General features: G+C 45.3%; 1 protein-coding gene, 5 non-coding genes and 3 pseudogenes across 6 annotated transcripts in view; 1 reads left to right on the forward strand and 8 right to left on the reverse strand.

Moving 5' to 3' along the window:
- Nucleotides 1–29,570: 29,570 nt before the first annotated feature.
- LOC137095771 (5S ribosomal RNA) lies at nt 29,571–29,689 on the reverse strand. Its single transcript, XR_010908908.1, has one exon. It is a non-coding gene; the product is annotated as a 5S ribosomal RNA (ribosomal RNA).
- A 436-nt stretch (nt 29,690–30,125) lies between these two features.
- Nucleotides 30,126–30,244, reverse strand: LOC137095754 (5S ribosomal RNA; annotated as a pseudogene).
- A 2-nt stretch (nt 30,245–30,246) lies between these two features.
- Nucleotides 30,247–30,365, reverse strand: LOC137095760 (5S ribosomal RNA). The gene has a single exon (XR_010908905.1). It is a non-coding gene; the product is annotated as a 5S ribosomal RNA (ribosomal RNA).
- A 2-nt stretch (nt 30,366–30,367) lies between these two features.
- LOC137095731 (5S ribosomal RNA) lies at nt 30,368–30,486 on the reverse strand. Its single transcript, XR_010908892.1, has one exon. It is a non-coding gene; the product is annotated as a 5S ribosomal RNA (ribosomal RNA).
- Nucleotides 30,487–30,660: 174 nt separating this feature from the next.
- Nucleotides 30,661–30,779, reverse strand: LOC137095764 (5S ribosomal RNA; annotated as a pseudogene).
- An 81-nt stretch (nt 30,780–30,860) lies between these two features.
- LOC137095769 (5S ribosomal RNA) lies at nt 30,861–30,979 on the reverse strand. Its single transcript, XR_010908906.1, has one exon. It is a non-coding gene; the product is annotated as a 5S ribosomal RNA (ribosomal RNA).
- A 2-nt stretch (nt 30,980–30,981) lies between these two features.
- On the reverse strand, nt 30,982–31,100 carry LOC137095765 (5S ribosomal RNA; annotated as a pseudogene).
- A 2-nt stretch (nt 31,101–31,102) lies between these two features.
- On the reverse strand, nt 31,103–31,221 carry LOC137095770 (5S ribosomal RNA). The gene has a single exon (XR_010908907.1). It is a non-coding gene; the product is annotated as a 5S ribosomal RNA (ribosomal RNA).
- A 34,115-nt stretch (nt 31,222–65,336) lies between these two features.
- Nucleotides 65,337–72,089, forward strand: part of LOC132780532 (uncharacterized) — a 15,463-nt gene continuing 8,710 nt past the window's right edge. Inside the window, exon 1 of the mRNA XM_067462439.1 lies at nt 65,337–65,346. Within this exon, the coding sequence (XP_067318540.1) occupies nt 65,337–65,346 (10 nt within the window). The remainder of the gene's footprint in view (nt 65,347–72,089) is intronic.

Here is a 72,089-nt window from a genome sequence, read left to right on the forward strand (position 1 = left end):
TGGCTCCAGTCCTTCCTCGAGGGGACTCCAGCTCGGCCCCACGGTCATTGTATTGTGGGGTCCCGCAGGGCTCAGTATTGTCCCCTATGTTATACAACATATACATGAAGCCATTTGGGGGGATGGGGGGTCATCCGTAGTTTCGAGGTATGGTGTCATCTGTACGCAGATAATGTCCACTCCTTCCCACCTGCTACTAAGGAGGCTGTCCAGTGCTTGGCCACTGTAACAGACTGGATGAGGGCGAACAAATTGAAACTAAATCCAGACAAGACAGAGGTCCTCCTGGTCAGTCATAAGGCCGAACAGGGGATAGGATTACAGCCTGTGCTTACACTCCCCCTGAAGATCCAGGTTCACAGCTTGGGAGTGATCCTGGACTCATTTCTGAGCCTGGAACCCCAGGTCTCAGTGGTGGCCGGGAGAGCTTTCACACAATTAAAGCTTGTGCGCCAGCTGTGCATGTACCAGGGACGTAGCCAGAAAAAAAATTCAGGGAGGGTTGAAAAATTCGGGGGGGGGGGGGGTTGAAAATTTTGGGAGGGGGGTTAGGGTCACGCTGAAGCAAAGAGCACAGCAGGGGGCAGAGCAGCCTTCAATAGCCTGCAGCTTCGCCCCTGTCAACCACCTCCATCAAGTCTGGCCTCCTTAATGAGAGCATTCAACACCCCCACCCCACCCCAACTTGGTTGCTTTGCTACATCGGCTATTGCTGCAAGTAATGACAGTGTGAATAAATTGTCAATATTTGCCTGAGATAGTGCTTGCAGTTCTAGAGGGACTCTTAATTTTTTGCGTCTCATAGACTTAGCATGGGGATTTGGTTAACCGGTTAAAGTTCATGAGTAAACCAAGTTTGTTTTTAACCTGAAAAATTTGGGGGGGGGGGAGTTGAACCCCTAAGCACCCACCCCCACCCCCAGCTACAGGCCTGGCCCGTACTTGGGAAGTCTGACTTGGCCAGGGTGGTCTACGCTCCGGTTACATCCCATATTGACTACTGCAACGCTCTCTACGTGGGGTTGCTTCTGAAGACTGCCCAGAAGCTGCAATTAGTCCAACGTTGAGCAGCCAGATTACTAACTGGAGCAGGGTACAGGGAGTGCACAACTCCTTTGTTGCACCAGCTCCAATGGCTGCTAATTAGCTTCTGAGCACAATTCAAAGTGCTGGTTTTAACCTACAAAACCCTATACGGTTCTGGCCCGGTTTACCTGTCCGAATGTATTCTCCCCTATGAACCATCAAGACAATTAAGATCTTTTGGTGGGGCCCTGCTCTCAGTCCCACCACTTTCGCAATCGTGTCTGGCGAGAATGAGAGACAGGGCCTTCTCTGTGGTGGCCCCTCGGCTATGGAACTCTCTCCCGATTGAGATTGGATCTGCCCCCTCCCTCCTGTCCTTCAGGAGGCTGGTGAAATCCTGACTATGGAAGGAAGCATTCCTAGAGTAATGGTTGAGACCGGCTACAGAACAAAGTTATCGACCACACATACGGACAGAGCTGGACATGATTTTATCTCGGCGATTTGGCTTATTTGTAATTTTAATCGATGTGTATTTTAGATTGTACTTTAGATTGTACTATTAGCATTGAATCCTTGCTGTAAGCTGGTCTGAGTCCCTCTATGGAGATTGAGAAGATCAGGATATAAAAGTTTTAAATAAAATAAAATAATATGGGCCGAAAAACCTACAACAGCCCAACAAGCATCTCTATCCATCTCCTCCACAGCTCTGGATTCAAGGGATCTATAATAAACGATGCTTCTCTCCGTCCCGCAAGGTGTTTCATCTGCAATCCTTCGCTGTAGCAACTTTTTGGCTGGAAAACCCACATCTGCACACATTTTGCCGAGCCCCTTTGGGTAGGCTTAATCTATCCGCCACTGCACTGCCTCATTAACATCTAATTAATCATCCATTAGCGCTCCCACCGGCTGTCAACGGCAGCTCCCATAAATTAGACTTCGACTATATCCCTGATTAAACGGCGCTGGGGTCGAAGGAGGTCATCCCACCTGCAAAACTAACATGGCAGGATTGGCAGGAAGGGAAGGGAATGAGGCGGCCGCCTCAAAGGAGGGAAGGCGGAGGATAGGCAAGGGCGCATGCCTTTGCATAGCACTTACTTACTTACTTATTGAGACAATCCCTCGTTGTCCAAATAGGATTGTTTTCCAAGATCGGTGTCCGTATGTGGCTGTGACCCGCATCTTCTCCCGCAGTAAGGGCATCGGTTTCCAGGTGGAAGGCGGTCCCGGTCGGGGTTGGCTTGATACACCTTCCTTTTGACATGTTTCTCTATTTCGCCCTCCATTCATGCCTCTTCAAATTCTGCAGCACTGCTGGTCACAGCTGACCTCCAGCTGGAGCGGTGAGAAGGCGGAATATAAATGTTTTAAATAAATAATAAATAAATCTTCCTTCAAAACTGGGATCAAATCATAGAATCATAGAATCAAAGAGTTGGACGAGACCTCATGGGCCATCCAGTCCAACCCCCTGCCAAGAAGCAGGAATATTGCATTCAAATCACCCCCGACAGATGGCCATCCAGCCCCTGTTTAAAAGCATCCAAAGAAGGAGCCTCCACCACACTCCGGGGCAGAGAGTTCCACTGCTGAACGGCTCTCACAGTCAGGAAGTTCCTCCTCATGTTCAGATGGAATCTCCTCTCTTGTAGTTTGAAGCCATTGTTCCACGTCCTAGTCTCAAATCTGAGGATTCTAGTTTCTAAGCCAGTGGTTCTCAACCTTCCTAATGCCGCGACCCCTTAATACAGTTCCTCATGTTGTGGTGACCCCCAACCATAACCCTAACATTATGAATCACCATGTAAATAATGATCTGCAGGATATATTTTCTTTCACGGGAACAAATTTGGCACAAATATCCGGTATGCCCAAATTTGAATACTGGTGGGGTTGGTAGGGGGGTTGATTTTGTCATTTAGGAGTTGTAGTTGCTGGGATTTATAGTTAACATGTAAACAAAGATGATTCTGAACCCCACCAACAATGGAATTGAACCAAAGTTGGCACATGATCAACAGAAAATACTGGAAGGGCTTGGTGGGCATTGACCTTGAGTATGGGAGTTGTAGTTCGCCTACATCCAGAGAGCACTATGGGCTCAAACAATGATGGATCTGGACCAAACTTGGCACGGATACTCAATATGCCCAAATGTGAACACTGATGGGGTTTGGTGAAAATAGACTTTGACATTTGGGAGTTGTAGATACTGGGATTTATAGTTCACCTACAATCAAGGAGCCTTCTGAATCCCACCAATGATAGAATTGGGCCAAACTTCCCACACAGAACCCCCATGACCAACAGAAAATACTGTGTTTTCTGATGGTCTTTGGCGACCTCTTCGTGACCCCCTCAGGGGTCCCGACCCCCAGGTTGAGAAACACTGTTCTAAGCCCTCTGAACATTTCTGTCTTTGGTTCATCTCCTTCCAATTTTGCCCTTTTGAAAAAATAAATAGGCCAGGTGTTTTTGACAATATGCCAAGGTTGCCGCTTGCTGCCCAAACAAGCGGCAAAAACATCTGGGGAAGTGACCAGGTGGGCTCTGACTGTTGCAAAAGCACCAAAGGACGTTGCCAGGCCAAGGGGATGCCACGACTCTCCCAAACCCGGCAGGTAGAGGTACCCAAGCGTGGAAACCGCCTGCTGCTCTACAACCTTTCTTTGCCGCTGGTGGCTCTGACAGGTGGCATCCCTCCCCGTTTGCCATTCAGGTGCCTGGGGGCACCAGTCGCATGGGGCGAATGTGGGTCAGTGGGCAGCCAAGCGGAAAGCGAAGCCAGATGGCACCTCTGTCGGACACACACAGCGCTGGGCTCCGTTCCAGAACTGCAGGGTCAATGCACGCACACAGCCCATTAATATTGACGAAGGCGAGGGCACGGTGCTGCGGGCTATGACGGAGACTTCGCCATGGAGATCTGCAGTCATGAGAGTTATAGTTTTATACGGTCATTATAATGCTTGAATCTCACCGAACTACAACTCCCAGGAATCCCTAGCATTGATTAAAGTGATACCCAAGATGCCAAGGGAATAGCCCAACTGTAAATTATTATTATTATTATTATTAGAATCATAGAATCAAAGAGTTGGAAGAGACCTCATGGGCCATCCAGTCCAACCCCATTCTGCCAAGAAGCAGGAATATTGCATTCAAATCACCCCTGACAGATGGCCATCCAGCCTCTGTTTAAAAGCTTCCAAAGGAGGAGCATCCACCACACTCCGGGGCAGAGAGTTCCACTGCTGAACGGCTCTCACAGTCTGGAGTTGTTATTATTATTGTTGTTGTTGTTGTTGTTGTTGTTGTTGTTAGAAACACAACAAGATGAGTCCACAGCAAACAAGATCACTCTGCTGGCTGTTGTAGTGGATCTCACATCGGACAATATTATTATTGTTGTTATTATTATTATTATTATTATTGTTGTTATTATTATTATTATTATTATTATTATTAATTAGAAACACAACAAGATGAGTCCACAGCAAACAAGATCACTCTGCTGGCTGTTGTAGTGGATCTCACATCGGACAATATTATTATTGTTGTTATTATTATTATTATTATTATTATTATTATTTGAAACACAACAAGATGAGTCCTCAGCAAACAAGATCACTCTGCTGGCTGTTGTAGTGGATCTCACGTCAGACAATATTATTATTGTTGTTGTTGTTGTTGTTGTTATTATTATTATTATTATTATTATTATTAGAAATTCAACAAGATGAGTCCACAGAAACAACATCACTCTGCTGGCTGTTGTAGTGGATCTCAGGTCGGACAATATTATTATTATTATTATTATTATTATTATTAGAAACACAACAAGATGAGTCCTCAGCAAACAAGGTCACTCTGCTGGCTGTTGTAGTGGATCACACGTCGGATATTATTATTATTATTATTATTATTATTATTATTGGAAACACAACAAGATGAGTCTACAGCAAACAAGATCACTCTGCTGGCTGTTGTAGTGGATCACACGTCGGACAATACTATTATTATTATTATTATTATTATTATTATTATTAGAAACACAACAAGATGAGTCCACACTAACAAGATCACTCTGCTGGCTATTATTGTTGTTGTTGTTGTTGTTGTTGTTGTTGTTGTTGGAAACACAACAAGATGAGTCCACAGCAAACAAGATCACTCTGCTGGCTGTTGAATTGGATCATACGTCAGACAATATTATTATTATTACTATTATTATTATTACTACCACACTTAACTATCTTTCCCTCTCTACATGCTAGAAATGCTGGGAAGGCAGGAAAACTATAGAATGATAGAATCCTAGAGTTGGAAGAGACCTCGTGGGCCATCCAGTCCAACCCCATTCTTCCAAGAAGCAGGAAAATTGCATTCAAAGCACCCCTGACAGATGGCCATTCAACCTCTGTTTAAAAGCCTCCAAAGAAGGAGCCTCCACCACACTCTGGTGCAGGGAGTTCCACTGCTGAACAGCTCTCACAGTTAGGAAGTTCTTTCTCATGTTAAGGTAGAATTTCCTTTCTTTCCTGTAGTTTGAAGCCATTGTTCCATTGCGTCCTAGTCTCCAGGGAAGCAGAAAGGAAGCTTGCTCCCTCCTCCTCCCTGTGGCTTCCTCTCACATATTTATACATGGCTACCATATCTCCTCTCAGCCTTCTCTTCTTCAGGCTAAACATGCCCAGCTCCTTAAGTCGCTCCTCATAGGGCTTGTTCTCCAGACCTTTGATCATTTTAGTCGCCCTCCTCTGGACACATTCCAGTTTGTCAATATCTCTCTTGAATTACCCTAATGAAAGGCTTCTGACCCACAGATAGCAGATCTGGAGGACATAGAACATGGCTAGAAAGGACATCTGTGGCCAGATGTGGATAAACGAAACCAAGGATAATAGTCAACCCTACGGAAGTGAAGGATTCTGGCCCAAGGATACCAGAGATGTACCGAACCTAAGATCTGAATGAGGGCCAAACCAGATTTTAGAGGGAAGATAGCAACCAGAATCCCCTAGTGCAGTGTTTCTCAACCTGGGGGTCGGGACCACTAAGGGGGTCATGAAGGGGTGTTGAAGGGGTCGCCAAAGACCATCAGAAAACAGTATTTTCTGTTGGTCATAGGGGTTCTGTGTGGAACGTTTGGTCCAATTCTATCGTTGGTGGGGTTCAGAATGCAATTTCATTGTGGGTGAACTATAAATCCCAACAATTACAACTCCCAAATGGCAAGGTCTGTTTTCTCCGAACTTTAGCAGTGTTCCCATTTGGGCATATTGAGTATTTGTGCCAAGTTTGATCCAGATCCATAATTGCTTGAGTCCACAATGTTCTCTGGATGTAGGTGAACTACAACTCCAAAAACTCAAGGTCAATGTCCACCAGACCTTCCCAGTATTTTCTCTTGGTCATGGGAATTCTGTGTGCCAAGTTTGATTCAATTCCATCATTGGTGGAGTTCAGAAGGCTCTTTGATTTAAGGTGAACTATAAATCCCAGCAACTCCAGCATTACCAAATGACAAAATCAATCACCCCCAACCCCACCAGTATTCAGATTTGGGTGTATTGGGTATTTGTGCCAAATTTGGTCCAGTGACTGAAAAGACATCCTGCATATCAGATATTTACATTACGATTCATAACAGTAGCAAAATTACTATTATAAAGTAGCAACGAAAATAATGTCATGGTTGGGGGTCACCACAACATGAGGGACTCCATTAAGGGGTCATGGCATTAGGAAGGCTGAGAACCACTGCCCTAGTGCATCCTCTATGTTGGGAAATATTGCTTTCTTGGATCGCAGTTCCCAGAATCCCCCACCCGGTTGCACCTGTGAAATGTCAGAGGGTTTGCAGTGAGCTGCTAGGCGTCGAGTGGCACCAGTGGGGCCATAAATGCACTCTGGCATATGCTTCCCTGCGCTCTTTCCCTCTGCCACAATGCATTTGCGGCTGAGCTTGGCTCCCAGGCCCCAGAGGGCTCTTAGTCCCCGTCTCCTGGCCCTTTGGGATTTGCAGCGCACGTCGGTTCCTCCCGGCAAAGTAGGGAGAGAAATGCCATCTCTCCTCTTCACCTGCCACCTGCCCCAAAGGCTTCTCTCCTGACTTCGTGTCACTCGAATGCAAGCCGACTGGTCGGGAGGAAAAGCACCGCTGCCTTTGATGGAAAGCACCATTAGTGGGAATCACTGTCTAGCTATTAAAGGGAGCGAAAGGGGGGCATCGGCCCCCACATTGGAATTCTGCCCTCTTTTATAAGTTCCTTCCAAGCCCTACATTTCCAGCATTGCCGTCACTAAAAACTTCCCATTGAAATCCATTTTAGAAAAAGAGGAGGGCAAAGTTACCAACGTAGATTTGTCAGCAGTAAATTATTATTATTATTATTATTATTATTATTATTATTATTATTATTGGGTTGTTGTAGGTTTTTTCAGGCTATATGGCCATGCTCTAGAGGCATTCTCTCCTGATGTTTTGCCTGCATCTATGGCAAGCATCCTCAGAGGTAGACTACCATCTCACCCGCCACATAAGAAACCTGCTACAAAACAGGAGCTTTTTTGTTGAGTTCCAGGGCCAGAGAAGCAGATGGCGGAAACAGAAGAACGGCCTGCCTCAGGGGAGCGTGCTTGCTCCATCCATGTTCAACATCTACACAAATGACCAGCCACTGCCAGAAGGGACAGAGAGCTTCATCTATGCTGATGATCGTGCCATCACCACTCAAGGAAATCAGCTACCGAACAGGAGCTTTTTTGTTGAGTTCCAGGGCCAGAGAAGCAGGTGGTGGAAACAGAAGAACGGCCTGCCTCAGGAGAGCGTGCTTGCTCCATCCATGTTCAACATCTACACAAATGACCACTGCCAGAAGTGACAGAGAGTTTCATCTATGCTGATGATCGTGCCATCACCACTCAAGCAGGGAGCTTTGAGATGGTTGAACAGAAGCTCTCCGAAGCTCTAGGTGCTCTTACTACCTATGACAGGGGAAACCAGCTGATCCCTAACCCATCTAAAACACAGACATGTGCCTTTCATCTCAAGAACAGACAAGCATCCTGAGCTCTGAGGATAACCTGGGAAGGAATCCCACTGGAGCATTGCAGCACACCCAAATACCTGGGAGTCACTTTGAGACCATGTCTTGACCTACAAGAAGCACTGCCTGAACATCAAGCAAAAGGTGGGTGCTAGAAACAATATCCTATGAAAGCTGACTGGCACAGCCTGGGGATCACAACCAGACACAGTGAAGACATCTGCCCTTGCGCTGTGCTACTCTGCTGCTGAGTATGCATGCCCAGTGTGGAACACATCTCACCACGCTAAAACAGTGGATGTGGCTCTTAATGAGACATGCCGCATTATCACGAGGTGCCTGTGCCCTGCACACTGGAGAAATTACACTGCTTAGCCGGTATTGCACCACCTGACATCCGTCGGGAAGGAGCAGCCAATAGTGAAAGGACCAAGGCAGAGACATCTCCAGCTCATCCCTTGTTTGGGTATCAGCCAGCACATCAACGACTTAAATCAAGAAATAGTTTTTTAAGATCTACAGAAACCCCTTTTCCTAGTTCCAACAGACCTCACTACCTCTGAGGATGCTTGCCATAGATGCAGGCGAAACGGCAGGAGAAAATGCCTCTAGAACATGGCCATATAGTCCGAAAAAACCTACAACAACCCAGATCTATTCACATTTGCATGTTTTCGAATTGCTAGGTTGGCAGAAGCTGTGGCTGACAGCCGGATCTCACCCTGCTCCCTAGATTCGAACAAGCGACCTTTTGGTCAGCAAGTTCAGCAGCTCGGCAGTTCTACCAACTGCACAACCGGGACTCCGCAATGTATACAATATGTGTGTGTGTGTATAAAGAAAAATATTCATGCTTTAACCCACTGCACCACCAGGGAGTCTAGTGGAGGTGTTTACATCAGATGCTGGATGGCCATCTGTTGGGTGGGATCCGATTGTGTCTTCCTGCATGACCAAAACGGGGTTGAACTAGATGGCCTTTTGAGGTGACTTTGGACTTTGCGATTTTGTCCAGCAAAATATTCCGGCCGCGTTGTGCCCACCTGCCCTGCTTGCCTCTCCTGGGCCAAATACTAAGCGAAGCTATTAAAGCTCTTTGATTTTTCCCGACACGCCAAACGGCCCTCGTTCCCTCCCTGGTGCCTGTAGTCTAATGTATTCTAGCAGAGTGCAGGAAAAAATGGATTGGGGGAGGAGGACAGAATAGAAAGGGAGGGGGGGTCCATCCTACGGCGTCTGCCACCTTGGCATCCGCGCATCCCGCCGAGGCAAATGCCCTGATTAATTCCGTTGATGAGTTCCATAACGATTTCAGATCATGTTTTCTGGTTGACTGAAAAGGAAGGTGAAAAGAGATGGGAGGAAGACGCCCGTTCGCATGGAACCGCATCCTGGATTCTCATTTTCTCCTTCAGGTGGGAAAAGGAAGAAGGGAAATAAGTCAAGGATGTGTTGTCGAAGGCTTTCATGGCCAGAATCACTGGGTTGCTGTGACTTTTTTGGGCTGCATGGCCATGTTCCTCCTGATGTTTCACCTGCATCTGTGGCAAGCATCCTCAGAGGTTTGTTCAGGTCTGTTGGAAATGAGGCAAGTGGAGTGCATTTTGTGTTGTCGAAGGCATTCATGGCCAGAATCACTGGGTTGCTGTGACTTTTTTGGGCTGCATGGCCATGTTCCTCCTGACGTTTCACCTGTATCTGTGGCAAGCATCTTCAGAGATTGGTTCAGAGGTCTGTTGGAAATGAGGCAAGTGGAGTGTATTTTGTGTTGTCAAAGGCTTTCATAGCTGGAATCACTGGGTTGCTGTGTTTTGGCTGCATGGCCATGTTCCAGAAGCATTCTCTCCTGATGTTCCACCTGCATCTGTGGCAGGCATCCTCAGAGGTTGGTTCGGAGGTCTGTTGGAAATGAGGCAAGTGGAGTATATTTTGTGTTTTTGAAGGCTTTCATGGCCGGAATCACTGGGTTGCTGTGAGTGTTTTGGGCTGCATGGCCATGTTCCAGAAGCATTCTCTCCTGATGTCTCACCTGCATCTGTAGCATGCATGCTCAGAGGTTTATTCAGAGGTCTGTTGGAAATGAGGCGAGTGGAGTGTATTTTGTGTTGTCGAAGGCTTTCATGGCCAGAATCACTGGGTTGCTGTGACTTTTTTGGGCTGCATGGCCATGTTCCTCCTGACGTTTCACCTGCATCTGTGGCAAGCATCCTCAGAGGTTTGTTCAGGTCTGTTGGAAATGAGGCAAGTGGAGTGCATTTTGTGTTGTCGAAGACATTCATGGCCAGAATCACTGGGTTGCTGTGAGTTTCTTGAGCTGCATGGCCATGTTCCAAAAGCATTATCTCCTAGTGTTTCACCTGCATCTGTGGCAAGCATCCTCAGAGGTTTGTTCAGAGGTCTGTTGGAAATGAGGCGAGTGGAGTGTATTTTGTATTGGCGAAGGCATTCATGGCCAGAATCACTAGGTTGCTGTGAATTTTTCAGGCTGCATGCCCATGTTCCGGAAGCATACTCTCCTGACTACGCCTGCATCTGTAGCAAGTACCCTCAGAGGTTTGTTCAGAGGTCTGTTGGAAATGAGGCAAGTGGAGTGCATTTTGTGTTGTCGAAGGCTTTCATAGTCAGGCTCGCTGTGAGTGTTTTGGGCTGCATGGCCATGTTCCAGAAGCATTCCCTCCTGACATTTCACCTGCATCTGTGGCATGCATCCTCAGAGGTTTGTTCAGAGGTCTGTTGGAAATGAGGCGAGTGTTTAAAAAGTTTGGCCTAGAGCATTCTCGGATGGAGGTCTGTTGGAAATGAGGCAAGTGGAGTGTATTTTGTGTTGGTGAAGACTTTTCATGGCCAGAATCACTGGGTTGCTGTGAGTGTTTTGGGCTGCATGGCCATGTTCCAGAAGCATTCTCTCCTGATATTCCACCTGCATCTGTGGCAAGCATCCTCAGAGATTTGTTCAGAGGTCTGTTGGAAATGAGGCGAGTGGAGTATATTTTGTGTTGTCGAAGGCATTCATGGCCGGAATCACTGGGTTACTGTGATTTTTTCGGGCTGCATGGTCATGTTCCAGAAGCATTCTCTCCTGATGTTTCACCTGCATCTGTGGCAAGCATCCTCAGAGGTTTGTTCAGAGATCTGTTGGAAATGAGGCGAGTGGAGTGTATTTTGTGTTGTCAAAGGCATTCATGGCCGGAATCACTGGGTTGCTATGAGTTTTTCGGGCTGCATGGCCATGTTCCAGAAGCATTCCCTCCTGACATTTCACCTACACCTGTGGCTGACATCTTCAGAGCTTCTGTTGGAAGTTTGGCAAGTGTAGTGTATCTATACCTGTGGATTAATGTCCAGCGTAGGAGAAAGAACCCTTAGTTTGTTTAAAGCAAGTGTGGATGTTGCAATTAGCAAGCTTGAATAGCATTGAGTAGCCGTGAAGCTGCAAAGTCAATCAGTGAGGGTATCTGCATGGAAGTAACCTGGCCTCTGTTGCCTGGAGTCATCCTTTGTTTGGCAGGTGTTAACTGGCCCTTGATTGTGTTGTCAAAGGCTTTCATGGCCTGAATCACTGGGCTGCTGTGAATTTTTGGGGGGCTGTCTGGCCATGTTCTAGTAGCATTCCATCCTGACGTTTTGCCTGCGTCTGTGGCTAACATATTCAGAGCTTCTGTTGTAAGTTATGTAAGTGTAGTATATCTATACCTGTGGATTAATGTCCAGCGTAGGAGAAAGAACCCTTGGTTTGTTTAAAGCAAGTGTGAACGTTACAATGAGCAAGCTTGAATAGCATTGAGTAGCCATGAAACTGCAAAGTCAATCAGTGAGGGAATCTGCATGGAAGTATCCTGGTCTCTGGAGGCATCCTCTGTTTGGGAGGTGTTAACTGACCTTGATTGTGTTGTCGAAGGCTTTCATGGCTGGAATAACTGGGCTGCGGTGAATTTTTTGGGGGCTGTCTGGCCATGTTCTAGTAGCATTCCCTCCTGACATTTTGCCTGCGCCTGTGGCTAACATCTTCAGAGCTTCTGCTGGAAGGTTGGCAAGTGTAGTGTATATATACCTATGGATTAATGTCCAACGTAGGAGAAAGAACCCTTGGTCTGTTTAAAACAAGTGTGAATGTTGCAGTTAGCAAGCTTGAATAGGATTGAGTAGCCATGAAACTGCAAAGTCAATCAGTGAGGGTATCTGCATGGAAGTAGCCTGGCCTCTGTTGCCTGGAGGCATCCTCTGTCTGGGAGGTGTTAACTGACCTCGATTGCGTTGTAGAAGGCTTTCATAGCCAGAATCACTGGGTTACTGTGAGTTTTCTGTACTCTATGGCTGTATTCCAGTAGCATTCTCTCCTTATGTTTCACCTGCATCTGTGGATGACATCTTCAAAGCTTCTGTTGGCAGAATCAAGTGGAGTGTTTATATACCATTGAAATAATGTCCAGGGGGAGAGAAAGAACCCCCGATTAATTGAAGCAAGTGTGAATGTTGCAATTAGCAAGCTTGAATAGCATTGAGTAGCTATGAAATTTGCAAAGTCAACCAGTGAGGGTATCTCTGCACAGCGGTAGCCTGGCATCTGTTGCCTGGAGGCATCATCTGTTTGAGAGAGATAACATCTGTTATCTCCGCTGTGCAGAGATACCCTCACTGGTTGACTTTGCAAATTTCATGGCTACTCAATGCTATTCAAGCTTGCTAATTGCAACATTCACACTTGCTTCAATTAATCGGGGGTTCTTTCTCTCCCCCTGGACATTATTTCAATGGTATATAAACACTCCACTTGATTCTGCCAACAGAAGCTTTGAAGATGTCATCCACAGATGCAGGTGAAACATAAGGAGAGAATGCTACTGGAATACAGCCATAGAGTACAGAAAACTCACAGTAACCCAGTGATTCTGGCCATGAAAGCCTTCGACAACACATTGTTGTTAAAAAATTCATTACACAATAAATAAATCTACGAGCAAACCATCCATACGCTATCAATACAAACACATCACATACAGTAAATTGGTCCTGATATTCTTCAAACGCCTTCGGCTTAATCTTCTCCGTTCCCATCACCTTCATTGTCTTCTCAGATTATTCCTCGCCACAGATACCTGAATTAGTTTTGGCATCAAATGAGCACGCATCATATATTTACCTTAAAATCCGATATTCCGCCGTGTTATTTATGCAACCAAATGTATTTGACTGCTCCCAGGCTCTTCCCCAGGTTAGCCAATAAAACAAGTTGTGGTTCCTTCCAATTTCCCAATTTATCTCACACGTGAAGCACGAGGGCATTTTAAGCTTTGCTAGTGTTGAGATAAAGGTTTATTATAATATGAGGGTTGAATGAAAAGTAACGCCTCCACCTTTGTTACTTGGGTTTGGATGGGAATATTTAAATAAATCAAATGCAGAAATAATCCTTAGAATGTGCTCTTTAACTACCACTATCCACTTTTCCACATACCATATATACTCAAGTATAAGCCGACCCAAAAATGAGCCGAGACACCAAATTTTACCACAAAAAACTGGGAAAAATACTCTATTTATTGTTATTATTTCACTTATCATGTTACTCTATTATTATTATTATTATTATTATTATTATTATTATTATAGCATGTATTATTTTACTTTATTATTGTTATTAGTATATTTATTATTTTACTCTGTTAATATTATTGTTTTATTACATTTGTTATTTTACTCTATTTATTGTTATTATTACACTTATCATGTTACTCTATTATTATTATTATTATTGCATTAATTATTTTACTTTATTAGTAGTATATTTATTATTTTACTCTGCTAATATTATTGTTTTTATTACATCTGTTATTTTACTCTATTTATTATTATTATTACTTATCATGTTACTCTATTCTTATTATTGCATTAATTATTTTGCTTCATTATTGTTATTAGTATATTTATTATTTTACTCTGTTAATATTATTGTTTTTATTACATTTGTTATTTTACTCTATTTTACTCTAATATTAATGTTTTTATTACATTTGTTATTTTACTCTATTGTTATTATTACACTTATCATGTTACTCTATTATTATTATTGCATTGATTATTTTACTTTATTATTGTTATTAGTATATTTATTATTTTACTCTACTATTTTTGGAAGGATACATATGCATATTTACATAGATGAAGGTTAGAATAATGATTTAATCAGAGCTGGGCAATCCTAACTTAAATTACAGTTTTATGTAAATATTCAAAAACATTTAACCTACTTATGCCTCAATTAGTGTAATTTTATTGCTATATATTTTTATTTTGAAATGTATCAGTAGTTGCTGCATTAGCCCCCCCCCCCCCCCCCCCTCGGCTTATACTTGAGTCAATCCATTTTCCCAGTTTTTTGTGGCAAAATTTGGTGTCTCGGCTTATATTCGGGTCATAGAATCATAGAATCCTAGAGTTGGAAGAGACCTCCTGGGCCATCCAGTCCAACCCCATTCTGCCAAGAAGCAGGAATATTGCATTCAAATCACCCCTGACAGATGGCCACCCAGCCTCTGCTTAAAAGCTTCCAAAGAAGGAGCCTCCACCACACTCCGGGGCAGAGAGTTCCACTGCTGAACGGCTCTCACAGTCAGGAAGTTCTTCCTCGTGTTCAGATGGAATCTCCTCTCTTGTAGTTTGAAGCCATTGTTCCGCGTCCTAGTCTCCAAGGAAGCAGAAAACAAGCTTGCTCCCTCCTCCCTGTGGCTTCCTCTCACATATTTATACATGGCTATCATATCTCCTCTCAGCCTTCTCTTCTTCAGGCTAAACATGCCCAGTTCCCTAAGCCGCTCCTCATAGGGCTCGTTCTCCAGACCCTTGATCATTTTAGTCGCCCTCCTCTGGACACATTCCAGCTTGTCAATATCTCTCTTGAATTGTGGTGCCCAGAATTGGACACAATATTCCAGGTGTGGTCTAACCAAAGCAGAATAGAGGGGTAGCATGACTTCCTTAGATCTAGACACTATGCTCCTATTGATGCAGGCCAAAATCCCATTGGCTTTTTTTGCCGCCACATCACATTGTTGGCTCATGTTTAACTTGTTGTCCACAAGGACTCCAATATCTTTTTCACACGTACTGCTCTCGAGCCAGGCGTCCCCCATTCTGTATCTTTGCATTTCATTTTTTCTGCCAAAGTGGAGTATCTTGCATTTGTCACTGTTGAACTTCATTTTGTTAGTTTTGGCCCATCATCTCTCTAATCTGTCAAGATCGTTTTGAATTCTGCTCCTGTCCTCTGGACTATTGGCTATCCCTCCCAATTTGGTGTCGTCTGCAAACTTGATGATCCTGCCTTCTGGCCCTTCATCTAAGTCATTAATAAAGATGTTGAACAGGACCGGGCCCAGGACGGAACCCTGCGGCACTCCACTTGCCACTTCTTTCCAAGATGAAGAGGAAGCATTAGTGAGCACTCTCTGTGTTCGTCCACTTAACCAATTACAGATCCACCTCACCGTAGGCGGTCGGCTTATACTCAAGTATATATAGTATGTGGAAAAGTAAATAGTGGTATTTAAAGAGCACATTCTAAGGATTATTTCTGCGTTTGAATTATTAAAATATTCCCACCCAAACCCAAGTAACGAAGGTGGAGGCATTACTTTTCATTCAACCCTCGTAACTGTATCCTCAATTTGCTTCTGACACGATAAATAAATATGGGTGTTGGAATTTAATATGGGTTTCATTCTCTGCTGGTGCCTCATCAAACTACAACTCCTAGGATTCCAAAATATTGAACTAGAGTTGTTAAAGTGGTATCAAACTGCAATAATTTTGCAGTGTAGATGCAATTCGCTCTTTCTCTGCACGTCGCTTCCCGTTAGGCTGTCTTTCTTCTTCTCCTATTGTCACTGAGCTTAATGGTTTTTGATGGTGTTGATGGGGAAGCATTCAAAGACATCTTGGCTTCGAGAAGGAGACGTTGCATAACACACACACACACACTTTTCTTCTTTTTTTCAAAAAAAGGAAACCCTTCATCAATTTATTTGTGGGAGAAAAATGTATTTTTAGGATCAGCGCTCGAGCGAGCATGAATGTAGCAGCCTGTTTAAAGGTGACCTAAAATACGCTCAGGGATGTGGCGGGAATATTGATGCGCCACTTGCAAAGCTCTCCGGGGTTTCTGCTCTTGGCTTTGCTTTTGGGGGAGAACCAGGAGGAGAAATTGGCTGATGTTGGGACTTTTGGGGTGGGCTTGGTTGGTGCAATGCTGAATGGTTTGAGGAGGCAAAGGCCATCCTTCAACCCCCTACTTTCAGGCAGGAAGGCACCATCCAATCCCTCCCAACAGATGGCCATCCAGCCACATAAGAGTTGGAAGAGACCTCAAGGACCTCCATTCCAACCCCAAGGAGCACCTTCAGAGAAGGAGACCTCAACACATTCCCAGGCAGTCTCTATTCCACTTGGGTTGGAAAGGATCCCCGAAGGCCATTCAGTCCAACCCCTACTTCCAGATATTTCTGTATTCCACTTGGATTGGAAGGGATCCTCAAAGGCCATCCAGTCCAACCCCCTACTTCCAGGCAGGAAGGCACCATCCAATCCCTCCCAACAGATAGACATCCAGCCTCATAGAATCATAGAGTTGGAAGAGACCTCGTGGGCCATCCATTCCAACCCCATTCTCCCAAGAAGCACCTTCAGAGAAGGAGACCTCAACACATTCCCAGGCAGTCTCTATTCCACTTTGGTTGGAAAGGATCCCCAAAGGCCATCCAGTCCAACCCCTACTTCCAGACATTTCTGTATTCCACTTGGGTTGGAAGGGATCCCCAAAGGCCATCCCGTCCAACTCCCTACTTCCAGGCAGGAAGGTACCATCCAATCCCTCCCAACAGATGGCCATCCAGCCACATAAGAGATGGAAGAGACGTCATGGGCCTCCATTCCAACCCCATTCTGCCAAGAAGCACCTTCAGAGAAGGAGACCTCAACACATTCCCAGACAGTTTATATTCCACTTGGGTTGGAAAAGATCCCCAAAGGCCATCCAGTCCAACCCCCTACTTCCAGACAGGAAGGCACTATCCAATCCCTCCCAACAGATGACCATCCAGCCACATAAGAGTTGGAAGAGACCTCATGGGTCATCCATTCCAACCCCATTTTGCCAAGAAGCACCTTCAGAGGAGACTTCAACACATTCCCAAACAATCTATATTCCACTTGGGTTGCAAAGGATCCTCAAAGGCCATCCAGTCCAACCCCCTACTTCCAGACAGGAAGGCACTATCCAATCCCTCCCAACAGATGACCATCCAGCCACATAAGAGTTGGAACAGACCTCATGGACCTCCATTCCAACCCCAAGGAGCACCTTCAGAGAAGGAGACCTCAGCACATTCCCAGGCTGTCTGTATTCCACTTGGGTTGGAAAGGATCCGCAAAGGCCATCCAGTCCAACCCCCCTACTTCCAGACAGGAAGGCACTATCTAATCCCTCCCAACAGATGGCCATCCAGCCACATAAGAGATGGAAGAGACTTCATGGGCCTCCATTCCAACCCCAAGGAGCATCTTCAGAGAAGGAGACCTCAACACATTCCCAGACAGTTTATATTCCACTTGGGTTGGAAAAGATCCCCAAAGGCCATCCAGTTCAACCCCTACTTACAGGCAGGAGGGCACCATCCAATCCCTCCCAACAGATGACCATCCAGCCACATAAGAGTTGGAAGAGACCTCATGGACCTCCATTCCAACCCCAAGGAGCACCTTCAGAGAAGGAGACCTCAACATATTCCCAGACAGTTTATATTCCACTTGGGTAGGAAAAGATCCCCAAAGGCCATCCAGTTCAACCCCTACTTACAGGCAGGAAGGCACCATCCAATCCCTCCCAATAGATGGCCATCCAGCCTCATAGAATCATAGAGTAGGAAGAGACCTCATGGGCCATCCATTCCAACCCCATTCTGTCAAGAAGCACCTTCAGAGAAGGAGACCTCAACACATTCCCAGGCTTTCTGTATTCCACTTGAGTTGGAAAGTATCTCAAAAGGCCATCCAGTCTGACCTCTATGCAGGAAGAGGCCCTCAAAAGATTCCCGACAGATGACCATCCAGCTTCTGCTTAAAAAACATCCAAAGAAGGAGACTCTGTTGGACATGCCGACAGCATATTCCACTAGTGTTGAAAGGGATCCCCAAAGACCATCCAGTTCAACCCCTACTTCCAGGCAGGAAGGCACCATCCAATCTCTCCCAACAGATGTCCATCCAGCTACAACCCCATTCTGTCAAGAAGCACCTTCAGAGAAAGAGACTTCAACACATTCCCAGTCATTATTATTACTATTATTATTATTATTATTATTATTATTACATCCATTTCTATCCTGCCATTCTTCCCACTTGCGTTGGAAGGTATCCCCAAAGGCCATCCAGACTGACCTCCATATAGGAAGAGGCCCTCAAAAGCTTCCCAACAGATGGCCATCCAGTTTCTGCTTAAAAACATCCAAAGAAGGAGACTCAGTTGGACATGTTGACAGCATATTCCACTAGTATTGAAAGGGATCCCCAAAGGCCATCCAGTCTGATCTCCTCTCCATGTAGGAAGAGACCCTCAAAAGCTTCCTAACAGATGGCCATCCAGTTTCTGCCTAAAAACATCCAAAGAAGTAGACTCAGTTGGACATGTTGACAGCATATTTCACTAGCATTGAAAGGGATCCCCAAAGGCCATCCAGTCTGACCTCTTCTCCATGTAGGAAGAGACCCTCAAAACCTTTCCAACAGATGGCCATCCATCTTCTACTTAAAAACATCCAAAGGAGGACTCAGTTGGACATGCCGACAGCATATTCCACTAGTGTTGGAAGGGATCCCCAAAGGCCATCCAGTCTGACCTCTTCTCCATGCAGGAAGAGACCCTCAAAAGCTTCCTGACAGATGGCCATCCAGTTTCTGCTTTCAAACATCCAAAGAAGGAGACATGTTGACAGCGTATTCCACTATTGTTGAAAGGGATTCCCAAAGGCCATCCAGTCTGACCTCTTCTCCATGCAGGAAGAGACCCTCAAAAGCTTCCCAACAGATGGCCATCCAGTTTCTGCTTAAAAACATCCAAAGAAGGAGACTCAGTTGGACATGTTGACAGCATATTCCACTAGTATTGAAAGGGATCCCCAAAGGCCATCCAGTCTGACCTCTTCTCCATGCAGGAAGAGACCCTCAAAAGCTTCCTGACAGATGGCCATCCAGTTTCTGCTTTCAAACATCCAAAGGAGACATGTTGACAGCGTATTCCACTATTGTTGAAAGGGATCCCCAAAGGCCATCCAGTCTGACCTCTTCTGTCAAGCAGGAGCATCAAAACCTTCCCAACAGATGGCCAACCAGCTTCTATTCTGACCAGAGCAGGATAGTGTGGGACTATGACTTCCCTCTTATCTTGAGACTAAAAAAAGGGTAAAGGTAGTCCCCTGACATTAAGTCCAGTCATGTCTGGGGTGTGATGCTCATCTCCATTTCTAAGCCGAAGAGCCAGTGTTGTCCATAGACACCTCCACGGTCATGTGGCCGGCATGACTGCATGGAGCGCTGTTACCTTCCCGCCGGAGCGGTACCTATTGATCTACTCACATTTGCATGTTTTCGAACTGCTAGGTTGACAGAAGCTAGGGCTGACAGCGGAAGCTCACGCCGCTCCCCGGAATCGAACCTGCGACCTTTCGATCAACAAGCTCAGCAGCTCAGTGCTTTAACCCACTGTGCCACCTATTAATGCAGCCTGGAATTGTGTTGGCCTTTTTAGCCGCTGCGTCACATTGTTGGTCCATGTTCAACGTGTGGTCAACTAAGATTCCTCAGGTATCCAACTAAGATTCTTCAGGTTTCCAAACCAATTGTACCTGTGCATTTCCTTATGAGTGACAGGTTTCCTTGGATCAAGACAGGCAGGATGCCGTACCTTGGCCCAAGCCTCGGCAACTGCGCATAGCAATGTGCACATAGGCATCCTTTAGATCTATTGAGCCACAAGGGACATAACCAGCCTTTTCACAAAGCGCCGTCTTTGCTGTCGCCGCTTTGAAGCCCTTGATAACATTGATGGACAATTCCTTTCTTTCTCTCTCTCTGTAATAGACTCTCCATCAAAAGAGCTGTCTCTCACCTCTTGGCCTTTTGAGGCCATTGTGGGATGCAACGGGTGGCGAAAAGACTTCGGCGGCAGAGAATGGGCCTTTCCAAAGCAATCTCCTGCCAGAGAATAGGTGCTTGAGACAGGTGCCACTTTTATTGGAGTCGTGCGGGGCTCTTCGGGCAACCGAGGCGATTGGAGTCCTCCGTGCGAGAAGAGAAAAAGGCAGCCAAGTGGGTCAGCATCAGGCGCCTGCGGTGATTCTCGCTCAAGACCAAGGGTCCGACTTTGCCGGAGAGACGTCAATCCTCGGTGATTTCTTCCCTGCGCCCAGGAACAAATCATTATCACTGCGAGAGACATTTTTAAGAACATTCCCTTGTATTGTTCTCTCCCCAGATTAAGATGACCTAGAAATCGTAGATTCCTAGACCCTGAGGGACATCTAGTCCAACCCCCTTCTGTCAAACAGGGAAACACAATCTGATCCCTCCCGACAGATGGTCACCTCGTCTTTGTTGAATCATGGAATCCCAAAAGTGGCCATAAAAGCCATCCAGTCCAACTCCCTTTGGCCATAAAGGAAGATACAATCTGATCCCTCCCAACAGATGGCCATCTAGTATTTGTTGAATCATATAATCCCAAAAAAGACCTCAAAGGCCATCTAGTCCAACCCCCTTCAGCCATAAAGGAAGATATAATCTGATCCCTCTTGACAGATAGCTATCTAGTCTTTGTTGAATCACAGAATCCCAAAAGAGACCACAAAGGACATGCAGTCCAACCCCCTTCTGTAAAACAGAGAAACACAATCCGATTCCTCCTGACAGATGGCCACCTAGTCTTTGTTGAATCATATAATCCCAAAAGAGACCATAAAGGCCATCCAGTCCAACCCCCTTCAGCCATAAAGGAAGATATAATCCGATCCCTCTTGACAGATAGCTATCTAGTCTTTGTTGAATCACAGAATCCCCAAAGAGACCATAAAGGACATCTAGTCCAACCCCCTTCTGTAAAACAGAGAAACACAATCCGATCCCTCCCCACAGATGGCCACCTAGTCTTTGTTGAATCATACAATCCCAAAAGAGACCACAAAGGCCATCCAGTACAACCCACTTAGGCCATAAAGGAAGATACAATTTGATCCTTCCCTACAGATGGCCATCTTACTTACTTAGGTGATCCCTCGTTGTCTGAGTAGGATAGTCTGCCAAGATCAGTGTCCTGGCGGTGGGTCCACAGGTGACTGTGGAGCCCTCTTCTTGACCTGCATCTTCTCCCACAGTGAGGCATTGGTTTCCAGGTGGAAGGTGGTCCCGGTCGGGGTTGGCTTGACGCGCCTTCCTCTTGGCACGCTTCTCCCTTTCGCCCTCCATTCGTGCCTCTTCAAATTCTGCAGCACTGCTGGTCACAGCTGACCTCCAGCTGGAGAACTCAAGGGCCAGGCCTTCCCAGTTCTCAGTGTCTATGCCATAGTTTTTAAGGTTGGCTTTGAACCCATCTTTCAATCTCTTTTCCTGCCCACCAACATTCCATTTTCCATTCTTGAGTTGGGAGTAGAGCAACTGCTTTGGAAGATGGTGGTCGGGCATCTGGACAATGTGGCCAGCCCAGCGCAGTTGATGGCGGAGGACCATCTCTTCAGTGCTGGTTGTCTTTGCTTCTTCGAGCACGCTGACATTTGTCTGCTTGTCTTCCCAAGAGATTTGCAGGATTTTCCGGAGGCAGCACTGATGGAATCGTTCCAGGAGTTGCATGTGACGTCTGTAGACAGTCCACGTTTTGCAGGCATACAGCAGGGTTGGGAGGACAATAGCTTTATAAACAAGCACCTTGGTCTCTCTACGGATGTCCCGGTCCTCAAACACTCTCTGCTTCATTCAGAAAAATGCTGCACTCGCAGAGCTCAGGCGGTGTTGTATTTCAGAGTCAATGTTGACTTTTGTGGAGAGATGGCTGCCAAGGGTGTGGAAATTGTCAATGTTTTCTAATGTTACACCATTATGCTGTATCTCTGGCACTGGAGAGGGATTGCCTGGTGACTGCTGGAAGAGGACTTTGGTTTTCTCGATGTTCAGTGACAGGCCGAGCTTCTCGTATGCTTCAGCAAAGGTGTTTAGAGTGGCTTGTAGGTCTTCTTCTGAATGTGCACAGACGATGTTGTCATCAGCATACTGGAGTTCTATGTTGTTGTGACCTTGGTTTTGGCTTTCAGTCTGCTGAGGTTAAACAGCTTGCCATCTGTCCGATAGATGATTTCCATTCCGGTGGGAAGCTTCCCATCAACAAGATGAAGTATCATAGCGATGAAGATGGAAAATAAGGTTGGGGCAATAACACATCATCCCTGTTTGATACCTGATTCCACCTTAAATGGGTCACTTTGGGAGCCACTGCTGTCCAGGACCGTTGCCATCATGTCATCATGGAGGCCATCTAATCTTTGAATCATAAAATCCCAAAAGACACTATAAAGGCCATCCAGTCCAACCTCCTTCAGCCATAAAGGAAAATACAACCTGCTCTCTCCCAAACGATGGCCATCCAGTCTGTTGAATCATAGATTCCCAAAAGAGACCCTAGAGCTCCCATGACCAGCAGAAAATACTGTGTATTTTGATGGTCTTTGGCGACCTCTCCAAAAACCCCTCGCGACCCCCCCAGGGGTCCCGACCCCCAGGTTGAGAAACACTGCTCTATGTCTTCCCGTCTCTGTCCTTTGGAAGTGGTTAATTTTGGTTGAGTTGGCTATTATCCACGGTTTCATTTATCCGTGCCCAACAAAGCATTCCCTCCCTAGGTTCTCTGGTGCAATTCTATGTTACATGTTTATTATGAAATCCTGGGAGTCGCAGTTTGGTGCGCACTCTTTGGCAGAGAAGCCTGCAGGCCTTGTAAAACTGCAGCTCCCAGGATCCTACAGCCTACAGCCAGGGCAATTCAAGTGGTATTTATTTATCGTGTCATCAGCAACCATACCATTGTATTACATTTCTAACAGAACAGAACAAAACAAACAAACAGATTTTGCAAACTTAGTAGTTGATTAGATGTCCTTTGACCAGTATGTGACCACTTGGAGCGCCTCTGGTGTTGCCGCAAGAAGGTCCTCCCTTGTGCATGTGGCAGGGCTCAGGTTGCATTGCAGCAGGTGGTCAGTGGTTTGCTCTTCTCCGCACTCGCATGCCGAGGATTCTACCCTGTAGCCCCATTTCTTGATGTTGGCTCTGCATCTCGTGGTGCCAGAGCGCAGTCTGTTCAGCGCCTTCCAAGTCACCCAGTCTGCTGTGTGCCCAGGGAGGAGTCGCTCATCTGGTATCACCCACGGATTGAGGTGCTGGGTTTGGGCCTGCCACTTTTGGACTCTCGCTTGCTGAGGTGTTCCAGCTAGGCCTGGGTAACAACGGAAAAATTTGTTTCTAAAATCGATTCGTTTTTTGGGGGGGTTTGCATTTCGTTATTTAAAATAATTACAAAATTTTCCTTTTAAAAAGTTCGATATTTGCGAAATTTCGTAAATGTGAAAAAAATTACAAAACATTAACGAATCGATTTCCGAAACAATAACGAATTGATTCGTTAATGGCGGACGCGACCGCGAAATACGCTAAAAAACCTCCAAAAACTTCTGAAGCTTCCCTCTCCCTCTGTTCTTGACTGTTGGTGTGATATTATAATTTTTTTTCACTAATTAAACAAAAAACTTGCCCCAGACATGCGGAAATAATAACGAAACGACCTCAGAACAATAACGAAACGAATACAATAACGAAATACGAAGCATTTACAAAACGTGTTTAAAAATTTGTTTTTTTAAAAAATTGCTCCAGAATGGTTCGTTATCGTTTTGTAATTGAAAAAATTAACAAATTATTAACGAATTACGAATTAACGAAACGAAACCGCCCAGCCCTAGTTCCAGTGAGTGTCTCTGGAGCTTTTTTGTTGAGTTCCAGGGCCAGAGAAGCAGATGGCGGAAGCAGAAGAACGGCCTGCCTCAGGGGAGCGTGCTTGCCCCATCCATGTTCAACATCTACACAAATGACCAGCCACTGCCAGAAGGGACGGAGAGTTTCATCTATGCTGATGATCGTGCCATCACCGCTCAAGCAGGGAGCTTTGAGATGGTTGAAAAGAAGCTCTCCGAAGCTCTATGTGCTCTTACTGCCTATTACAGGGAAAACCAACTGATCCCTAATCCATCTAAAACACAGACATGTGCTTTTCACCTTAAAAACAGACAAGCATCCCGAGCTCTGAGGATTATTACCTGGGAAGGAATCCCACTGGAGCATTGCAGCGCACCCAAATACCTGGGAGTCACTTTGGACAGTGCTCTGACCTACAATTCAAGTGGTGTCAAACTGCATTCATTCTGCATTGTAGATGCAGCTGTTTTCTCTCTTATCTTTGGCCTTTCCCTTATGGTTTTGGATGAGCAGAAGGAACATGCTAAGAGCGTATCCCAAGGGACGAGGGATAGAAACCCAGATACGGATCGACCCTTGTCGGCCCCTCCGTTGCAGCATCTCCTCTCTTTCTCCCTCTCTCCATATCCTTCCTCCACCTGCAATTGCCGCTCTGCGGTCGCCCTTTTAATGAACACGGCACCGGATCGGCTGTGTTTATTAAATACCGCATTGCAATGTACCGTGCGATAATTGCTGGAGAGAGAGAAAGGAGGACTTCCAAAGGTCAGGCTGGTTTTTATCATTTGGGATTGTCACGCGAACGCATGAGCCCCAGAAGCAAAGCGGGTCCCTTCAATCCAATCCAGCAAAGCCACACACACACCTGGCCCAGGTATTCAGGCTTTCATTTATTCAATTTAGACATGGTGTATTATTTACACATTGTGGTAAATGAGGACAAGGAAGGCACAATTCCCAGGCTTGGAAACAGCCCATTCCCAGAGTCCTCATGGACTACAAGTTGAACGTGAGCCAAGAATGTGATAGGGCAGCAAAAAAAGCCAATGCAATTCTAGGCTGCATCAATCTATATATAAATGCTCTGCGCATAATGAGTACCTTAAAAACGAAAGAACCAATGAACGAAATCACACCAAATTTGGCAACAAAACGTCTCACAACACAAGGAGTGACCCTCACTCAAAAAATTATGATTTTGTCATTTGGGAGTTGTAGTTGCTGGGATTTGGAGTTGTAGTTCACCTACATCCAGAGAGCACTGTGGACTCAAACAATGATGGATCTGGACCAAACTCTACACAAATACTCAATATGCCCAAATGTGAACACTGGTGGAGTTTTGGGGAAAATAGAATCTTGACATTTGGGAGTTGTAGTTGCTGGGATTTATAGTTCACCTACAATCAAAGAGTATTCTGAACCCCACCAACGATGGAATGGAACCAAACTTGGCACACAGTTCTCCCATGACCAACAGAAATACTGGAAGGGTTTGGTGAGCAGTGTCCTTTGGTTTTGGAGTTGTAGTTCACTTACATCCAGAGAGCACTGTGGACTCAAAAAATGATGGATCTGGACCAAACTCTACACAAATACTCAATATGCCCAAATGTGAACCCTGGTGGAGTTTGGGGAAAATAGAATGTTGACATTTGGGAGTTGTAGTTGCTGGGATTTATAGTTCACCTACAATCAAAGAGTATTCTGAACCCCACCAACGATGGAATGGAACCAAACTTGGCACACAGTTCTCCCATGACCAACAGAAATACTGGAAGGGTTTGGTGAGCAGTGTCCTTTGGTTTTGGAGTTGTAGTTCACTTACATCCAGAGAGCACTGTGGACTCAAAAAATGATGGATCTGGACCAAACTCTACACAAATACTCAATATGCCCAAATGTGAACCCTGGTGGAGTTTGGGGAAAATAGAATGTTGACATTTGGGAGTTGTAGTTGCTGGGATTTATAGTTCACCTACAATCAAAGAGTATTCTGAACCCCACCAACGATGGAATGGAACCAAACTTGGCACACAGTTATCCTATGACCAACAGAAAATACTGGAAGGGTTTGGTGGGCAGTGTCCTTTGGTTTTGGAGTTGTAATTCACTTACATCCAGAGAGCACTGTGGACTCAAACAATGATGGATCTGGACTAAACTCTACACGAATACTCAATATGCCCAAATGTGAACACTGGTAGAGTTTTGGGGAAAATAGAATCTTGACATTTGGGAGTTGTAGTTGCTGGGAATTGTAGTTCACCTACAATCACAGAGCATTCTGAACACCACCAACGATAGAATTGGGCCAAACCTCCCACACAGAACCCCCATGACCACCAGAGTGGGCCACAGTGTGGCAGGGGTTGGCTAGTTATTTATAATTTATTTACAATATTTATATTCACAGAATCAGAATCATAGAGTTGGAAGAGACCTCATGGGCCATCCAGCCCAACCCCATTCTGTCAAGAAGCAGGAATATTTCATTCAAAGTGCAGGTTTGTTGTTGAAGTACCCTGTATTTCAACAATTCAACCTAATGACAATGACAACAACAACAACAACAACAACAACAACAACATGTAACAAAATTTGAACATTTTTCTATTCCTGGTTTGGAAGTGTTATTTCCTGTTTATTTGTACAAGTTTGTTGTTGAAGTACCCTGTATTTCAACAATTCAACCCAATGACGACAACAACAACAACAACAACAACATGTAACAAAATTTGAACATTTTTCTATTCCTGGTTTGGAAGTGTTCTTTCCTGTTTAATTGTGCAGTACCCTGTATTTCAACAATGCAACCTGATGACAACAATAACAACAACAAGTACCAAAATTTGAACATTCTTCTGTTCCTGGTTTGAAAGTGCTATTTCCTGTTTAATTGTGCAGGTTTGTTGTTGAAGTACCTTGTATTTCAACAGTGCAACCTACTGACAATAACGACAACAACATGTAACAAAATTTGAACGGTTTTCTGTTCCTGGTTTGAAGTGTTCTTTCCTGTTTAATTGTGCAGTACCCTGTATTTCAACAATGCAACCTGATGACAACAACAATAACAACAACATGTAACAAAATTTGTAAACATTCTTCTACGCCTGGTTTGAAAGTGTTATTTCCTGTTTTGTTGTGCCGTCCTTACTTAGGAAGTAGTTTTTCTGTTCCAGAAACTTTGTTTCCGTGAAGTCAATACGGACTTTAGGAGGGTCTCCCCAGTAAAAGAGACCCCTAGGACCGCACCAAAGAGGGCCCATGACCTTGGCGAGCCGTCAGAGAAGCCTGATTCCAGCAATTTTATTAATATTAATAATTGAAATGAAACTTTTGCCAAGGCGAAGAAGTGGCACCGAGGTTTATTAGCGATTCGGCTGAAGCGGATGCAATTGCAGTGATCATTCACATGCAAGCATAAAGAAATACATTTGTTACAGCCATTTATATAGAGTTTTCAAAGTTGCAGAGTTCAAACTTCCCGCCCCAGCCTCCCTGCCACCCTCTACTGCGATTGGACAATGGGCGAACAGCTGGGAGGTGGCCCTCCCGCCCCCGGCGCCTCCGGACCAATCAGGAAGCTCCAGTGGTCCGCAGGGTCCAATGGGGAGGCTTCTGCCATCTAGCGGCGATAGCAAATCAGAAAAGAGGGAGGCAGGATGAAAGGACACAAAGGAATCTATGAATGAATGTGAAAAAAATAATGCCATGTGGCCGGCGAGACAAAGGGGAAATCTCAAGTCAGCCTGATCTATTGTGCTTTGGGTGGAATGAATCTACATGTGTAGACTGGGGTGATTGTTTCTTGGTGGAGATAGCTGAGTTAATCAGAGCGAAGGCAAAAGGTTTTTTCGAGGACCTTTTGTTCTTCAGGAGGAAATATGATTAAGATTTCTGCCAAAGGGGCAAGCTGAGGGCTGGGCAATTCCTCCGAGGGCCACCAGCTGCCCAGGCTATTGTTCATGCAAAAGGAAGTTGTGGATAAAAAAAATCCTGGAATGTTTGGGGCTTTGTAATCCCTTTGGTGGAGTTTCTTCATGTATATAGGGGAAACAAAGGGCAGAGGAAAAGGGGAAAGGCTTCTGCCACACAAATAAATCAGAAAACACATTTCATACATCTAAAGTTCATAAAAGGCAAGATTTCATAAGGTTTGTCCATGTGGGGGGAAAGAGTGTCCATAGGGGGTGGCTAAAACGCAAGGGTGTTGCACAAAGGTCCTGGCAGGAGTTCTTGAGGGGCCCAAATGGACCTGGTGTCTCTGGAAACAAGCTTTGCTCCCCGTCCTTGGAAAACTACAGCTCCCGAGAGAAGCAGAGACCCCTAGCTATTCCCAAAGTTTCATGGGGTCCTCATTGTTGTTAAGGCCTTGGCAAATTGACCAAGACTTAACCCCTATTGTGCAGTCTGGTACCTTTGTCCTTTGCAGAACTATAAGTCACCATCTCTTGTTGGGGGGGGGGGGGGAGAGCATGCTCGACGTCATCCGTGGTACAAACTATGTTGAATCAGTTGAGAATTGATGCACCACCCATTGAAAAACTATTGCTAAATATGCTGCAGAAATAAAGTTTTGTGCAGTTTAATACACTTTCCACGTGTTTTTATGATAGAACCAATTAGGAAATGACATTGATAACCCAGAAGGGAAGTGAGACTCATGTTTATATCTTTGCAAATCTGTCCTCTCAAGGATCCCCCAGTGGGTTTCTACGCCTGGGCGGGGATTTGAACCCAAGTCTCCTGGAGAGTTTGCTCAGCGCTCAAACCACGGCTCTCACTTAGCGCTGTTATAAATGCAAATTGCCCTCCCCTATCATACCAGCCCGGAGCTTTTCCCTTTCCACCCAAAATATTGAAAAAGAGAGCAAAGTTTCCAAGGGAGCGAATGCACACACATCTTGGATGCGGAGAGAAGCTTTCCCACTGCAGAAGCCATCGCTGGAGGGCAGGCTTAAAGAGGCCTCTTTGCGCTTGCCTTTGAAGATCCCCCTTTTTCTGAAAGATAGATGGTGGAAGTGGTTCAAAATACCATCCTTGAGGGCTTAGAGAGGCTGGATCTCAGGGCATGGGAAGGAGGCGAAGGAAGGCACACACACACACACACACACGGCAGACATCTGCAATATGGGCAAATATAGGATGTATGTATGTGTGTGTGTGTATGTATATGTATGTATATATATGGAGCCCCCGGTAGTGCAGTGGGTTAAAGCACTGAGCTGCTGAGCTTGTTGATTGAAAGGTTGCAGGTTCGAATCCAGGGAATGGCGTGAGTTGCTGCTGTCAGCCCCAGCTTCTGCCAACCTAGCAGTTCGAAAATATGCAAATGTGAGTAGATCAATAGGAACCGCTCCGGCAGGAAGGTAATGGCGCTCCATGCAGTCATGCAGGCCACATGACCTTGGTGGTAGCCCACAGCACCCAGTATTCCCAGGCGGTCTCCCATCCAAGTACTAACCAGGCTCGACCCTGCTTAGCTTCCGAGATCAGACGGGATTGGGTGTGTTTAGGGTGGTATGGCCATAGGCTTAGCCTACAGCACCCGGTATTCCCAGGTGGTCTCCCATCCAAGTACTAACCAGGCAGGCCCGTAGCCAGGATTTCGTTTCGGGGGGGGGGGGGAATTTTCAGGGGGGGTTTCGGGGGGGGCTGAGTTTCGGGGGGGGCTGAGTCTGAGTGAAAGAGGGTCTAACCTAGCAAACCTTTTGTATCATTACCCCAATACCCCCATACATATGGGATATATTGAGAATGGTGATCAAATCATGATATTAATAAACATAACAGTTTAAATAATGCACCAGTAAGGGCTTTTCGCAAACCACCATGAGAATTTCGGGGGGGGCTGAAGCCCCCCGAGCCCCCCCCCCCCCCCGGCTACATGCCTGTAACCAGGCCTGACCCTGCTTAGCTTCCGAGATCAGACGGGATTGGGCATGTTCAGTGTGGTATGGCCTTAGGCTTAGCCCACAGCACCCGGTATTCCCAGGTGGTCTCCCATCCAAGTATTAACCAGGCTTGACCCTGCTTAGCTTCCGAGATCAGACGGGATTGGGCATGTTCAGGGTGGTATGGCTGTAGGCTTAGCCTACATCACTCGGTATTCTCAGGTGGTCTCCCATCCAAGTACTAACCAGGCCTGACCCTGCTTAGCTTCCAAGATCAGACGGGATTGGGTGTGTTCAGGGTGGTATGGCCGTAGGCTTAGCCTACAGCACCTGGTATTCCCAGGCGGTCTCCCATCCAAGTACTAACCAGGCTTGACCCTGCTTAGCTTCCAAGATCAGACGAGATCGGGTGTGTTCAGGGTGGTATGGCTGTAGGCTTAGCCTACATCACCCGGTATTCCCAGGTGGTCTCCCATCCAAGCACTAACCAGGCCTGACCCTGCTTAGCTTCTGAGATCAGACGAGATTGGATATGTATATGTATGGGATGGGTGTATATGTATTGTGTGTATATGTTTTGGGTGTGTTTAGGGTGGTATAGCTGTAGGCTTCGCCTACATCACCCGGTTTTCCCAGACAATCTCCCATCCAAGTACTAACCAGACTCGACCCTGCTAAGCTTCCAAGATCAGATGAGATCGGGTGTGTTCAGGGTGGTATGGCTGTAGGCTTAGCCTACATCACCCGGTATTCTCAGGTGGTCTCCCATCCAAGTACTAACCAGGCCTGACCCTGGTATGGCTGTAGGATTAGCCCACAGCACCTGGTATTCCCAGGCGGCCTCCCATCCAAGTACTAACCAGGCTCAACCCTGCTTAGCTTCCAAGATCAGACAAGATCGGGTGTGTTCAGGGTGGTATGGCTGTAGGCTTCGCCTACATCACCCGGTTTTCCCAGACAATCTCCCATCCAAGTACTAACCAGACTCGACCCTGCTAAGCTTCCAAGATCAGATGAGATCGGGTGTGTTCAGGGTGGTATGGCTGTAGGCTTAGCCTACATCACCCGGTATTCTCAGGTGGTCTCCCATCCAAGTACTAACCAGGCCTGACCCTGCTTAGCTTCCGAGATCAGATGGGATTGGGCATGTTCAGGGTGGTATGGCCGTAGGCTTAGCCTACAGCACCTGGTATTCCCAGGCTCTCTGGATTTGGCTGTGCTACAACTCCCATCATTCTGGGTTAATTCCCCAATGCTAAACCCCAACAATATTTTACCTTGGCCATGATGAGTCTGTGTGTCAAGTTTAGTCCAGACCCATCATTGGTAGGATTCACATTGCTCTGTGGGTGTGTGGGGACTCCAACTCCCATCATCCCCTATCAGTCCACCCTCCGAAGCCCAACAATTTCTTCAAGTTGGATCATGATGGGTCTGAGTGCCAAGTTTAGTCCAGATCCATCATTGGTGGGATTTGTATTGCTTTGTGGATAGAAGCGGACTACAATTCCCATCATCCTTTGCCATTCTCTCTCTCACACACACACATACACACCCTGCCAGTATTTTACATTGGTCATGATGGATACGTGTGCCAGGCCTATGGGTGGATAGAGGGGGACTACAACTCCCATCATCCTTTGCCATTCTCTCTCTCTCTCTCTCTCTCACACACACACACACACACTGCCAGTATTTTACATTGGTCATGATGGATACGTGTACCAGGTCTATGGGTGCACTACACCTCCCATCATCCCTTAAACCCTCAAGTGTTTGAAGTTAGATGTTGTGTATCACGTTTTGTCTAGATCCCTCAAATGGTTATAGGAGCCATGCTGGAACAGCTACATGCAACTGGAAAATAGGGAATGTCTGCCTATAGGTGCATACTGCATCCGATTAGGTGCCTGCCCTATATAGGAATCTAGTTGCATAAGTTGCTTCAAGAGAGAAGAAATAGCATGCCGTTCTCGTCATTTCTGCAGGGGATTTATGCATGGATTGTTCTGTGCAAAACCTTGCCTCGAATGGCAACGTTATGTACGCAAACTAGTAACGAATTAAAGCGCAGCCGTAAATAATTAATACAGATTGTACTCCAAATGAAGAAAACTGGAGGTTGTGCAGAGAGATGTGTCTGAGGCAGAACACATTGGGCTGGGACTAAGAATAGGATGTAGCCCAGGCATGGGAATTGTGGGAGTTGAAGTCCAAAACATCTGGAAGGCCGAAGTTTGCCCATGCCTGATGGAGATCTATAGGTCCATCCGGCTTCTAATCATTCCTCATTTGACTACAAATCTCTGAATGTCTGGATGACAACTCATATCCCCTGGTCCTGGGAACTAGGGAAGATGCTGGGAGCTGTAGTCTGATGCTTCCTCTTCATCCTGGAAAGAAGTGACAAGTGGAGTGCCATCCGCAGGGTTCTGTCCTGGGCCCGGTCCTGTTCAACATCTTTACTAATGACTTAGATGAAGGGTTAGAAGGCAGGATCATCAAGTTTGCAGACAACACCAAATTGGGAGGGAGAGCCAATACTCCAGAGGACAGGAGCAGGATTCAAAACGATCTTGACAGATTAGAGAGATGATTGGCCAAAACTAACAAAATGAAGTTCAACGGGGACAAATGCAAGAGACTCCACTTTGGCAGGAAAAACGAAATGCAAAGATACAGAATGTGGGACAATGCCTGGCTCGAGAGCAGTACGTGTGAAAAAGATCTTGGAGTCCTCGTGGACAGCAGGTTAAACATGAGCCAACAATGTGATGTGGCGGCAAAAAAAGCCAATGGGATGTTGGCCTGCATCAAGAGGAGCATAGTGTCTAGATCTAAGGAAGTAATGCTCCCCATGCTCTATTCTGCCTTGGTTAGACCACGCCTGGAATATTGTGTCCAATTCTGGGCACCACAATTCAAGAGAGATATTGACAAGCTGGAATGTGTCCAGAGGAGGGCGACTCAAATGATCAAGGGTCTGGAGAACAAGCCCTATGAGGAGCAGCTTAAGGAGCTGGGCATATTTAGCCTGAAGAAGAGAAGGCTGACAGGAGACATGATAGAAAGAGGCTGTTGAGGTCCTGAACCGGTGCTTGGCCGCTGTTACGGTCTGGATGAGGGTGAACAAATTGAAATTGAATCCAGACAAGACAGAGGTACTCCTGGTCAGTCGAAAGGCCGAACAGGGCATAGGGTTACAGCCTGTGTTGGATGGGGTTACACTCCCCCTGAAGGCGCAGGTTCGCAGCTTGGGAGTGACTCTGGACTCATCGCTGAGCCTGGATCCCCAGGTTTCGGCGGTGGTCAGGGGAGCTTTTGCACAATTAAAACTTGTGCGCCAGCTGCGCCCGTACCTTGGGAAGTCTGATTTGGCCACGGTGGTCCACGCTCTGGTTACATCCCATCTAGACTACTGCAATGCTCTCTACATGGGGTTGTCCTTGAAGACTGCTCGGAAGCTTCAAATGGTCCAGCGCTCGGCAGCCAGGTTGCTAAGAGGAGCGGCACTCAAGGAGCATACCACTCCTCTGTTGCGCCAGCTACACTGGCTGCCAATCTGCTACCGGGCACAATTCAAAGTGCTGGCGTTAGCCTATAAAGCCCTAAATGCTTCCGGCCCTACTTACCTCTCCGAACGCATCTCCACCTATGAACCAAGTAGGACATTAAGATCATCTGGGGAGGCCCTGCTCTTGATCCCGCCTGCATCACAGGCAGGGGATCTGCCTGGCGGGGACGAGGGACAGGGCCTTCTTGGTGGTGGCCCCTCGGCTGTGGAATGCCCTACCTGTAGACATCAGACAGGCCCCTTCGCTGTTGGCGTTCCGGAGGAAGGTGAAGACCTGGCTCTTCGAACAAGCGTTTGGCTAAACAGTGCAATTGATTATAGAAATATGGTGCAATCGAACGTAGGAACATGGAACAAAGGATTATGAGAATGGTTTCTGATTTGGTGTTGAGGCGTTATGATAATGATTGTTTATTGATATTGATTGTTATGTATAATGTGTTTTAATTGCCTATGATACTGTCTTGTGATAATTTGTACTATGTAAGCCTCTTTGAGTCGCCTAAGGGCTGAGAAAAGCGGTATAGAAATAAAGTAAATAAATAAATAAATAAATAAATAAATAAATAAATAAAATGATAGCCATGTATAAATATGTATTGTCGAAGGCTTTCATGGCTGGAATCACTAGGTTCTTGTGGGTTTTTTCGGGCTATAGAGCCATGTTCCAGAGGCATTTCTCCTGACGTTTCGCTTGCATCTATGGCAAGCATCCTCAGAGGTAGAGGTCTTCTCTGAGGATGCTTGCCATAGATGCAGGCGAAACGTCAGGAGAAATGCCTCTGGAACATGGCTCTATAGCCCGAAAAAACCCACAAGAACCATGTATAAATATGTGAGAGGAAGCCACAGGGAGGGGGGAGCAAGCTTGTTTTCTGCTTCCCTGAAGACTAGGATGCAATGGAACAATGGCTTCAAACTACAAGAGAGGAGATTCCATCTGAACATGAGGAAGAACTTCCTGACTGTGAGAGCCGTTCAGCAGTGGAACTCCCTGCCCTGGAGTATGGTGGAGGCTCCTTCTTTGGAAGCTTTGAAACAGAGGCTGGATGGCCATCTGTCAGGGGTGATTTGAATGCAATATTCCTGCTTCTTGGCAAAATGGGGTTGGACTGGATGGCCCATGAGGTCTCTTCCAACTCTTTGATTCTATGATCCAGGGAATGTTTCCAAGCTCCCTTTGAGTCCACTGCGCGAAGTGTCATTCCGCCCGGCCTCATGCTGCCACTTCAACCGCTGATGATAGGTTGTGTTGATCGCAAGGGTGTCTTTAGCCAAATGAACCCTTCAGGTTCGTAGCCCGATGGGAAGACAGGCAGGCAATTGCAGAGCCATTAAATGCCGCGCAGGGAGGAGACGGAGCAGAGACTCCGGGAGACTCCGAAAGAAGGCCTGGAAGGAATTCAAGCGGAACTCTGATACGGCATAACCTATAAGGGATATTTTCCCAGATTTTGCAAATTGTTGGAGTTTAGCCTGGGATTGCGTTTCAGGATCAGGGTGCTTTGGATGTGGGAAGTGATGCCAATGAATTTCAAGATGGCAATGGTTTGGTTAGTGATACTGTCGCACCTCAGAGTAGGACCACCTTGCTTAACACACCAAAGAACACACCAGCAGTTGTCTTTGTAGTTTTATTTAAAATCTATATATATATAAATGCTCTGTGCATAATGAGTACCTTAAAAACAAAAGAACCAAAGAATGAAATCACACCAAATTTGGCAACAAAATGTCTCACAACACAAGGAGTGACCATCACTCAAAAATGATGATTTTGTCATTTGGGAGTTGTAGTTGCTGGGATTTATAGTTCACCTACAATCAAAGAGCATTTAGAACCCCACCAGCGATGGAATTGAACCAAAATTGGCACACAGAACTCCCACGAATAACAGAAAATATTAGAAGGGTTTGGTGGGCATTGACCTTGAATTTGGGAGTTGTAATTCACCTACATCCAGAGAGCGCTGTGGACTCAAACAATGATGGATCTGGACCAAATATGGCACAAGTACTCAATATACCCAAATATGAACATAGATGGAGTTTGGGGGAAATAGACCTTGATATTTGGGAGTTGTAGTCACTGGGATTCACAGTTCACCTACAATCAAAGAGCATTCTGTGCATAATGAGTACCTTAAAAACACAAGAACCAATGAACGAAATCACACCAAATTTGGCAACAAAATGTCTCACAACACAAGGAGTGACCATCACTCAAAAATGATGATTTTGTCATTTGGGAGTTGTAGTTGCTGGGATTTATAGTTCACCTACAATCAAAGAGCATTTAGAACCCCACCAGCAATGGAATTGAACCAAGCTTGGCACACAGAACTCCCATATTGGAAGGGTTTGGTGGGCATTGACCTTGAATTTGGGAGTTGTAGTTCACCTACATCCAGAGAGCACTGTGGACTCAAACAATGATGGATCTGGACCAAATATGGCACAAGTACTCAATATACGCAAATATGAACACAGATGGAGTTTGGGGGAAATAGACCTTGACATTTGGGAGTTGTAGTCACTGGGATTCACAGTTCACCTACAATCAAAGAGCACTCTGAACCCCACGAATGACAGAATCGAGGCAAACGTCCCACACAGAATCCCATGACCAACAGAAAATACTTAAGGCCATCCAATCCAACTCTCTTCATCAGGGCAAGAAAACGTAATCAAAGTCCTCCTGACAAAGAGCCATCCAGCCGTAGATATAGACAGACAGACAGACAGACAGAGATAGATAGATAGATGATAGATAGATAGATAGATAGATAGATAGGAATCACACACAGAGAGAAATACTGTAGTATCATAGATTTGAAAGGGACCCTTAAAGAAGGACAGTGATATCTTGCATGTTCCTAGGTGGGCAAACCAGACACTCTCCACATCAGCACTGACAGAAACAGCAAGAAATACTGTTTACCCACAAGCATAAAGAAATTACATCTATTAGAAACCAACACTTTCTCATTACTTTATTTTCCAGATCACCAGGCTGGGCCAGAGCAACACGTGGCAGGGGAGACCTAGTAAAAGATAAAAAGTTCAAAAGCAAAAGTATATTTCAAAAGATCAATCCATAGAATCATAGAATGAAAGAGTTGGAAGAGACCTCGTGGGCCATCCAGTCCAACCCCATCCTGCCAAGAAGCAGGAATATTGCATTCAAATCACCCCTGACAGATGGCCATCCAGCCTCTGTTTAAAAGCTTCCAAAGAAGGAGCCTCCACCACACTCCAGGGCAGAGAGTTCCACTGCTGAACGGCTCTCACAGTCAGGAAGTTCTTCCTCGTGTTCAGATGGAATCTCCTTTCTTGTAGTTTGAAGCCATTGTTCCGCGTCCTAGTCTCCATGGAAGCAGAAAACAAGCTTGCTCCCTCCTCCCTGTGGCTTCCTCTCACATATTTATACATGGCTATCATATCTCCTCTCAGCCTTCTCTTCTTCAGGCTAAACGTGCCCAACTCCTTAAGCCGCTCCTCATAGGGCTTGTTCTCCAGACCCTGGATCATTTTAGTCACCTTCCTCTGGACACATTCCAGCTTGTCAATCTCTCTCTTGAATTGTGGTGCCCAGAACTGGACACAATAGTCCAGGTGAGGTCTAACCAAAGCCTTGGATAGCATAGGGTGAACACATCCCTGTAGTGTTTGTTTGGCTGCCTGTGCCCCTGTTCAGAATATTTCACCTCACTTTCTCTCCCTGAGATAATTGGATTTTGGAAAGTTTGGCTTGTTGTAGAAACAAGGATTGGCAAGAAACCCTAATTAAGACCTCTTTTCCTCATGATAATAACTCTTTCAGGAGTGGATTTCCCTTCAGAGAGATAGATTTCTCTCACTTCGTGTTGTCTCAGCCCCATTCTTCACTATGAGTCATTTGTAAATTGAACATTTGTAATTTAGGAACTGTCTATATATCTCAATGTGCTTTTTTATTTCTTTGGTGCCAGGAGCGACTTGAAAAACTGCAAGTCGCTTCTGGTGTGAGATAATTGGCCGTCTGCAAGAATGTTGCCCAAGGGATGTCCGGATTTTTTGCCATCCTGTGGGAGGTTTCTCTTATGTCAGCACATGAGAAGCTGGAGCTCACAGATGGGAGCTCACCCCACTCCCCGGATTCGAACTGCCAACGTTTCAGTCTGCAGTCCTGCTGGCACAAGGGTTTGATGTAAATAGACAAATGTATATAATGTATATAAATGTATATAATGTATACAAATGTATATGATGTATATAAATGCTATAAACTTCAGCAAAAGTATCAATTCAATTAATCAATACTATAAGTCATTTATAGTATTAATTAATACTATAAGTCATTTGTAAGTTGGACATTTGTAATTCAGGCACTGCCTGAGCGACTTTCCAGGAGCGACTTAAGAAACTGCAAGTCGCTTCTGGTGTACGAGAATTGGCCATCTGCAAGTTGCTTCTGGTGTGAGATAATTGGCCGTCTGCAAGAATGTTGCCCAAGAAATGCCCGGATTTTTTGCCATCCTGTGGGAGGCTTCTCTTATGTCCCCATATGAGAAGCTGGAGCTCACAGAAGGGAGCTCACCCCACTCCCCAGATTCGAACGGCCAACCTTTTGGTCAGCAGTCCTGCTGGCACAAGGGCTTAATGTAAATACACCAATGTCCTGTTGCTATAAATTTCAGCAAAAGTATCAATTCAATTAATCATGGGAATACGCAATTAATTCGTATAGTACACAAGTGTGGGGAACAAATGCAATGGAACTATTGACCATGGTGTGACAAACATAATATTCATGTTTTCCAAATAATTAGTCAGATATTCCAAAAGTCATGTGGAGAAACTTTAACATATCCAAAATAGTCCCATGTGAGTTCAAGATGAGGTAAAAAGCCTTGGGAATACTACAAGGATTCGACAGGACATTTGTGTATTTATTTATTTATTTATTTATTTATTTATTTACTTTGGACATTTGTATCCCGTCCTATCTCAACCTCCGCAGAGGGACTCAGGGCGGCTAACAAACCAGCACCCCATTGTGCCGTCACACCCAAACACTATAAAGTTAAAACTAAGATGTGCTTCTCTCTTTATCTGGGTGAACCGCAGGCGCCTTTCTTAGAAGCTCAAAGTTCTCAGAAACTGAAGCCAGTCCAGATTTGAACATCAACAGAACATTTATTTTTCAAAGTCCTTGACAAACTTGGCACAGCTTGATGAAGTTACAAACACAAACAATCAATTTGGGAAACCATATAGATCAGTGGTTCTCAACCTTCCTAATGCCGCGACCCCTGAATCCAGTCCCTCATGTTGTGGTGACCCCCAACCATAATATTGTTTTCATTGCTACTTCATAACAGTCATTTTACTACTGTTATAAATCATAACGTAAATATCCGATAAGCAGGGTGCATTTTCATTCACTGGGCACAAATACCCAATACACCCAAATGTGAGTGCTAATGGGGTTGGGGGAGGATTGATTTTGTAATCTGGGAGTTGTAGTTGCTGGGATTTATAGTTCACTTATATTCAAAGAGCATTCCGAACTCCACCAGTGATGGATTTGAACCAAACTTGGCTCCCATGACCAGTGGAAAACACTGGAAGTATTTGATGGGCATTGACCTTGAGTTTGGGAGTTTTAATTCACCTATATCCAGACAGCACTGTGGACTCATGCCATAGTGGATCTGGACCAAACTTGGCATGAATACTCAATATGCCCAAATGTGAACACTGGTGGGATCTGGGGAAAATAGATCTTGACATTTGGGAGTTGTAGTTGCTGGGATTTATAGTTCATTACCATCAAAGAATATTCTGAACTCAACCAACGATAGAATTGGCTCAAACTTCCCACATGGAATCCCCATGACCATCAGAAAATACTGTGTTTTCTGATGGTCTTTGGCGACCCCTCTGACACCCCCTTGCGACCCCCTCAGGGGTCCCGACCCCCAGGTTGAGAAACACTGATATAGATGTTCTTTCTTTCCTTTTTCCCTTCAGTTACCGAGTTAACTTTTCCCCAACGGTAGAAAAATCCTGGGATCTTTTACCCTAACCCTGAGCTGTTATTTCAGAAAGAGCAGGTCTTCCCCTATCTAAGCTCAAGATTAGTTTTGGAGATGAAGTAATGGAGCCTTTCTCAATGGCAGAGAAATCCAGAGATATCCCCAGTAGCACTAAGCTACCAGGTCTTTCTCTATCTGAGCTCAGCTCCAGTTTCTAAGGCGAGAGGGTGACTTTAACCTTAAACTCAACCCTCAGTCTCAATCGTACTCACAATGGCTTGTCCGAGCTGCCTAGCTTGGCCACCAGCACATCTGAGACTTTTTCTATACTAAAGAAAGCAGGAGAGCCTTTCCAAAATGGAGATCTCATCCCCAGGAAAAAGGGCGGTCTCTAGACCCAAAGGATACTTTTTAAACCAATAGCTGCAAAAGGCTTGCAGGCTGGCTTCCAGCCTCTGCTAATGTTTGACTATTAGGGTGCTGCTAAGACTGTAGCAAAAGGAAGAGGGGCCGACCAAGGGCAAGATGGATGGATGGCATCCTTGAAGTGACTGGACTGACCTTGAAGGAGCTGGGGGTGGTGACGGCTGACAGGGGGCTCTGGCGTGGGCTGGTCCAGGCGGTCACGAAGAGTCGGAGACGACTGAACGAATGAACAACAACAACAAAGACTGTAGCAACCCTGGGGAATTTTTTTATTATTTATTTATTTCGGTTGCTTTTACCCCGCCCTTCTTACCCCGAAGGGGACTCAGGGCGGCTTACAAAAGCAAGGCACAATTTGATGCCCGCATCACATAACAACAATAAAGACAAAATAACATCAATTAACAGAAAACAGCAATTCTAGCAATAATATCAATTAACAGAAACAACGATTCTTGCAAGGCGAAAACAACCATATAAACCAGTAACAGCAATAAAACCAATACAAACCATTTCTCCTCATTGACGGTCAGCATTTCACAATCTCATAGTTCAAATTCCAATTCCACAATTGTCAGTGCTGTCAGTCCTATCCATCTGGTTGTCCATATCTAGTTGTCAGATTGTCCCACAACCATGTCTTTACCTTCCTCCTGAATTAGAGAAGGGATGTTGATGCCCTAATTTCCCCCGGGAGTGAGTTCCACAGGTGAGGAGCCACCACTGAGAAGGCCCTGCTCCTCGTCCCCACCAACCTCACTTGTGATAGTGGTGGGGTCGAGAGCAGGGCCTCACCAGATGATCTCAGACTCCGGGGTGGGACGTAGAGGGAGATACATTCGAACAGATACACTGGACCGGAACCGTAAAGGGTTTTGTAGGTCAAAACCAGCACCTTGAATTGTGCTCGAAACTGAACCGGCAGCCAGTGGAGCTGACACAGCGAGGGGGGGGGGGGTTGCTCCCTGTATGTCGCTCCTGTGAGCAATCTGGCTGCTGCTCGCTGGACCAGTTGAAGTTTCCGAACAGTCTTCAAGGGCAACCCCACGTAGAGTGCTTTGCAGTAGTCTATTCGGGATGAAACAAGAGCGTGGACCACTGTGGCCAGATCAGACTTCCCAAGGTACGGGAAATGGGATGCTATTTCAAGCAACTAAGGGGCAATGCAAACCAAGCTCCTGGAAGACGGAACACCCATGGTGCCCACAACCAAAACATAAATATACAATTTAAATAACAATATAGCAATAAAATAGTATAAAGACAATCAAATAGTCAACAGTCAACAGTCACTGGTTTTAAGTCATTGTCCAAGGTTTTAAGTCATTGTCAGTCAGTTCCACAAAAGCCCTCACATCAGCAGGTAGACCTAATCTACAAAGGCCTGATCCACTACTCAGGATTTCATTTGTTTCCGAAAGGTCAAGAGGGATGTAGCAGATCTAATTTCACTTGGGAGGGGGTTCCACAGCCGAGGGGCCACCACAGAAAAGGCCCTGTCCCTTGTCCCCACCAAATGCGATTGCGATAATGGGGGGACAACGAGGAGGGTCTCCCGGGATGATCCCAGGGCACTAGGTGGATCGTAGCAGGAGATCCGTTCGGACAAGTAAACTGGGCCAGAACCGTTCAGGGCTTTATAGGCTTTATATTTACATTGTGCTTATAGATATCTGTGTAGTTAGAGAAGCAGAAGGGTTTAACCTATTGTGCCACTGGGAAGCTCCTGTTGCCAATGTGATAAGGTCCATCATGCAGTCCGTCTACTCTTGCAAAGAGTTCATTTTGCTCCAGGTTAGGAAAGATGGAGAATCAAGAGCGAGAAGGCCTATGGCAGCAGGAATTAAAACCGCATGGTGTTAAAGGGATTTGTGTCTCTGTTCTCGGCACACGGCGGGGAAGGAAAGGGAAGAGATAGCGTCCCTGTCAGCACTTTTCATTCTCTTCTTTCTGTCTCTCTCTCCAGCATCTTCTCTCCGCCTTGAGACGTAACAGTCTGGATTCGGCGGATGACTCTTGGGGACATCTGTCAAGACGTATCACGGCGCCATTCGCCCACCGCATGCCATCCCATCCAACCTTATCCTTCTCAGTCTTTGAAGCCGATGTGCAAAACTATAACACCCTCCCACCTTAGTGCATGCCATAAATCACCTGCGATGACTTCGGAAACAATGTGCCACACAGGGAGGAGGAAGCTGAACAGGTGGGCGATTCCAGCAAAGGAAGGAAGCAGCGGATGCTGAGTTGCAACAGGAGAGGTTTGCAAAAGCATCGCCAGGTTAGAAAGCATTGCAATAAAGAAGGAGTAAAATCAGAGTCTGGCAATCAGGACGTCGCTGAAATGCCAACGGATGGGTTTCTATTCCCTTCGGCACATGAATTTCTGCTCGCATTTCTGTGAAATGAACATATTGGAGTGGAAATTATGCTGTGCATTCATTTCTGCAACCAAAATATAGGACTTTTGGGGGCATCTTGTTCAGAGAAGCGTTCCAGATGTCGGAAAAGGAAAAAAGCTTTCCAAATCAGAAAAGGAAAGGCACACTGAGGCAAAGTAACTCTCATACTGAGGCCTACTAACTCACTCAGGCCTTCTCACACTGAGGGCTCTCTCAAACTGACACCTCTTTCACACTGAGGCAAACTAACACTGAGGCCTTTGGGGGGTATCTTGTTCAGAGAAGTGTTCCAGATGTTGGAAAAGGAAATCAGAAAAGGAAAGGCACAATGAGGCGAACTAACACTGAGGCTTTCTCATATTGAGGCCTACTAACTCACTGAGGCCTTCTCACACTGAGGGCTCTCTCAGACTGACATCTCTTTCACACTGAAGCAAACTAACACTGAGACCTTTGGGGGGTATCTTGTTCAGAGAAGCGTTCCAGATGTCGGAAAAGGGAAAAAGCTCTCCAAATCAGAAAAGGAAAGGCACACTGAAGCGAACTAACACTGAGGCTTTCTCATACTGAGGCCTACTAACTCACTGAGGCCTTCTCACACTGAGGGCTCTCTCAAACTGACACCTCTTTCACACTGAGGCAAACTAACACTGAGGCCTTTGGGGGGTATCTTGTTCAGAGAAGCGTTCCAGATGTTGGAAAAGGAAATCAGAAAAGGCAAGGCACACTGAGGCGAACTAACACTGAGGCTTTCTCATACTGAGGCCTACTAACTCACTGAGGCCTTCTCACACTGAGGGCTCTCTCAGATTGACACCTCTTTCACACTGAGGCAAACTAACACTGAGGCCTTTGGGGGGTATCTTGTTCAGAGAAGCGCTCCAGATGTCAGAAAAGGGAAAAAAGCTTTCCAAATCAGAAAAGGAAAGGCACACTGAGGCGAACTAACACTGAGGCTTTCTCATACCGAGGCCTACTAACTCACTGAGGCCTTCTCACACTGAGGACTCTCTCAGACTGACACCTCTTTCACACTGAGGCAAACTAACACTGAGGCCTTTGGGGGGTATCTTGTTCAGAGAAGCGTTCCAGATATCAGAAAAGGAAAAGAGCTTTCCAAATTAGAAAAGGAAAGGCACACTGAGGCGAACTAACACTGAGGCTTTCTCATACTGAGGCCTACTAACTCACTGAGGCCTTCTCACACTGAGGACTCTCTCAGACTGACACCTCTTTCACACTGAGGCAAACTAACACTGAGGCCTTTGGGGGGCATCTTGTTCAGAGAAGCGCTCCAGATGTCAGAAAAGGAAAAAAGCTTTCCAAATCAGAAAAGGAAAGGCACACTGAGGCGAACTAACACTGAGGCTTTCTCATACTGAGGCCTACTAACTCACTGAGGCCTTCTCACACTGAGGGCTCTCTCAAACTGACACCTCTTTCACACTGAGGCAAACTAACACTGAGGCCTTTGGGGGGTATCTTGTTCAGAGAAGCGTTCCAGATATCAGAAAAGGAAAAAAGCTTTCCAAATTAGAAAAGGAAAGGCACACTGAGGCGAACTAACACTGAGGCTTTCTCATACTGAGGCATACTAACTCACTGAGGCCAAATCTTGCCAAACTTACAAAAGAGGAATGTTTCCCAACTTTCAAATAAGAGGCATTTATTTATTTTTTGTGTCAGGAGCAAATTGAGAAATTGCAAGTCGCTTCTGGTGTGAGAGAATTGGCCGTCTGCAAGGACACTGCCCAGGGGACATTGCTCAGATGTTTTGATGTTTTACCATCCTTGTGGGAGGCTTTTCTCATGTCCCCATATGGGGAGCTGGAGCTGACAGAGGGAGCACTTCCGCGCTCTCCCCGGATTCGAACCTCTGACCTGTTGGTGTACAGTCCTGCGGGCACAAGGGTATAACCCATTGTACCACTGCAATAAGGGACCCCTGTCAGTCCTATAAAGATTTCCAAATCTGAGAAAAGGTGAAGCTTTCCAAATCTACCAACCCTATAAAACAGGCATGATCAAACTTGGGCCCTCCAGGTGTTTTGGACTTCAACTTCCATAATTCCTAACAGCCTCAGGCCCTTTCCTTTTCCCACTCAGCCGCTTAAGCTGTAGTTCAATATAAGCACTGATTTGCCTGTAACTTAGTAGCCCTCAGTCTGAGCCCTCAGTGTGAGAAGGCCTCCATGGGAGAAAGGCCTCAATGAGTTAGTAAGCCTCAATATGAGAAGGGTTCAGTGTTAGTTCGCCTCTGTGTGAAAGAGGTGTCAGTCTGAGAGAGCCCTCAGTGTGAGAAGGCCTCAATGAGTTAGTAGGCCCCAGTATGAGAAGGCCTCAGTGTTAGTTTGCCTCTGTGTGAGAGAGGCATCTGAGAGAGCCCTCAGTATGAGAAGGCCTCAGTGGGTTAATAGGCCTCAGTTTAAGAAGGCCTCAGTGTTAGTTCATCTCAGTGTGAGAAAGGCATCAGTCTGAGAGAGCCCTCAGGGTGAGAAGACATCAGTGAGTTAGTAGGCCTCAGTATGAGGCCTCAGTATTAGTTCACCTCAGTGTGAGAGAGGAGTCTGAGATAGCCCTCAGTATGAGAAGGCCTCAGTGGGTTAATAAGCCTCAGTTTGAGAAGGACTCAGTGTTAGTTCGTCTCAGTGTGAGAGAGGCATCAGTCTGAGAGAGCTCTCAGTGTGGGAAGGCCTCAGTGGGAAAAAAGGTCTCAGTAAGTTAAAAGACCTCAGTGTTCGTTCGCCTCAGTGTAAGAGAGGCATCAGTCTGAGAAAGCCCTCAGAGTGAGAAGGCCTCAGTGTGAGAGAGGCATCAGTCTGAGAGAGCCCTCAGTGTGGGAAGGCCTCAGTGGGAGAAAGGCCTCAATGAGTTAGAAGGCCTCAGTGTTTGCTCGCCTCAGTATGAGAGAGGTGTCAGTCTGAGAAAGCCCTCAGTGTGGGAAGGCCTCAGTGGGAGAAAGGTCTCAGTGAGTTAAAAGGCCTCAGTGTTTGTTTGTCTCAGTGTGAGAAAGGCATCAGTCTGAGAGAGCCCTTAGTGTGAGAAAGTCTCAGTGGGAGAAAGGCCTCAGTGAGTTCGTAGGCCTCAGTATGAGAAGACCTGTTTTGAGAAGCTTCTATGTGAGAGAGGCCGCAGGGTGAAAGCCTTTTGTGTAAAGCTAATGTGTGAAGCTCCTGTGTGAAGGCTGCTGTGTGTAAAAAGGTACTGTGTGAAGCTCCTGTGTAAGTTTGGTGTGAGAAGAGGCTCTGTGAGAGCAAAGCATGAGAAAGAAGCCCAGCATGGAAGCAAATAAGGAAGTATAAAGGACTTTATTTGTGTTAGGAAAACCTTGTATTTGTAACTAGTGCAACCATATTATTTTGCTACAAAGAAAAGCCTCCTATGGAAGAGATAGCATTGGTCTGTGTTTTTGTTTGTTTTATCACTTTGCGCTACTGGTGCTCGGTCACGCTGCTGCTAATAATTTACTCTGCTGTGCATTTATGGGGAAGGTCTTTGGTTAATAAGCCCACTCTCTCCAACAGTATCCAACTTTCAAATCAGGGAAATACCATACCATAAGGGACACCTGCTAATCCTATAAAGGACAAGCTTTCCAAATATGAGAAATGGAAAATCCTTCCAAATCTGCCCAGTCTTATAAAAGGACAGGTTTCCCAACTTTCAAACAAGGGGTATTCATGACAGTAAAGGGCACCTGTCAATCCTCACAAAAGACAGGCTTTCCAAATCTGAGAAAAGGACAAACTTTTCTAAATCTGCCAGTGCGTCAAAGGGGCACATTTCCCAACTTTACAATAAGGGATACCATACAAAAGATAAGCTTCCCAAACCTCAAATAAGGGGAGATTCACCTATTTTGTTGGCTTTTGAGCCCAGGACAGAAATGAACCGTCTCCGATCAATAAGTCTTTCACTTCTGACTTGGCAGGGAAAGAGATTGAGGTCAGCCGGGTCAGGCTTTGGGTAAATGTGTAATCCCTTCTCGGTTATTCAATAGCAAACCAAGGGCAGGGCTGCTCCTGGCATATCGATCGACTCCCTTCCATTGTCCAAAAAAAGCAACCTGTGGAACTCCCTGCAACAAGACAACAAGGGAGGAATGAATAGCAAGGCATCTCGAGCACAAATCCCTCCCAAAACAACTTATCGCCATGGCTTGGGTGTTTGTTTACATTATGTAACAACATGTGAAACATTTTCTGTTCCTGGTTTGAAAGTGTTAATTCCTGTTTAGTTGCACGGTCCTTTCCTGTTTAGTTGTGCGGCCCTCTCACACTGAGTTTGCCTCAGTTTGTGTGAGAGAATGTTGACCATTTCTCACACTGAGGCAAACTAACACTGAGGCCTTCTCATGCTGAGGCATACTAACTCACTGAGGCCTTTCTCCCACTGAGGCTTTCTCCCACTGAAGGCCCTCTCAGACTGACACCTCTCTCACACTGAGGCAAACTAACTTTGCTCTACTTGAGCACAAATCCCTCTCAAAAGGAAAGCGAACAAAACCAACTTGTCGCCATGGCTTGGGTGTTTGTTTACATTATGTAACAACATGTGAAAAATTTTCTGTTCCTGGTTTGAAAATGTTATTTCCTGTTTAGTTGCGCGGTCCTTTCCTGTTTAGTTGTGTGGCCCTCTCACACTGAGTTTGCCTCAGTGTGTGTGAGAGAGAGTGTGTGAATGTTGACCATTTCTCACACTGAGGGGAACTAACACTGAGGCGAACTAACACTGAGGCCTTCTCATGCTGAGGCATACTAACTCACTGAGGCCTTTCTCCCACTGAGGCTTTCTCCCACTGAAGGCCCTCTCAGACTGACACCTCTCTCACACTGAGGCAAACTAACTTTGCTCTACTTGAGCACAAATCCCTCTCAAAAAGAAAGCGAACAAAACCAACTTGTCGCCATGGCTTGGGTGTTTGTTTACATTATGTAACAACATGTGAAACATTTTCTGTTCCTGGTTAGAAAGTGTTATTTCCTGTTTAGTTGCACGGTCCTTTCCTGTTTAGTTGTGTGGCCCTCTCACACTGAGTTTGCCTCAGTGTGTGTGAGAGAGTGTGTGTGAATGTTGACCATTTCTCACACTGAGGCGAACTAACACTGAGGCGAACTAACACTGAGGCCTTCTCATGCTGAGGCATACTAACTCACTGAGGCCTTTCTCCCACTGAGGCCTTCTCCCACTGAAGGCCCTCTCAGACTGACGCCTCTCTCACACTGAGGCAAACTAACACTGAGGCCTTCTCATACTGAGGCCTACTAACTCACTGAGGCCTACTAACTCACTGAGGCCTTTCTCCCACTGAGGGCTTCTCCCACTGAAGGCCCTCTCAGACTGACGCCTCTCTCACACTGAGGCAAACTAACTTTGCTCTACTTGAGCACAAATCCCTCTCAAAAAGAAAGCGAACAAAACCAACTTGTCGCCATGGCTTGGGTGTTTGTTTACATTATGTAACAACATGTGAAACATTTTCTGTTCCTGGTTTGAAAGTGGTATTTCCTGTTTAGTTGAGCAACCCTCTCACACTGAGTTTGCCTCAGTGTGTGAGAGAGTGTGAATGTTGGCCATTTCTCACACTGAGGCGAACTAACACTGAGGCCTTCTCCTACTGAGGCCTACTAACTCACTGAGGCCTTTCTCCCACTGAGGCTTTCTCCCACTGAAGGCCCTCTCAGATTGACACCTCTCTCACACTGAGGCAAACTAACTTTGCTCTACTCCAGAAACTTTGTTTTTTGTTTCTGCCAGAAACTATTGGTCGAATTGATTGAGACTCGATGATGAGATCGTCATGGAGTATCTAGAGCCAAATGTGCTGCAGGATGAAGGAAATGACACTGATAACCCAAAAAGAAATATGGTGTTACATCGTGTTAAGACTCTGGGGCCTTCAGTTCGAATCCATGTTTGGATACGGAAATCCATTGGGTGACCTTCAGCGAGTCACACTCTCTCAGCCTCCGAGGAAGGCACACCATTTCTGACCAAATCTTGCCTAGGAAAAATCCCAAAAGTAGACTTGTCCTAGGTTAGATAGCACTTAAAGACACCCACAAACTATAAATCCCAGGTTGCAGGTGTGATAGCTGAAAAAGAAACAAAGTCAAATTCAGAAAGGAGGAGAATTCCAGACAGGAAACAATCAGGGCCAGCTAACAGCTCCCAACAAAGGACCCCCCCCCCCCATGCAGGAAACAGCTAGGCTTTGACACTGCAAGGCCATTCAGTGCTAATCAAGATGTCCAATTGCAACATTCACACCTGCCTTGAGTAGACATGAGTTCTTTCTTCCACCCTAGACATTCCATAGTTATATAAACCTCACTGAATTCCAGACAGGAAGCAATCAGGGCCAGCTTAAACCTCTCAACAAAGGATCCCCCAGGCAGGAAGTAGACAAGCTTTGGAGCTACAAGGCCATTCAGTTCTAATCAAGGTGGCCAATTGCAACATTCACAACTGCCTCAAGCAGACAAGAGTTTTTTCTCCCACCTTGGACATTATTCCACAGATATATAAACCTCATTATCTGGGGAATTCCAGACAGGAAAAAATCAGGGCCAGCTAGCACCTCCCAACAAAGGATCCCCAGGCAGGAAGCAGCCAGGCTTTGAAGCTGCAAGACCATTCAATACTAATCAAGGTGGCCAATTGCAACATTCACACCTGCCTCCAACAGACAAGAGTTCTTTCTCCCATCTTGGACATTATTCCACATAGATATAAACCTCACTGTCTGGGGAATTCCAGACAGGAAACAATCAGGGCCAGCTAACACCTCCCAAAAAAGGATCGCCCAGGCAAGAAGTAGCCAGGTTTTGAAGATGCAAAACCATTCAATGCTAATCAATGGAGCCAATTGCAATATTTACACCTGCCTCAAGCAGATATGAGTGCTTTCATCCACCTTGGACATTATTCCACAGATATATAAACCTCACTGTCTGGGGAATTGCAGACAGGAAACTATCAGGTCCAGCTAACACCTCCCAACAAATGATCCCCCAAGCAGGAAGCAGCCAGGCTTTGAAGCTGCAAGGCCATTCAATACTAATCAAGGTGGCCAATTGCAACATTCACACCTGCCTCAAGCAGACAAGAGTTTTTTCTCCCACCCTGAACATTATTCCACAGATATATAAACCTCACTGTCTGGGGAATTCCAGACAGGAAACAACCAGGTCCAGCTAACACCTCCCAATAAAGGATCCCCCAGGCAAGAAGTAGCCAAGCTTTGAAGCTGCAAGGACATTCAATGCTAATCAATGGAGCCAATTGCAATATTTACACCTGCCTCGAGCAGACATGAGTTCTTTCTCCCATCCTGGACATTATTCCACTGATATATAAACCTCACTGTCTGGGGAATTCCAGACAGGAAACAATCAGGGCCAGCTAACATCTTGCAACAAAGGATCTGCCATGCAAGAAGTAGCCAGGCTTTGAAGCTGCAAAGCCATTCAATGCTAATCAATGTGGCCAACTCCAACATTCACACTTGCCTCCAACAGACAAGAGTTCTTTCTCACACCCACAGGTATATAAACCCCACTTTCCTAGTTTACAACAGACCTCACAACCTCTGATGTGGGCAAAACGTCAGGAGAGAATGCTTCTGGAACATGGCCAGACACCCCAGAAAACTCACAGCAACCCATAAAGGCGATAGTTTATGTCATGCATTGAAGAGTCCAATGGGAAGTAAGGAAGGAGGCACACCTTGGCATGAGACCTTTTTGAACTACAACTCCCAGTGAGTGCCTTATCTACCAAGCCGGCTTGTCATGACTCTCCTTCTTCTGTCTGCAAGGAAATGCAAGTGAAAACTGGGGTGACCTTTCACTTGACCTGGATCAGCCATGCGTGCTGCGTCTAGACAAGGAGAGCTCCATATTTCGGGGAAGCCCTGTTCAACCGCAGCAGACGGTTTCCTCTTTCTGACTGCAAGCCAGCCACAGCTCAAGAGCTAAAGCCCAGGAATAGAAAGGAATATATATATCTAAAACTACAATTCCCAGGGTCTTTTAGTAAAACTCCCAGGGTGTCATAGCGTGAAGCCATGGCAGTTCAATATATATATATGATGTAGTTGGAGCCCGCTTGAACTGCCATGGCTCCACGCTATGACACCCTGAGAGTTTTACCAAAAGAACCTGGGAATTGTAGTTTTCCTAAAGGTGTGTATATACTCAAACAGATGCAGTTTGTGCCCACTTGAACTGCCATAGCTCCATGCTATAAGACTCGAGGAGTTGTCGTTTCACTAAAGGACCCATTGACTTGTACTTTTACTAAAGGACCCTAGGAGTTGTAGTTTTACTAAAGGTGCAGCTATGTATACTCAAATGGATGTAGTTTGGCTCCACTTGAACTGCGAGGCTCCATGCTATGGCACCCTGGGAGCTGTAGTTTTACTAAAGAACCCTGGAAATTGCAGTTTTCCTAAAGGTGCTCCTATATATACTCAAATAGATGCATTGACCCCACTTGAACTTCCATGGTTCTATGCTATGACACCCTGGGAGTTGTAGTTTCACTAAAGGGCCCTGGAAGTTGCAGTTTTCCTAAAGGTGCTGCTATATAAACTCAAATGGATGCAGTTTGGCCCCGCTTGAACTGCCATGGCTCCATGCTATGAAACCCTGGGAGTTGTAGTTTTACTAAAGGGCCCCGGGAGTTGCAGTTTTCCTAAAGGTGCAGATATATATACTCAAATGGATATCATTTGACTCCACTTGAACTGCCATGGCTCTATGCTATGACACCCTGGGAGTTGCAGTTTGCCTAAAGGTTCAGTTATATATACTCAAATAGATGCATTAACCCCACTTGAATTGCCATGGCTCCATGCTATGACACCCTGAGAGTTGTAGTTTCACTAAAGGACCCTGGAATTTGTCATTTTCCTAAAGGTGCAGCTATATATACTCAAATAGATGCATTGACCCCACTTGAACAGCCATGGCTCCATGCTATGACACCATGAGAGTTGTAGTTTCACTAAAGGGCCCTGGAAGTTGTAGTTTTCCTAAAGGTGCTTCTTGAACTGCCATGGCTCCATGCTATGAAACCCAGGGAGTTGTAGTTTTACTAAAGGGCCTTGGAAGTTGTAGTTTTCCGAAAGGTGCTGATATATATATATATATATATATATATATATATATATATATATTGAAATGAATGGAGTTCCACCCTGCTTGAACTGCCATGGCTCCATGATATGACACCCTGAGAGTTGTAGTTTTACTAAATGACCCTGGAAGTTGTAGTTTTCCTAAAGATGCAGTTATACAAATACTCAAATGGATGCAGTTTGACCCCACTTAAACTGCCATGGCTCCATGCTATGAAACCCTGGGAGTTTCAGTTTTACTAAAGGACCCTGGGAATTGTAGTTTTACAAAAGGTGCAGATATACATACTCAAATGGATGTCATTTGACTCCACTTGAACTGTCATGGCTCCATGCTATGATACCCTGGGAATTGTAGTTTTCCTAAAGGTTCAGTTATATATACTCAAATAGATGCATTTTATTTATTTATTTATCGTGTCAGAAGCAAATAGATGCATTGACCCCACTTGAATCACCATGGCTCAATGCTATGAAACCCTGGGAGTTGTAGTTTTACTAAAGGACCCTGGAAGTTGTAGTTTTCCTAAAATGCAGCTATATGTAGTCAAATGGATGGCGTTTGACCCCACTTGAAGTGCCATGGCTCCATGCTATGACACCTGAGAATTGTAGTTTTACGAAAGGACCCTGGGAGTTGCAGTTTTCCTAAAGGTGCAGCTATATATACTCAAATAGATACATTGATCCATTTGAACAGTCATGGTTTCATGCTATGACACCCTGGGAGTTGTAGTTTTCCTAAAGGTGCAGATACATATACTCAAATGGATGTTGTTTGGCTTCACTTGAATTGCCATGGCTCCATGATATGACACCCTGAGAGTTGTAGTTTCACTAAAGGACCCTGAAATTTGTCATTTTCCTAAAGGTGCAGCTATATATACTCAAATAGATGCATTGACCCCACTTGAACTGCCATGGCTCCATGATATGACACCCTGGGAATTGTAGTTTTACTAAAAGACCCTGGAAGTTGTCATTTTCCTAAAGGTGCAGCTATATATACACAAATAGATGCATTGACCCCACATGAACAGCCATGGCTCCATGCTATGACACCATGAGAGTTGTAGTTTCACTAAAGGGCCCTGGGAATTGTACTTTTACGAAAGGTGCAGATATATATACTCAAATGGATGTGGTTTGGCTTCACTTGAGCTGCTATGGCTCCATGTTATGACATCCTGGGAGTTGTAGTTTTACTAAAGGACCCTGGGAATTGTAGTTTTACAAAAGGTGCAGATATACATATTCAAATGGATGTCGTTTGACTCCACTTGAACCGCCATGGCTCCATGCTATGACATCCTGGGAGTTGTAGTTTTCCTAAAGGTGCAGCTATATATACTCAAATAGATGCATTGACCCACTTGAACAGCCATGGCTCCATGCTATGAAACCCTGGGAGTTGCAGTTTCACTAAAGGACCCTGGGAGTTGTAGCTTTCCTAAAGATGTAGTTATACGAATACTCAAATGGATGCAGTTTGACCCCACTTAAACTGCCATGGCTCCATGCTATGAAACCCTGGGAGTTGCAGTTTTACTAAAGAACCCTGGAAGTTGTAGTTTTCCTAAAATGTAGTTATATATAGTCAAATGGATGGAGTTTGACCCCACTTGAACTGCCATGGCTCCATGCTATGACAGCCTGGAAGTTGTATTTTCACTAAAGGACCCTGGGAGTTGTCGTTTTCCTAAAGATGCAGCTATATATGCTCAAACAGATTCATTGACCCCACTTGAACTGCCATGGCTATGAAACCCTGGGAGTTATAGTTTTACTACAGGGCCCTGGAAGTTGTAGTTTTCCTAAAGGTACAGCTATATATACTCAAATGGATGGAGTTTGGCCCTGCTTGAACTGCCATGGCTCCATGCTATGGCACCTGAGAGTTGTAGTTTTAGTAAAGGACCCTGGAAGTTGTAGTTTTCCTAAAGGTTTTCCTATACTCAAATGGATGCAGTTCGGCCCTGCTTGAACTACCATGGCTCCTTGCTATGACAGCCTGGGAGTTGTAGTTTTACTAAAGGGCCCTGGAAGTTGTAGTTTTCCTAAAGGTGCTGCTATATATACTCAAATGGATGGAGTTCGGCCCTGCTTGAACCGCCATGGCTCCATGCTATGAGACCTTGAGAGTTGTGGTCTCTCCACCTTGTGCCTCACCAAACTACAACTCCCAGGATTTCATAACATGGAGCTGCTGCAGTTCAAGTGGAGTCGAACTGCATTCATTCTCAACAATGGAAAAAAGATGAAAATACCACCAACAGTCTCCTAAAACTAATGCCTACTTCATATTTATGTTTAGTTAGAAATGGTGTAGCATGTAAACGTTGTTCAGATATGTTTATGTACGGATAAGCATCTAAGTGTCATTAAGAGATGGAAGGAAAATATTATTATTAATTATTACTAATAGTATGTATGTGTGTATATATATATTACTTTTTTAGAGAGAAAAAGCATGTAGTTATTTATGTAAACGTTGTTCAAGTACGTTTATGTACGATAGGCATCTGAGCCTCATTAAGATAAGAAATTGAACGATTATTATTATTTAATTATTATTATTAATAATATATATATATATTAGATTTATATTCAAAGTAGAGAGAGGAATCACGTAGTTAATTATGTAAAAGTTGTTCAAGTATGTATGAATAGGCATCTGAGTCTCATTAAGAGACAGGATTATTATTGTTAATTAATATCAATTAATAATATATATACGTATTTTATATTTACATTTAGAGTAGAGGGAGAAATTGTGTCGCTAGTTATGCAAATGTTGTTCAAAGATGTTTATTTTATGGATAAGGCATCTGAGTCTCATTAAGAGATTGAATGATGATGATTACTTATTAATTATTATTAATAATATATACGTATTATATATTTACATTTAGGACAGAGAGAGAGATTGTGTCGTTAGTTATGCAAATGTTGTTTGTGTATGGATGTATGGAGTCTCGTTAAGAGAAGAAAGAGAATTGTTATTATTATTATTTATTATTAATACTAATAAATATATGCATGTATTTTAGATTTACAGAGTAGAGAGAGAAAGAGTGTAGTTACTTACGTAAATGTTACATACTATTAGTTATTACTTATTATTAATTCATGGAGCAAGAGTTGCAAGATGTACAAGCTGGAGGAGGAAGGCAGGCAGCTTCAAGAAAACATCTATTTCTGTTTTATTCCCTCCCTCTTTCTCTCCTCCTTTCTTTCTCTCCTTCCTTCCCTCCCTCTATCCTTCCTTATCATAATCTTTTTTTTCTGTCCCTTCTCTTTTTCTCTTCTTCCTCCGTTCTCTACTTCTTTCTCTTATTCCTTCCTTTTCTAACTCTTTCTTTCCTTCCTTTCTTCTCTCCTTCCTTCCCTCTTTCCCTCCCTCCTTTTCTCCATCCTTTCCTATGTCTCCTTCCTTCCTTCCTTCCTTCCTTCCTTCCTTCCTTCCTTCCTTCTCTCCTTCCTTCCCCCACTTTCATTCCTTCCCTCGTTTTTCTTTCCTTTTCTCCTTCCTTCCTTCTTTCCCTTTTTTCTTCCTTCCCCATTTTTGCTTTCCCTTTTTCTTTCTCTTCTTCCTTCCTTCTCTACCTCTTTCCTTCCTTCTTTCCTACCTTCCTTCTCTCCTTCCTTCCCTCTTTCCCTCCCTCCTTTTCCCTATCCTTTCCTATGTCTCGTTCCTCCCTTCATTCTTTCTCTCTTTCCTTCCTTCCTTCCTTCCTTCTTTCCTTCCTTCTGTCCCGCTTTCATTCCTTCTCTCATTTTTCTTTCCTTTTCTCCTTCCTTCCTTCTTTGCCCTTTTCCTTCCTTCCCCAGTTTTACTTTCCTTTCTTCTTTCTCTTCCTTCCTTCTCTACCTTTCTTTCCTTGCTTCTCTACTTCCTTCCCTCTTTCCCTCCCTCCTTTTCTCCATTCTTTCCTATGTCTCGTTCTTCCCTTCATTCTTTCCTTCCTTCTTTCCTTCCTTCCCTTGTTTTTCTTTCCTTTTCTCCTTCCTTCTTTCCCCTTTTCCTTCCTTCCCCACTTTTGCTTTCCCTTATTCTCTTCTTCCTTGCTTCGCTACCTTTTTTTCTTCTTCCTTCCTTCTCTACCTCTCTCTTTCCTTCCTTTTTCTCTCCTTCCTTCCCTCTTTCTCTTTCTCTCCATCCTTTGCTATGTCTCATTCCTCCCTTCATTCTTTCTCTCTTTCCTTCCTTCCTTCCTTCTTTCCTTCCTTCCGCTTTCATTCCTTCCCTCTTTTTTCTTTCCTTTTCTCCTTCCTTCCTTCTTTTTCTCTTCCCTTCCTTCTCCCCTTTCCTTTCCCTTCCTCCCCTTTCTTCCTTCTCTACCTATTCTTGGACTACAACTCCCAGCAGTCCTCCTGATCGATTTATCTACATACCTAACTACCTACCTATCTCTATCTAATCTATCTATCTGGAGGATTGCTGGGAGTTGCAGTCCAGGAATAGGAAATGGGAAATCTGCAGGGATTGGGATGCTCTCCAAGAAATCCAAGGAGAAGAAAGCTTGCAGCTTGGAAGCAGTGCATTTGGGTGAAAGCGACCCACAACAATAAAAACAATACCATTTAAACATGTAAACAAATAATAAAATAAAATCAAGTATAGCATTGTTTACAAAAAAAAAGTATGCTCTCAGTTCACCGGCATCTATGAGGATTGCTAAGATGCCATAAAATAAAAGTAATTTTTGGTTCTTTGAGAGTCATTATCCGAGGATGACTGCCATAGATGTAGGCGAAACGTCAGGAGGAAATGCTTCCCTGAACATGGTCAGACAGCACGGAAAACTCACAGCAAGCCAGTGATTCCAGCCATGAAAACCTTTGAGAATACAACAACAACAACAACAACAACAACAGGAAGTGATCGATGTATGATCCAATACAATAGCCAACAGAGTGTCTGCTGTGGACTCATCTTGTTGTAATAATAATAATAATAATAATAATAATAATAATAATAATAATATAAAGGTAAAGGTTGTCCCCTGACATTAAGTCCAGTCAACTTTGGGGTGTGGTTCTCATCTCCATTTCTTAGCTGATGAGCCGGCGTTGTCCGTAGACACCTCCAAGGTCATGTGGCCGTCATGACTGCATGGAGCGCCCTTACCTTCCTGCTGGAGTGGTACCTATTGATCTACTCACATTTGCATGTTTTCGAACTGCTAGGTTGGCAGAAGCTGGGGCTGACAGTGGAAGCTCATGCCGCTCCATCTCCATTTCTAAGCTGATGTGCTGGCGTTGTTCATAGATACTTCCAAGATTATGTGGCCAGCATGACTGCATGCAGCGCCCTTACCTTCCTGCTGGAGTGGTACCTATTGATCTACTCACATTCGCATGTTTTCGAACTGCTAGGTTGGCAGAAGCTGGGGCTGACAGCGGAAGCTCACACCGCTCCATCTCCATTTCTAAGCCGAAGTGCTGGCGTTGTCCGTAGACATGTGGCCGGCATGACTGCATGAAACGTTGTTACCTTCCTGCTGGAGTGGTACCTATTGATCTACTCACATTTGCATGTTTTCGAACTGCTAGGTTGGCAGAAGCTGGGGCTGACAGTGGAAGCTCACGCCGCTCCATCTTCATTTCTAAGCCGAAGTGCTGCCGTTGTCCATAGACACCTCCAAGGTCATGTGGCCCGCATGACTGCATGGAGCGCCCTTACCTTCCTGCCGGAGCGGTACCTATTGATCTACTCACGTTTGCATGTTTTCGAACTGCTAGGTTGGCAGAAGCCGGGGCTGACAGCGGAAGCTCAGGCCGCTCCATCTCCATTTCTAAGCCGAAGTGCTGGCATTGTTCATAGACACCTCCAAGGTCATGTGGCTGGCATGACTGCATGGAACGCTGTTACCTTCCTCCTGGAGTGGTACCTATTGATCTACTCACATTTGCATGTTTTCGAACTGCTAGGTTGGCAGAAGCTGTGGCTGACAACGGAAGCTCATGCCACTCCCTGGATTCGAACCTGTTTTCGAACTGCTAGGTTGGCAGAAGCTGGGGCTGACAGCGGAAGCTCATGCCACTCCATCTCCATTTCTAAGCCGAAGTGCTGGTGTTGTCCGTAAACACCTCCAAAGTCATGTAGCCACTGGCATGACTGCATGGAGCGCCCTTACCTTCTTGCTGGAGTGGTACCTATTGATCTACCCACATTTGCATGTTTTCGAACTGCTAGTTTGGCTGAAGCTGGGGCTTACGCCGCTCCATCTCCATTTCTAAGCCCAAGTGCTGGCGTTGTTCATAGACACCTCCAAGGTCATGTGGCCGGCATGACTGCATGGAGCACCCATACCTTCCTGCTGGAGTGGTACCTATTGATCTACTCACATTTGCATGTTTTCGAACTGCTAGGTTGGCAGAAGCTGGGGCTGACAGTGGAAGCTCACGCCGCTCCATCTTCATTTCTAAGCCGAAGTGCTGCCATTGTCCGTAGACACCTCCAAGGTCATGTGCCTGGCATGACTGCATGGAATGCCCTTACCTTCCTGCTGGAGCGGTACTTATTGATCTACTCACATTCGCATGTTTTCGAACTGCTAGGTTGGCAGAAGCTGGGGTTGACAGTGGAAGCTCATACCGCTCCATCTCCATTTCTAAGCTGATGTGCTGGCGTTGTTCATAGACACTTCCAAGGTCATGTGGCCAGCATGACTGCATGGAGCGCCCATACCTTCCTTCCGGAGCGGTACCTATTGATCTACTCACATTTGCATGTTTTCGAACTGCTAGGTTGGCAGAAGCTGGGGCTGACAGCGGAAGCTCATGCCACTCCCCGGATTCGAACCTGTTTTCAAACTGCTAGGTTGGCAGAAGCTGGGGCTGACAGCAGAAGCTCACGCCGCTCCATCTCCATTTCTAAGCTGATGTGCTGGCGTTGTTCATAGACACTTCCAAGATCATGTGGCCAGCATGACTGCATGCATCTCCCTTACCTTCCTGCTGGAGCGGTACCTATTGATCTACTCACATTTGCATGTTTTCAAACTGCTAGGTTGGCAGAAGCTGGGGTTGACAGTGGAAGCTCATGCCGCTCCATCTCTATTTCTAGTCCAAAGTGCTGGCATTGTTCATAGACACCTCCAAGGTCATGTGGCCATTGGCATGACTGCACGGAGCGCCCTTACCTTCCTGCTGGAGCGGTACCTATTGATCTACTCACATTTGCATGTTTTCCAATTGCTAGGTTGGCAGAAGCTGGGGCTGACAGCAGAAGCTCACGCCGCTCCCCGGATTCGAACCTCAGCAAGCTCAGCAGCTCAGCGCATTAACCCACTGCGCCACTGTGCCAATAATATAATAATAATAGGTCACTGTGCCTATTATTATTATTATTATTATTATTATTATTATTATTATATAGGCATTGCTGTGTTCTTTCCTGCTTCAAATTTGCATTGAAAAATACAAGAGAAAAGTGCAATTTTCTGTCTTCCTGGCTCCGGAGAGGCCCTAATAACCCTTTGCCGCCGGAGAGAAGGGATCCGACTGACAGGTTTCCCCAAAGAGAGTCCTTTGCCCGGGAAGGATAACGATGCCCACAAAAGAGTGCCATAAAGGGCTGGTATCTCTCGTCCTGGGAGCCTCAGCCTCTCGCGCTCCGACAAGATGAGACAGGGAAAGGCAGGAGGAAAGCAGAGATAAGGAGGCAAGGAGCCAAAGGACAGCGGTCTCATTTGTCGAGCGGCCCACTGAGGACAACTACGCATCCCATCACTCAGCATAATGGCACTAGGTCTGCCTGTTTCAGGGTTATCTCCTGGCAGGAGACACGGGGACGGATTATCCACCAGGGATTCGGCTCAAGATCTCATTCAAGGGTTTAGTACAACGGAAAGGATCATCAGCATATCATTGATATTGTTGTTCTTTCAAATGTGTTATTATTTACCTAGCATATTATTGTTGTTGTTTTGCTGTTGTTGGTTCATCATAGAATAGAATCATAGAATCCTAGAATCCTAGAGTTGGAAGAGACCTCATGGGCCATCCAGTCCAACCCCATTCTGCCAAGAAGCAGGAATATTGCATTCAAATCACCCCTGACAGATGGCCATCCAGCCTCTGCTTAAAAGCTTCCAAAGAAGGAGCCTCCACCACACTCCGGGGCAGAGAGTTCCACCGCTGAACGGCTCTCACAGTCAGGATAGAATCAAAGAGTTGGAAGAGACCTCATGGGCCATCATCCAGTCCAACCCCATTCTGCCAAGAAGCAGGAATATTGCCTTCAAATCACCCCTGACAGATGGCCATCCAGCCTCTGTTCCAAAGCTTCCAAAGAAGGAGCCTCCACCACACTCCGGGGCAGAGAGTTCCACCGCTGAACGGCTCTCACAGTCAGGAATCATAGAATCAAAGAGTTGGAAGAGACCTCATGGGCCATCCAGTCCAACCCCCTTCTGCCAAGAAGCAGGAATATTGCCTTCAAATCACCCCTGACAGATGGCCATCCAGCCTCTGCTTAAAAGCTTCCAAAGAAGGAGCCTCCACCACACTCCGGGGCAGAGAGTTCCACTGCTGAACGGCTCTCACAGTCAGGAATCATAGAATCAGAGTTGGAAGAGACCTCATGGGCCATCCAGTCCAACCCCCTTCTGCCAAGAAGCAGGAATATTGCCTTCAAATCATCCCTGACAGATGGCCATCCAGCCTCTGCTTAAAAGCTTCCAAAGAAGGAGCCTCCACCACACTCCGGGGCAGAGAGTTCCACCACTGAACGGCTCTCACAGTCAGGAATCATAGAATCAGAGTTGGAAGAGACCTCATGGGCCATCCAGTCCAACCCCCTTCTGCCAAGAAGCAGGAATATTGCCTTCAAATCATCCCTGACAGATGGCCATCCAGCCTCTGCTTAAAAGCTTCCAAAGAAGGAGCCTCCACCACACTCCGGGGCAGAGAGTTCCACCACTGAACGGCTCTCACAGTCAGGAATCATAGAATCAGAGTTGGAAGAGACCTCATGGGCCATCCAGTCCAACCCCCTTCTGCCAAGAAGCAGGAATATTGCCTTCAAATCATCCCTGACAGATGGCCATCCAGCCTCTGCTTAAAAGCTTCCAAAGAAGGAGCCTCCACCACACTCCGGGGCAGAGAGTTCCACCACTGAACGGCTCTCACAGTCAGGAATCATAGAATCAGAGTTGGAAGAGACCTCATGGGCCATCCAGTCCAACCCCCTTCTGCCAAGAAGCAGGAATATTGCCTTCAAATCATCCCTGACAGATGGCCATCCAGCCTCTGCTTAAAAGCTTCCAAAGAAGGAGCCTCCACCACACTCCGGGGCAGAGAGTTCCACCACTGAACGGCTCTCACAGTCAGGAATCATAGAATCAGAGTTGGAAGAGACCTCATGGGCCATCCAGTCCAACCCCCTGCCAAGAAGCAGGAATATTGCATTCAAATCACCCCTGACAGATGGCCATCCAGCCTCTGCTTAAAAGCTTCCAAAGAAGGAGCCTCCACCACACTCCGGGGCAGAGAGTTCCACTGCTGAACGGCTCTCACAGTCAGGATAGAATCAAAGAGTTGGAAGAGACCTCATGGGCCATCATCCAGTCCAACCCCCTTCTGCCAAGAAGCAGGAATATTGCCTTCAAATCACCCCTGACAGATGGCCATCCAGCCTCTGTTCCAAAGCTTCCAAAGAAGGAGCCTCCACCACACTCCGGGGCAGAGAGTTCCACCGCTGAACGGCTCTCACAGTCAGGAATCATAGAATCAGAGTTGGAAGAGACCTCATGGGCCATCCAGTCCAACCCCATTCTGCCAAGAAGCAGGAATATTGCATTCAAATCACCCCTGACAGATGGCCATCCAGCCTCTGCTTAAAAGCTTCCAAAGAAGGAGCCTCCACCACACTCCGGGGCAGAGAGTTCCACCGCTGAACGGCTCTCACAGTCAGGAATCATAGAATCAAAGAGTTGGAAGAGACCTCCTGGGCCATCCAGTCCCACCCCATTCTGCCAAGAAGCAGGAATATTGCATTCAAATCACCCCTGACAAATGGCCATCCAGCCTCTGCTTAAAAGCTTCCAAAGAAGGAGCCTCCACCACACTCCGGGGCAGAGAGTTCCACTGCTGAACGGCTCTCACAGTCAGGAAGTTCTTCCTAATGTTCAGATGGCATTGTTATTCATATTATTCCCACCATATTATTATTACTATTATTATTTCACCAGCATATCATTGTCGTAATTTCATGGAAATTACACTACGTAGCCAGGATTTTGATTTTGATTGAGTTTGATTTGGGGGGGGGGGGGGCTGAGTTTGATTCAAGGGGGGGCTGAGGATCTACCATAGCAAACTTTGTGTATCGTTACCTCAATACCCCCATGCATATGGGATATATTGAGCATGGCGATCAGATCATGATATGAATAAACATAACAGTTTAAATAATGCACCAGTAAGGCCGTCTCATGGACCACCATGAGAATTTCGGGGGCGGGGGCGGGGCTGAAGCCCCTCAAGCAGCTACATGCCCGGTTCCTGGGTTATAAATGTAATTTCCTAATTGGTTCTATCATAAGAGCATGAGAAAAATTAATTAAACTGGAAGAAAGAGGAGAGTGGGAGGGAGTGGAAGGAAGGAAGGAAAGGGAAGGAGGAAAAGAAAGAAAGAAAGAAAGAAAGAAAGAAAGAAAGGAGGGAGGGAGGGAGGGAGGGAGGAAGGAAGGAAGGAAGGAAGGAAGGAAGGAAGGAAGGAAGGAAGGGAAGGGAAGGAGGAAAAAGAAAGAAAGAAAGAAAGAAAGAAAGAAAGAAAGAAGGAAGGAAGGGAGGAAGGGAGGGAAGGGAAGGAGGACAAGAAAGAAAGAAGGAAGGAAAGAAAGGGAAGGAGGAAAAAGAAAGAAAGAAAGGACGAAAGGGAAGGAGGAAAAAGAAAGAAAGAAAGAAAGGAGGGAGGGAGGAAAGGGAAGGAGGAAAAAGAAAGAAAGAAAGAAAGAAAGAAAGGACGAAAGGGAAGGAGGAAAAAGAAAGAAAGAAAGAAAGAAAGAAAGAAAGAAAGGAAGGAGGGAGGGAGGGAGGGAGGAAGGAAGGAAGGAAGGAAGGAAGGAAGGAAGGGAAGGGAAGGAGTAAGAAAGAAAGAAAGAAAGAAAGAAAGAAAGAAAGAAAGAAAGAAAGAAAGATAGAGGGGAGGGAGGGAGGGAGGAAAGGGAAGGAGGAAAAAGAAAAAGAAAGAAAGAAAGAAAGAAAGAAAGAAAGAAAGAAAGAAAGGGAAGGAGGGAAAAAGGAAGAAGGAAGGAAGGAATGAAAGGAGGGAGGAGAGGGAAGGGAAGGAGGAAAAGAAAGGAAGGAAGGAAGGAAGAAGGAAGAAAGAAAGAAAGAAGGCAGGCAGGCAGGCAGGAAGGAAGGGGAAGGGAAGAAGGAGAGAAAGGGAGGGAGATAAAGAAAAAACAAAGGAAGGAATGGAAGGAGAAAAGAAAACAAAGAAAGGGGAGTGGATTTCTGCTTTGGACTAGATCAGGGGTCCTCAAACTAAGGCCCGGGGGCCGGATGCGGCCCTCCAAGGTCATTTACCCGGCCCTTGCACAGGGTCAACCTAAGTCTGAAACTACTTGAAAACACACAACAACAACAACAACAACAACAATCCTATCTCATCAGCCAAAAGCAGGCCCACACCTCCTACTGAAATACTAATAAGTTTATATTTGTTAAAATTGTTCTTAATTTTAATTATCGTATTGTTTTTAAGTGTTTTTTTCACTACAAATAAGATATGTGCAGTGTGCATAGGAATTCATCCATGTTTTTTTCAAATTATAATCCGGCCCTCCAACAATTTTGGGGACTATGACCTGGTCCTCTGTTTAAAAAGTTTGAGGACCCCTGAACTAGATGGTCAGAAAGGTCCCCTCTAATGGCATTATTTTATGAATGGGGAGGGAAGGGAGGGAGGGAGGGAGGGAAGGAAGGAAGGAAGGAGAGAAGGAAGGAAGGAATCAAGGAAAGAAAGAAAGAGACAATGAAGGAAGGAAGGAAACAACAAGGAAGGAAGGAGACAAGAAAGGAAGGAAGGAAGGAAGGAAGGAAGGAAGGAAGGAAAGGAGAGAAAGAAGGAAGAGAGGGAGGGAGGGAGGAGAGAAAGAAGGAAGGAAGGAGTCAAGGAAAGAAGGAAGGAGACAAGGAAGGAAGGATGGGAAGGAGAGAAAGAAGGAAGGAAAGAAGGGAAAAAAGGAAGAGAGGGAGAGCTGGAGGAAGGAAGGAGAGAAAGAAGGAAGAGAGGGAGGGAGGGAGGGAGGAGAGAAAGAAGGAAGGAGTCAAGGAAAGAAGGAAGGAGACAAGGAAGAAAGGATGGGAGAGAAAGAAGGAAGAGAGGGAGAGCTGGAGGATGGAAGGAGAGAAGGAAGGAAGGAAGGAAGGAAGGAAGGAAGGAAGGAAGGAAGGAGTCAAGGAAAGAAGGAAAAAGACAAAGTAGGAAGGAAGGAAACAAGTAAAGAACAAAAGAGACAAGGTAGGAAGGAGACCAGGAAGGAAGGCAGGCAGGCAAAGGAAGGAAGGAAGGAGCCAAGGAAGGAAGGAAGGAAGGAGTCAAGGAAAGAAGGAAAGAGACAATGAAGGAAGGAAGGGAAGGAGAGAAAGAAGGAAGGAAGGAAAGAAGGAAGGAAGGAAGGGAGAGAAAGAAGGGAGGGAGAGCTGGAGGAAGGAAGGAGAGAAGGAAGGAAGGAGTCAAGGAAAGAAGGAAGGAGACAAGGAAAGAAGGATGGGAAGGAGAGAAAGAAGGAAGCAAGGGAGGGAGGGAGGGAGGGAGGGAGAGAAAGAAGGAGGAGAGGGAGAGCTGGAGGAAGGAAGGAGAGAAGGAAGGAAGGAGTCAAGGAAAGAAGGAAAGAGACAAAGTAGGAAGGAAGGAAACAAGTAAAGAACAAAAGAGACAAGGTAGGAAGGAGACCAGGAAGGAAGGCAGGCAGGCGAAGGAAGGAAGGAAGGAGCCAAGGAAGGAAGGAAGGAAGACAAAGAGGGAGCCACAAAAATGAAAACTACACTACAATCCCACCCAGTCTGAGAAAGAGTTGAATAAACGAAAACAGAAAAAAAGAAAAAGACTTCCAACCTGTTTGGTTCTTCCTCCCCGAGATTTCCACCTTCCTCCTTTTCGACCTTGGCCTGCAAAGAAGCTCTTCAGTCTTGATCCTACGAGAACGAAAACAAGAACACAAAACTAAACAAAAGCCACAACTTTCGCTGAGTCTAGGCCGCAAACCAGTGACGCTCCCCTCCAGCCTCAGGAGGGGGAGAAAAAGGAGACCAAAGTCCCTAGACAGAGTCATTGTGGAACCCCAAGAAGGGTGCCTGCAAGAGCAGAGGGTGCCCGTGTTGTGCTCTTTGTGCCACAAATGTACGGAAGGCGCACCCGCTTGGTTGGACACACCTCCTCTGTCCCGGGGCATAGTTTCGAATTGCGCTCATGACCTCACCTGAGCTGTTTCATCATCAGGAATTTCTCCTGGCTGCCACCTGGATTCCCTTTACCTGTACGGTTTTCCTTTTCGCTGCTTTGCTTTCCAAACCTCACCTTGGGGAATCCTGCTCCTTGGCATCAACATGAGCTGGGCCCAGATTTTAATTTTCGTTACATTACAAATGGAAAGCAGCGAAGAGTATATAAAAATGAGGTCCCCGGACCAGCAAAGGCAGAACCCACATCTCCAAGAGACCGAGTCTTGGATCGGAGAAAAGCACCAAAAGCCTTGTCGGAAACATGATTGCAGGTAGGAAACCTTTCCCCCTTGGATTTGTTTTGATTGCCTTGTTTTGGAATTATATAATCATTATTGATTATTGATTATTGATTATTGATTATTGATTATTGGTTATTGGTTATTGATTATTGGTTATTGGTTATTGATTATTATTACTAGAGATCCCATGGACCATCCAGTCCAACCCCATTCTGCCTTCATGCAGGAAAGGCACAATCAAAATACCCCCAACAGATGGCCATCCACCTGAAACCGTTCTCTCTTGGATTATTTTGATTTCCTTGTTTTGGAATTGTATTATCATTATTGATTATTGGTTATTGGTTATTGATTATTAGAGACCCCATGGACCATCCAGTCCAACCCCATTCTGCCTTCATGCAGGAAAGGCACAATCAAAACACCCCCAACAGATGGCCATCCACCTGAAACCGTTCTCTCTTGGATTGTTTTGATTGCCTTGTTTTGGAATTGTATTATCATTATTGATTATTGGTTATTGGTTATTAGAGACCCCATGGACCATCCAGTCCAACTCCATTCTGCCTTCATGCAGGAAAGGCACAATCAAAACACCCCCAACAGATGGCCATCCACCTGAAACCGTTCTCTCTTGGATTATTTTGATTGCCTTGTTTTGGAATTGTATTATCATTATTGATTATTGATTATTGGTTATTGATTATTAGAGACCCCATGGACCATCCAGTCCAACCCCATTCTGCCTTCATGCAGGAAAGGCACAATCAAAACACCCCCAACAGATGGCCATCCACCTGAAACCGTTCTCTCTTGGATTATTTTGATTGCCTTGTTTTGGAATTGTATTATCATTATTGATTATTGATTATTGGTTATTGATTATTAGAGACCCCATGGACCATCCAGTCCAACCCCATTCTGCCTTCATGCAGGAAAGGCACAATCAAAACACCCCCAACAGATGGCCATCCACCTGAAACCGTTCTCTTGGATTATTTTGATTGCCTTGTTTTGGAATTGTATTATCATTATTGATTATTGATTATTGGTTATTGGTTATTAGAGACCCCATGGACCATCCAGTCCAACCCCATTCTGCCTTCATGCAGGAAAGGCACAATCAAAACACCCCCAACAGATGGCCATCCACCTGAAACCGTTCTCTCTTGGATTGTTTTGATTGCCTTGTTTTGGAATTATATTATCATTATTGATTATTGGTTATTGGTTATTGATTATTATTACTAGAGACCCCATGGACCATCCAGTCCAACCCCATTCTGCCTTCATGCAGGAAAGGCACAATCAAAACACAGATGGCCATCCACCTGAAATCGTTCTCTCTTGGATTATTTTGATTGTCTTGTTTTGGAATTGTATTATCATTATTGATTATTGATTATTGGTTTTTAGAGACCCCATGGACCATCCAGTCCAACCCCATTCTGCCTTCATGCAGGAAAGGCACAATCAAAACACCCCCAACAGATGGCCATCCACCTGAAACCGTTCTCTCTTGGATTGTTTTGATTGCCTTGTTTTGGAATTGTATTATCATTATTGATTATTGGTTATTGGTTATTGGTTATTGGTTATTAGAGACTCCATGGACCATCCAGTCCAACCCCATTCTGCCTTCATGCAGGAAAGGCACAATCAAAACACCCCCAACAGATGGCCATCCACCTGAAACCGTTCTCTCTTGGATTGTTTTGATTGCCTTGTTTTGGAATTGTATTATCATTATTGATTATTGGTTATTGGTTATTGGTTATTAGAGACCCCATGGACCATCCAGTCCAACCCCATTCTGCCTTTATGCAGGAAATGCACAATCAAAACACCCCCAACAGATGGCCATCCACCTTCTGTTTAAAGGCCTCCAAGGAAGGAGCTAATAATAACAAATATTTGGGATTATTATTATTATTATTATTATTATTATTATTTTAAGCACAGCGAGATGAGTCCACAGCAGACAAGATCACTTTGCTGGCTGTTGTATTGGATCACACTATTATTATTATTATTATTATTATTATTGACACAAAAGCACAGTATGTCACAGCAAACGAGACCTATATGCTGGATTTCGTATCACAAAATCCCAAGTCGAACACTATTATTATTATTATTATTATTATTGACACAAAAGCACAGTATGTCACAGCAAATGAGACCTATATGCTGGATTTCGTATCACAAAATCCCAAGTCGAACACTATTATTATTATTGTTGTTGTTGTTGTTGTTGTTGTTGACACAAAAGCACAGTATGTCACAGCAAACGAGGCCTATATGCTGGATTTCGTATCACAAAATCCCAAGTCGAACACTATTATTATTGTTGTTGTTGTTGTTGTTGTTGTTGACACAAAAGCAGAGTATGTCACAGCAAACGAGGCCTATATGCTGGATTTCGTATCACAAAATCCCAAGTCGAACACTATTATTATTGTTGTTGTTGTTGTTGTTGTTGTTGTTGACACAAAAGCACAGTATGTCACAGCAAACGAGGCCTATATGCTGGATTTCGTATCACAAAATCCCAAGTCGAACACTATTATTATTGTTGTTGTTGTTGTTGTTGTTGTTGTTGTTGTTGACACAAAAGCAGAGTATGTCACAGCAAACGAGGCCTATATGCTGGATTTCGTATCACAAAATCCCAAGTCGAACACTATTATTATTATTGTTGTTGTTGTTGTTGACACAAAAGCACAGTATGTCACAGCATACAAGACCTATATGCTTATTATTATTATTATTATTATTATTATTATTATTATTATTTGGATATTATTATTTGGATATTATTATTATTATTATTATTATTATTATTATTTGGATAATTAATCCTCTGTCTTCCCAATTTCTCAGTTGGCTAAATTTCTATACTGTAGAAATCAATACACTTTAACTGCCATGGCTCAATGCTATGGAGTCCTGGAAGTTGTAGTTCTGCATAGTTTGAACATTAGGGGAGCTTTCCATGGTGCTGAACGTATTGGAAGGGTTTCCGCATTCATAACTTTGCCTACTTTTCGGCAAAGTTTGGCTAAGTTTCTATATTCTAGAAATCAATACACTTTAACTGCCATGGCTCTATGCTATGGAGTCCTGGGAGTTGTAGTTCTGCATAGTTTGAACATTAGGGGAGCTTTCCATGGTGCTGAACCTATTGAGAGGGATACGATTCAATGCAATGCATAGAACTTTTAAAATCATTGACTAAAATCTGACATGTATCAGTTGCCCCAATGGCCTGGCCTTTGTCAGACCATGGGAGTTGTAGTTTGCCAAGGTCTCGATCCAGAGAGGGAAACGGGGAACAAATAAACATCATTGGGTTGCTGTGAGTTTTCCGGACTGTCATAAATATAATAATCGACACGGATCAGTTGCCCCAATGGCCTGGCCTTTGTCAGACTATGGGAGTTGTAGTTTGCCAAGGTCTCAATCCAGAGAAGGAGGCGGGAAACAAATAAACATCATTGGGTTGCTGTGAGTTTTCTGGACTGTCATAAATATAATAATCGACACGGATCAGTTGCCCCAATGGCCTGGCCTTTGCCAGACCATGGGAGTTGTAGTTTGCCAAGGTATTGATTGAGAGAGGGAGGCGGGGAACAAATAGACATCATTGGGTTGCTGTGAGTTTTCCATGCTGTCATAAATATAATAATCGTTTGGTGAGGCACCAACCACCATTGGTAGAAGATAAAGACCGTGTCAAACTACAACTCCCAGGATCCCAGAGCATTTAAAGCGGTGTCAAACTGCATTAATGCTACAGTGTAGATGCCGGCCCAATGGGAGATTTCTCTGCACACAGAAAATAGCAGAAGACGAGCTCTCGGAGCATTTATCTGGACAGCGGGCAAATTTGCATTCGTGTTTACTCACACCCCGACGTATGTCGCCACTAATTAATTAAATTAATTGGCCATTAAAAAACATAATTGACGAAAATGTGAGGAAGAGAGTAGAAATATGTCTGAGAGGGACGGGAATTCAGCCAATGCAGCTAGAATTGGAAACCTGCCCATATCTGTTGGATTGGAGCTTTTTGGTGGAGTATGGGTGCATCTACACTGTAGACTTAATGCAGTTTAATCCCACATTGCAGTTGGTGATCCATCCCCCTTTCCACCGGATGCTAATTGGCCAATTACTCAACTTCGCCATGCAAATGTAGTTACAGGGAAATAATTGAAGGCCCAAACAGTGACAAATGGCATTTTTTGGGACTGCGGAGTCAAGGCAATTATCTCCAGGCGCCTCTCAGAAATTATATATATATATATATATATCCCATGGTTCCTTCCAATATTTTATTTATCAGAGTTTTGCCTCGCAGCAGGAAAGGTGCAATTAGCCGGCTTCGGGATTATTCTCCTTTCGGGGGTGAAATGCGCTATATGGCAACTGCAAGCCAAGGCTAACTAGGAATGAGTCCACACTGTAGAGTTAATGCAGTTTGATACCACTTTATATATTATAGCTCAATGCAAAGGAATCACAAAAGTAGTACATGCACATCCAGAATATATAGAATAGAACATATATAGAACATATAGAATATCCCCCCTTCCTTACATCCCTTTCTTTCTCTCTCTATATATAGAGAGCAATATATAGTATAGTACTAATATTATGATCATTATCACACACACACATATGTCTGTTTGCTTGTCTGTTTGTAGCACAAAGGCTGTTGCTAGGTGAAGTGGCCCTCTGTCATGTCACTGGATTGGCTGTAGCTAGGTGTCGGAGTGGCTGATGCTAGGTGAAGTGGTCACTCTGATGGTACTGGATTGACTGTTGTTACGTGAAGAAGTGACTGTTGCTAGGTAAAGTGGCCACTCTGTGAATGTCACTGGATTGGCTGTAGCTAGGTGTCGGAGTGGCTGATGCTAGGTGAAGTGGCCACTCTGTGACGTCACTGGATTGACGGTTGCTAGGTGTTGGAGTGGCTGTCGCTAGGTGAAGTGACCACTCTGTGACGTCACTGGATTGACTGCTGATAGGTGAAGGAGTGACTGTCGTTTGGTGAAGTGGTCACTCTGATGGTACTGGATTGACTGTTGTTACGTGAAGAAGTGACTGTTGCTAGGTAAAGTGGCCACTCTGTGAATGTCACTGGATTGGCTGTAGCTAGGTGTCGGAGTGGCTGATGCTAGGTGAAGTGGCCACTCTGTGACGTCACTGGATTGACGGTTGCTAGGTGTTGGAGTGGCTGTCGCTAGGTGAAGTGACCACTCTGTGACGTCACTGGATTGACTGTTGATAGGTGAAGGAGTGACTGTCATTTGGTGAAGTGGTCACCCTGATGGCCCTGGATTGACTGTTGTTACGTGAAGAAGTGGCTGTTGCTAGGTGAAGTGGCCACTCTGTGAATGTCACTGGATTGACTGCTGATAGGTGAAGGAGTGACTGTCGTTTGGTGAAGTGGTCACTCTGATGGTACTGGATTGACTGTTGTTACGTGAAGAAGTGACTGTTGCTAGGTAAAGTGGCCACTCTGTGAATGTCACTGGATTGACTGTAGCTAGGTGTCGGAGTGGCTGATGCTAGGTGAAGTGACCACTCTGTGACGTCACTGGATTGACGGTTGCTAGGTGTTGGAGTGGCTGTCGCTAGGTGAAGTGACCACTCTGTGACGTCACTGGATTGACTGTTGATAGGTGAAGGAGTGACTGTCATTTGGTGAAGTGGTCACCCTGATGGCCCTGGATTGACTGTTGTTACGTGAAGAAGTGGCTGTTGCTAGGTAAAGTGGCCACTCTGTGAATGTCACTGGATTGACTGCTGATAGGTGAAGGAGTGACTGTCGTTTGGTGAAGTGGTCACTCTGATGGTACTGGATTGACTGTTGTTACGTGAAGAAGTGGCTGTTGCTAGGTAAAGTGGCCACTCTGTGAATGTCACTGCATTGACTGTAGCTAGGTGATGGAGTGGCTGTCGCTAGGTGAAGTGACCACTCTGTGACGTCACTGGATTGACTGTTGATAGGTGAAGGAGTGACTGTCATTTGGTGAAGTGGTCACCCTGATGGCCCTGGATTGACTGTTGCTAGGTGAAGGAGTGACTGTGGTGTCAACTAGATTAACTGTTGCTAGGTGAAGGAGTGGCTGTCACTAGGTGAAGTGGCCACTCTGTTATGTCACTGGGATAGAATGGTGACATGTGGATAAGGGGAAAGGAGGAAAGGAAGGAAGGAAGGAAGGAAGGAAGGAAGGAAGGAGAAAAGTACAAGAGAGGGACAGAAAGAAGAGATGAAAGAAGGGAAATGAGAAAAAGAAAGGGAAGAAAGGAAAAGAGAATGGAGTGAGGGAATACAGAAAAAGAAGAAAAGAAAGAAAGGAAAAGAAAGAAAAGGGAGAAAGATATGAGAGGAGGAAAGAAAAAGAAAGGAAGAGAAGAAGGAAAGGATGAAGGGAGGGAAAGGAGAAAAAAGAAGAGAAAGAAAGGAAAGGAGAAGGGAGTGATGGATGGAAGGAAGGAAAGGAAGAGAAAAAAGGGGCAGAAGGTATGAGGAAAGAAAAAGGAAGAAAAGGAAGAAGGAAGGAAGGAAGGAAGGAAGGAAGGGGAAAGGTACAAGAGAGGAAGAGAAAGAAGAGATGAAAGAAGGGAAAAGAGAAAAAGAAAGGGAAGAAAGGAAAAGAAAGAAAAGGGGGAAAGGTACGAGAGGAGGACAGAAAAAGGAAGGAAGAGAAGAAGGGATGAAGAGAAAGAAAAGAGAAAAAGAAAGGAAAGAAAGAAAGAAG

This window comes from Anolis sagrei, chromosome Y (assembly GCF_037176765.1).
Source record: "Anolis sagrei isolate rAnoSag1 chromosome Y, rAnoSag1.mat, whole genome shotgun sequence".
Taxonomy (NCBI): Eukaryota; Metazoa; Chordata; class Lepidosauria; order Squamata; family Dactyloidae; genus Anolis; species Anolis sagrei.